This window comes from Rattus norvegicus, chromosome 2 (genome assembly GCF_021556685.1).
Source record: "Rattus norvegicus strain SHRSP/BbbUtx chromosome 2, alternate assembly SHRSP_T2T, whole genome shotgun sequence".
Taxonomy (NCBI): domain Eukaryota; kingdom Metazoa; phylum Chordata; class Mammalia; order Rodentia; family Muridae; genus Rattus; species Rattus norvegicus.
Genome location: NC_141535.1, coordinates 184,812,768 through 184,867,129, shown reverse-complemented (window position 1 = coordinate 184,867,129; position 54,362 = coordinate 184,812,768). Strand labels below are relative to the sequence as shown.

At 45.9% G+C, this 54,362-nt stretch overlaps 2 protein-coding genes across 28 annotated transcripts in view; one reads left to right on the top strand and one right to left on the bottom strand.

Moving 5' to 3' along the window:
• The first annotated feature begins 632 nt into the window (after positions 1-632).
• Positions 633-40,766, top strand: Gabpb2 (GA binding protein transcription factor subunit beta 2). Of its 4 annotated transcripts, none has more exon segments than NM_001433085.1 (8): positions 633-739; positions 14,491-14,630; positions 16,869-17,036; positions 18,182-18,376; positions 21,872-22,025; positions 31,698-31,883; positions 33,217-33,347; positions 33,483-40,766. In NM_001433085.1, coding segments are annotated over 7 exon segments (1,242 nt in total). In that variant the 5' UTR covers positions 633-739; positions 14,491-14,522; the 3' UTR covers positions 33,783-40,766.
• Positions 40,767-48,862: 8,096 nt separating this feature from the next.
• Positions 48,863-54,362, bottom strand: part of Sema6c (semaphorin 6C) — a 13,597-nt gene continuing 8,097 nt past the window's right edge. For 12 of the 24 annotated variants that reach the window (XM_087621158.1, XM_087621166.1, XM_087621233.1 and 9 more), the window contains 12 exons: positions 54,198-54,317; positions 54,003-54,091; positions 53,520-53,737; positions 53,132-53,263; positions 52,719-52,871; positions 52,366-52,539; positions 51,983-52,129; positions 51,640-51,717; positions 51,502-51,557; positions 51,310-51,354; positions 51,012-51,107; positions 48,863-50,643 (listed from right to left, as the gene is read on the bottom strand). In XM_087621158.1, coding sequence (XP_087477284.1) covers positions 49,613-50,643; positions 51,012-51,107; positions 51,310-51,354; positions 51,502-51,557; positions 51,640-51,717; positions 51,983-52,129; positions 52,366-52,539; positions 52,719-52,871; positions 53,132-53,263; positions 53,520-53,737; positions 54,003-54,091; positions 54,198-54,317 — 2,339 coding nt within the window. In that variant the 3' untranslated portion in view covers positions 48,863-49,612. The remainder of the gene's footprint in view (positions 50,644-51,011; positions 51,108-51,309; positions 51,355-51,501; positions 51,558-51,639; positions 51,718-51,982; positions 52,130-52,365; positions 52,540-52,718; positions 52,872-53,131; positions 53,264-53,519; positions 53,738-54,002; positions 54,092-54,197; positions 54,318-54,362) is intronic. The other 12 variants (XM_087621213.1, XM_087621223.1, XM_087621245.1 and 9 more) reach the window with 2 other exon arrangements.

Sequence of the window (54,362 nt, the reverse complement as noted above, 5' to 3'; positions counted from 1 at the left end):
TTGGCATTGAATTAGGGGAATCTCTGCCTCCTGCTGCAATTAAAGGTATGTTTGTTACTGATTTAATTTTTAAATTTTTACTTTATGTGCATTGCTGTTTTGTCTGAATGTAATGCTTGTGGGAGGGTGTCAGATTTTGGAGTTACACAGTTGTAAAGCTGTTCTGTGGGTGCTGGGAATTGAATCTGGGTCTCCTGGAGTAGTCAGTGCTCTTAAACCCTGAACTATCTTTCCAGTGCCGTTTCTCCCTGGTTTCTCTCAGTTCTTTCACTGGTTAAAATGGTGACGAGAAACCAAGATATACTGGTAAATTTAGTGGCTAAAAAGACTTGCAATTTTGTTCTATCCTCTTCTAGTCTCTCCAAAAGTTTTGGGTTTTTCTCTCTCTCCTGATAAATATTTAGGACACCAGGAAAGTGTCGGGTCAGACAGGAGTGTATAACCAGGAATGTCTCAAACAACTTCATCGAGGCGGAAGCAAGATTCTCCCCCAACCCTAAAGTTAGCCCTGCGGAGAACAAGTGAGATGGTAGAGTGAGCGGCACCAGTAACCTAGTTTCCCCACAGCACGTGTTGGCGCCAAAACTACCATCTCGGCCCGTCCCCTGCCGGAACTATGTCTCACGTAAGCCACGTAATCAATGATCCTGCGCCTCGCTAAGTAGTCCCGTTCAGGATGCCCTCGGTATACGCTTTTCCAGCTCAAGAGGTTTTCAGTAAGAAGAAATCAGACTCAGAGGTGCGTTTGCGGTTCTGAGAGCAGGGCTAATTGGCTTTGCTAAGTCATTTCCTTCAGATTCCTCCGCCAGGATGCATAGTCACAGCGCCTTCACTTCCGGGTCCGCCATTTTATTGCCTCCATTTCTCCGCGAGGGGGGGTAAGGGCCCCCCAAATATGCATATGTGAAAAGGCCAAAAAGTGAAGCCACTGGCAAGGAATCTTAACTAGAGAAAGAAACGGGACCAAACTGGCGGGCCCAGTGAGAGCGAAGCCGGCAGCGCTCCGGACTAGGTGAGGGGGAAGGACACGCGGGGTTCCGGAGCGTCCGAACTGCGATGGAAGGTGCCGTGACAAGTGGCCGGTCCGGCCCGGCCCTGTGGGCGCCGGCCTGGAGACTGCCGGAGCGGGGGCGGCGGCGGGGGGGGGAGAAGGACCAAGAGGAAGGGGATGCTGTCGGGAGGAAGGGGAGGGGACTGGGAGGTGAAGAGGGTGGGTGGAAGACCTGGGGCTGGGGAGCTGGACTCCGGGAAGCCAAGGCCACCTGGGGTGACCACTAGAGGGCAGTGTGCAGCAGGAGTCCAGGCTGCCGCTAGACTCAGACTGGGACTCCCTCCTCTTGCAAGTTGGTTGGTTGCCCCTTGGTTTGGCAGGGTGCTGATGTGAAAAACTGAGGGATATATGACTGAGGAGGAAGTGGAAACTCTATACGTTTCTAAGTCCAGTAATAACGTGAAGCTTTAGTAAGTTCATAAACTGAACAAGAGCAGTCACGGCCTTATCTCCAGTTCTTAACCCAGATGCTTGTACAGCTGGCCTCCCAGTGGGACTGCGTGGGGGAAAGAAAAAGGAAAGGAAAGGAAAAAAAGCATAGACTGCAAACTCTTTAATTGCCCGTCCTTTCCCATTGGTGTGCACCTGTTGTCACAGAGTTCCTCCAGGCATAATTCTGTTCGTCGCCCTCTTCTTATAAAGGCTTTTCTCTAGTTTCCATCCCAATATTTGAGTCTTACTTTGTAGTTCAGGTTGGCTGCCTTGCAGCTATCCACTAACCTTAGTCACTGGAGTGTTGGGATTACTGAGGTGAGCCATGTTTTTATACATGCTTTGAAAAGAGCAAACCACCACACCCAAATTATTTTTTTAAAGATGTATTTATTTATTTATTATATAAGTACACTGCAGCTGTGTTCAGACACACCAGAAGAGGGCATCAGATCTCATTATAGATGATTGTGAGCCACCATGTGGTTGCTGGGATTTGAAATCAGGACCTCTAAGAGGAGCAGTCAGTGCTCATAACCACTAAGCCATCTCTCTAGCCCCCACACCCAAATTATAAACAAAAGTTATTATTCTTTGGTAGTGGGCTGCTTTGTCAAGTGCTCAGGCTCTCCATGGTTATTAAAATATTTCTTGAAACTTCTTAAAACTAAGTAAGCACTCAGTACTTGAAAAGAGGAGATAGTAAGATCCAGATATTCAAGGCCAGCCTGTGCTACTTGACCCAGAAAAGTCTCCTGGTCTCATTTTGTATTTTATTCACCCTCAGATTCCTAGGAGGCAGGGTTGGGAGCGTAGCTCAGAGGCAAGGGTGAGTCTAGCACGCCCATTGCCCTGGACTCAACGCAGCACAGAGCGACCAGGAAGAGGATTTTAAAAACTCTTAGGGGGGTTGGGGATTTAGCTCAGTGGTAGAGCGCTTGCCTAGGAAGCGCAAAGCCCTGGGTTCGGTCCCCAGCTCCGAAAAAAAGAACCAAAAAAAAAAAAAAAAAAACTCTTAGGATACAAATTAGAGCAGCTTTCATGTGGAGTTTATGTGATGCATATCCAGTAAGGGAGAACACTTCCCTCTGTAGTATTCAGAGCGCTGGGGTTGTCTTGGTTGGGCAAGTGTACCGTAGCCAATGAGGCCAGCAAGCCTGAGAGCCTTGAGTTTGATACTTAAAGTCCACAGAGTAGAAGGAAAGAACCAACTCCTGCAGGTTGTCCTGTGGCCTCCACATACTCAATTTGAGTGAATACGCACAGAAACACACACAAACTATTTTTTTTTTCAAGATTTACTTACTGGGGTTGGGGATTTAGCTCAGTGGTAGAGCGCTTGCCTAGGAAGCGCAAGGCCCTGGGTTCGATCCCCAGCTCCGAAAGAAAGAACCAAAAAAAAAAAAAAAAAGATTTACTTACTATATGAAAGTACTGTATTTGTCTTCAGACACCAGAAGAGGGTATCAGATCTCATTACAGATGGTTGTGAGCCACCATGTGGTTGCTGGGATTTGAACTCGGGACCTCTGGAAGAGCAGTCAGTGCTCTCAACCACTGAGCCATCTCTCCAACCCCTAATTAATTAATTTAAATCGCCTGTGTTATTCTCTGGTCTTAGGGTTCTACCAGCCTTTATGTATGGGGAGGGAGAAGAATGACCCACCAGTCTCCCCATAATGCTCTTATTTTACTTAAAAATTTTTCTTTTGTCTGTGTGTGCATGCGCACATACACACCATGACTTTCATGCATGTGGAGATCAGAGGACAACTTAGAGGATGTGGGAACTGGGGATCCAACTCAGGACATCAGGTCGGCAGCAGATATCTTCACCTGCTAAAGCCATATATATATACATACACACATACATATACACACACACATATATATATACATATATATGCATATATCACTGATTCCCAAAAATTGTCATCTTACAAATGCATTTTAATTTATGTAGATGTTATAGGTTAAATCAGGAGTGACAGGGCAGCAGGAAAGGAGAGCCACAAAAAAAAAAAACCAAAACCAAAAAAAACAAATTTCTAGGAGATAATTTTTATCAGAATATAAATAGGAACCAAGGTTAGAAGACACGTTCCTGTCAAGTAACCAAATATGAGGACTGTTTTCCCACAGCTCTTGGCATTGGTTACTTTTAGAAGGTCCAGCACAAGTAACTTCACTCCCTTGTGGTTTGAAACATGGTCTTGTGACACTTAGGCCAACCTCCAGGTCACCATCATCCTGATTCAGTTTCCCAGAGTGCTGAGATTATAGGCAGATGTCTGTCATGCCCAGATGACTTCATTTTCATTGTGATACTTCCCCCTCATGCTTGTTTCTAAAGAGTTTTTTCTGAAGACAGCTTTGAAATATCTGTTGCTTTCATCTCAACTATCTCTCGTCACATGACAATCTGTCCACATTGGTCTGACCTGATCTCATGTTGGAAGAATGACATGTCTAGAGTTAGTAACCAATAAAACCTTCAGAACCACATTTAAGCATGAGGTATAAAAGGAGTGGCTTTTAGGTCAGGCCTGCCTGGAGCCTGTTTTTGTGTTTGAGTTCTATTTCTTCTGTGGGTTGGAGAAGTCCCAGCATCTCAGAAATGCTGCTCTCTGTCTTCTGTTGTATTTCTACAGAATGTTAACAGCCAACAATTAAAAAGCTTCATAGAAACACAATCAACAAGAACAAAAAGTTAATGAAAAGCAGCTTGAAAGTTAAGCATTGTTTATAGGGTGCTCCATGAGAGATCAGTGTCCAACACCTTTTAATTATTAGGAGGCGCTGCTTGGAGTGCACAGTGGTAGGGCACATCTAATTATCTTTTTTAAGGGACTAACTCATCAGTACAATTAGCACGTGAACCCAGGCCTGGGAACAGGAAGCACCACTAACAGTTCTAGGTTAGGGCCCTGCCAGCTTGGGTCCCCAGTAGGTATCCCCTGAACCGTGCACTTTAGAAATACAGCAGTCACGTGAGTACCTTTACGATGTAGAAGAGACAGCAACACTTAGCATCATTTCACAGAAGAACTGTACAGAAATCTCTGTATGTCAGCTCAGCTTTTGCCCATTAAGCAAAATTTAGGATCTTTAATTTCCTAGCCCTACCGCATCAACAAAATCAAACATTAGACCTTCACAAATGTAGTAGGAGTTACAGACTCATTTTTTCAATTATGGGGCCAATAGTGGAGACCCAGGTTTCAAAGAGCAGGATTACTCAAATGGCATGTTTCCGTATGAGTGCTCTTTCTGCGTGTACACCTGCATGATGTCAGAAGAAAGCATCAGACCCCATTATAAATGGGTGTGAGCCATTTTGAGTCATGTGGTTTTTTGGGAATTGAACTCAGAACCTCTGGAAGAGTACCCAGTACTCATAACTACTGAGTCACCTCTCCATCCCCAAACAGTATTGGTTTTATTTATTTGTGTGCTTCTGGGTGTGAGTGCATTCATAACTGTGGTGTGTGTGTGTGTAAGCCAAAGAACAGTTTTCCTAAGTCCAGTCTCGTCTACCACAGGGAGTCAAGAGATCGAACTCAGTTCCACCAGGCTGGGTCGCTTTTACCCACCGAACCTTCTTTTCTGCCAGTAAATAGTACTGGCTAAAAATACCAGAAATGAGCTAGGTTTGGTGGCCTTCCTTAGTCCCAGCACTTAGAGAGTAGAGGCAGGAGATCTCTAAATTCAAGGCTATCAAGGGCTGCCTATGAAACTTTGACCTTATAAGCGAAACCAAAAGAATCCCAGAAATGGCAAAAGAGTTTCATTGGCTATCCTACAAGTTGACAGTCCAGATATAATGTAGATTACATAATAGAGAACACTTAATGGTTGCCTTGCATGTTCTAAATTTGCATGTATTTAATTCTTCAAATGTCTACATTTGAAGAAAATGTTGCATTTGACATATTTTAGTCATAAATACATGGAGTATTAAATGTACTAAAATTACCTTAGAATAGTTGCTTGCAAAGTGATCATTAAAAAGACATAAATAGAAACTTAAAGGAACTCTGAGTTTTTGTTAAGATTGTTGTTGTTTTTGAGACAAGGCTTCTCAGTGTAGCAGTGCCTGCCTTGGATTAGTCCAGGCTGGCCTTGAACTCAGAGGTTCCCTGCCTCTGCCCACAGGCAAGATATTTTTCCTTTTTAAAGAATAAAGCTGAGGGGAAGGGGTTGGGGGAGAGGCCGGAGCCATGGCTTAGTGGTTAAGAGCACTGACTGCTCTTCCAGAGCTCCTAAACCTTTTTTTAGTAGAGAATTTTTTAAAAAGATTTATTTAATGTATGTGAGTACACTGTCACTGTCTTCAGACACACCAGAAGAGGGCTTCAGATCCCATTACAGATGGTCATGAGCCATCATATGGTTGCTGGGAATTGAACTCAGACGAGTTCACTGACTAGAAGAGCAGTCAGTGCTTCTAACCACTAAGCTATTTCACCAACCCCAAAATAATATAAATCTGTAAAGAAAAGAAAAAGGAAAAAAAAAGGCCGGCATCAAAAGGTGCATGTCTGTGCCGAGGCAGGCTGATCTCTGAGTACAAAGCCAGCTTGGTCTACACATTCAGTTCCATAACAGCTAGGGCTGTACAAAGAAACCTTGTCTCTGACATTTTGGTATCTTTCATCTGACCATCCATATCAAATGTTTTCATTCAAACATTACCCAGCATCATGGTTTGCAGTCAGAAATTGTGGTCCTTATGTCTCATGAGACTTGCAGCCCTTATACTGTGTTACATCAGCAACATCGAGAGGAAACTTCCTAGGAAGTTGGGGTAGTCGTCAGAGTCGTAAATGAATAAATAAAATGAAAAGTCAAAAAAAAAAAAAAAAAAGAAAAAGAAAAGAAACCTTGTCTCAAAACAAAAAAACAAATACAAGTTATTTTAAGACCAGATTTCACTGTGTAGCTGTGTGGCCTAGACACAGACCCACCTTTCTCTGCCTGTGCATATACACACTGTGTGCAGTGCTCATGGACACCACAAAGAGGGCTTCACAGTTCCAGCTCCTAGGGGTTGTAAGACACCTAATGTGTGTGCTGGGAATTGAACCTGGGTCATCTACAAGTGCAGCAACTGCTCTTCATCTCCAAACCATCCCCCTAGTCCTACTGCGCACTTCAGGTTTAATCATGTGCATGTGTCTGTGTTGGTGTGTGCTTTGTGAGCAGTACCTGCAGAGCTGAGAAGAGGTGTCTGGTCCATGCCATTGGAGTTCCAGGCTCCAAACTGGAGTTCCGAGAGAGCAGTGCATATGTTCAACTGTGAGCCATCGCATTAGCACCTTGAGAAAAATTAATTAGTAGGTGGATTTGGGGGTGGGAGTGTACTTGCCCACAGTATTCAGGTGGAGGTGCCTGCTCGGAATAGAGCTCTAGTTGTCAGACCTGGTGGCAAGGTCATTTACATGCTGAACCATCTTGCTGGTCCCCAAGCGTTAGCAGCTCACTAAGGTATAAGATCTTGTTAATTTTATAATGTCCATATATACTTAGTTGGATATTGAAATATCTACTTTCTGGATTGAAGAGACCGGTCAGTGGTTAAGAGCATGTACTGATTTTGGTTTCTAGCAACCAAATAGGGTGACCCAAATCTATCTATAACTGCAGTTTCAGGAGACTGACTCCCCCTTCTAGCCTCCAAGAGCACACACCCACCCATACCACGAACACACAATTTTAAGAATAAATGTTAAAAAGATAATCCGCCCCTATAACATTACAACGAAATGCATTTCTTATTAGCAATTAGGCTAATAGCGATAGAAATAGGCTAATTAGCCCATTTCAACCGTAAGAGAATATATGTTCCATAGGGATCCAAGCCCAGAAACCATGCAAAAGCAGCTCTATGTACAAGCCAATTCTAAAATACATGGTTTACATTTACATTTTAAATTTACAAGCAAAAGCAGTTTAGAAATTTTCTGAGAGCCTGGCATAGTGGAGCACAACTTTAATCCCAGCACTCAAGAGGCAGAAGCAGGTGGATCTCTGTAAATTCAAGGCCAGTCTGGTCTACAGAGAGTTCCAAGACAGCCAAAGATAGATAATAGAGAGACTCTGTTTATAAAGACCACCAACAAATTCATTTTTCTATGCAATTAACTTATTTTAAAATTTAACCATCCTTTTTTTAAAATCAAGATAATAGAGTCTGTCTTGTGCAACACAAGCATACAGCGGATGTCATGCGCAGACCTCTTCTATTACGTAAAGAGTAAGCTGATGCGGATGGTTATTGTTACTGACTGTAGGGACTTTACCTCCTGTATTTTCCTTCATAAAGGGAAATTTATGAGCTAAGGAGAAGCTCCAAGAAAAAATGCTTGCAGGCAAACCTGAAGATCTGAGTTCAGTCCTGGGACCCATACGGTGGCAGGAGAGAACTGACTTCAGCAAGTTGTTCTGACCTCCACTATGTGTGCCCACACAGAGACACACATAGATACACACGCACAAACACATAGACATATACACATATATACAGAAAAAATAGATGTAAAAAGATGAAATAGTTCTGAAAAAGGAAACATAGCAATAATCCCACAAAAGGATTATTTTATTTGTTTATTTATTTTGTGGGGGCAGTTTCAAGACAGGGACTCTGTGTAGCCTTGACCATTATGGAACTTGGTCTATAGACCAGGCTGGTCTCCAACTCATATAAGAGATCCACCTGCCTCAGCTTCCTGGGTGCTGGAATTAAAGACGAGTGCCACTATCACCCGTTAAAAAGAATTTTTATGGGGTTGGGGATTTAGCTCAGTGGTAGAGCGCTTGCCTAGCAAGCTCAAGGCCCTGGGTTCGGTCCCCAGCTCCAAGAAAAAGAAAAGAAAAAAAAAATTTTATGTGCGTTACTTAGAGGCATTTCCATCAACATATAAGATTTTGTGTTTTGGTTTTTTTTGTTTGTTTGTTTTTTTGTTTGTTTGTTTTCTTTCAAGATAGGGTTTTTCTGTGTAACAGCCCTGGCTGTTCTGGAACTCACTCTGTAGACCAGGCTGACCTCGAATTCAGAGATCTGTCTGCCTCAGCCTCCCCAAGTGCTAGGATTAAAGGCAAGTGCCACCACCAATGGGTAATACAAAGGGCTTTTATGAGGCTAAGGATGCAGGATGGCAGAGTGCTTTGCCTAGCATGCACAAAGCTGTGGATTCAGTCCTCAGTACCACATAAATGGAGTGTGGTGTACACAACTATAATCCCAGCACTTGGGAGCTAAAGGCAGGGGAATCCGGATCTAGTGTGGATTACAGGAGACCCTGTCTCAAATAAATACATAAATAAAGAAATACATAAATAAAGAAATACATAAATAAAGAAATAGCTTTAGTTATTTATTTTATGTATGTGAGTTCACTGTCGCTGTCTTCAGACACACCAGAAGAGGGCATCAGATCTCATTACAGATGGTTGTGAGTCATCGTGGTTGCTGGGAATAGAACTCAGGATCTCTGGAAGAACAGGCGGTGCTCTTAACCTCTGAGCCATCCCTCCAGCCCAGGGGTTTTTGTTGTTGTTTGTTTGTTTTTGATGTGCTTTCAGGTATCTTTCACGTACTCTTTTTTTTTTTTTTTTTTTTTTTTTGGTTCTTTTTTTCGGAGCTGGGGACCGAACCCAGGGCCTTGCGCTTCCTAGGCAAGCGCTCTACCACTGAGCCAAATCCCCAACCCCCTTTCACGTACTCTTGACATAAAGAAGTAAAACTTAATTTCTTTTTTTTTTTTTTTTTTTTTTTTTTGGTTCTTTTTCTTGGAGCTGGGGACTGAAAAAACTTAATTTCTTAAAATGGGCAGGTGAAGTTTTGTGATTTCAAGGCCAGCCTAGTCTACATAGTATGTTCCAGGCTCGCCAGGGCTACACAGTGAGAACCTGTGGAGGTGGAGGAGTCCTCTCATCCCTACTTCTATGGCTGGCTTTAAGTTTACTTTTCAAAGGAATGAAAATAAAATAAAAGCTGGGGAAGCAGTTTCAAAATCTGCCCTTAGACATTCACATTCATATCACGTATACACACCTCTTAAAGCAAGCATGTCAGAAATAATAATTTTAGCCCACAGTAACTTCGAAGAAAAATGGAAAAATGAAGTAGCCAGGGCCATGCTACTCAGTTATAGCTCAGGAACTCTGCACATAGATTAAGTTGTGCCCCATGATGCTCTAGAAACTGATGAGTTTACAAAAGATTTAGTCATCTAGAATTTCCCCAAAGGGCCATTAAGATAGTACAAACAATATTTTCCATGGTTACACAAATCACAATAGAGTTCTCAGCGTGCTTGCTGCTCTGTCTCAAACGGGAGAGCCATGAAAGACGGACATGCTTTAACCATCGTGCGTAGATTTCCAGATCCCTCAGCCAAACTCCAGATTCCTTCAAATGAGCTTTCAAAATGCCAAGGCTTGGGGCTGGACAGGTGGTTTGGTGGTTAAGAGCACTATCTGTTGGGCAAGAGGATCAGGGTTTGAGATACAGCACCCACATGGTGCTCACAACTGTGACTCTAGTGCCAAGGGATCCAGTGCCACTTTGCCTCTTTTGGTACCAGGCACACACACGTGGTGCACAGATATATATGCAGACACACACACACACACACACACACACACACACACACACACACACACACATTTGACTAGGCTCCTATCTTAAAAGCAGTATGGAATTGAAACAACTTAGAACTACACAAAAAACCTACAGCAGAAAATTTCCAAGGACCAGGCTTTCGCAAGAGCCCAATACTAAGTCCAGACACTCATTCCCGCGCTTCATCAGATAGAGGTAAAGACAACCAGCACTGCAGATGAGAGCATGGAAGATAAAAGCCCCAGTTGGGCACCTTGACACATGCCAAGCGCTCCGGAGGCAGAGGCAGGCAGATCTCTGAGTTCTAAACCTGCCTTGTCTTCATATTTTCAGGAGAGCCAGAGGTTTGTAGAGAGTTCTGTCTCAAAGACGTCTCTGGACTAAAGTGACCCCAGCAGCTACTTGGTATCATTCAGTCTGTCCTCTTCATAGGGAATGAGTGGCTGACTTTTCTCCTAGCCATTTCTTGCCAAAATTGATGAGGCTTGGTGCCCCATCATCAGATATGTCAATTAAATGTGCCATTAATAATGAAAATCAGAAAAGGACTGATTCATGTGGCTACACTGGAAACAGAGCCAGTGACCGCCTGGGTCTGCTTTGGGGTTCTGATGTAACATGAGTTTTAGGTCCATATAAAGTGTGTATGTGTAACTGACTAACCACTCCTGGGTAAGCTGTGGCCCTAACCGCCATCATTGGCTCCAGTCTCCTACAAGGTGGCCAGACAAATCAGAACTGTGATCTCTTCCTGAGGTGACAACTCTTTCTGCCTGACACCTGAGAATTACTTGAAGTTCGTTGTCCCAGTAATCTGATAGAGGAGAGAGACACAACGTTTTGAGAATTTCTGTGATAGTTACACAGGGATTACAGGCATGAGACAGCAGGCCTGGCCACACCTAGTTTTTTAATAGCCTTTTTAGATGATGGCAGGTATTCTTTGATGCTGTACCAAAGCTTGGCAAGTGGTAATTTTTCTGTGGTCCATTCAGCCTCATGCATGCTAGACAAGCACTCTGCCATTGTATTACATCGCTCACAAGATATGTGGTAATTTCTTAAAAGTTAGTTGCAAGATTGATAATTTAGTTACCCGGTAAGACCCTGGGTTTTGTCCTCTGTGTTGGGGGGAGGGGAGAATAGTTGGAAGGGCTCGGAGAGGTGGCTCAGCAGTTAATAGTATTGGGTGCTCTTCTTGAGGACCCACACGGCAGCTCATAACCACCTATAAATTCAGTGCCAGGGGATCTGATGCCCTTTTCTGACCTTCAGAAGCTATTACATTCAGGTAAAAATACTCATAAATACAAGTGGTTTTAAAATTAATAAAATTAGTTGAAAAGAGAAATCCGAAGCTATATTAAAATAATGTTTTTACTATGTATAATTTTCTGTCATGGTTTTATTCTTGGCTGTGCTGGGACTAGAACCTAGAGCCTTGCACATAGCTGTTATTTTTACTATTCTTTAGTTTGAGGCAAGTCTCACTAAATTATCCAAGCTATTCTTTTTTTTTTTTTTTTTTTTTCGGAGCTGAGGACCGAACCCAGGCGAGCACTCTACCACTGAGCTAAATCCCCAACGCCTACCCAAACTATTCTTGAATTCATATTATAGCCCAGACGGGTGTTGAACTTTTGCACCTCCACGCTTGGCTCGAACCCAGGGCTTTGTGCATGCTAAGCAGTCCTTGGTTTTTTTTTTTTTCTTTTAATTAATTTATTTATTATATATGAGCACACTGTAGCTGTCTTCAGACACACCAGAAGAGGGCATCAGATCTCATTCCAGATGGTTGTGAGCCACCATGTGGTTGCTGGGATTTGAACTCAGGACTCTGGAAGAGCAGTCAGTGCTCTTAACCGCTGAGCCATCTCTCCAGCCCTCAATTTGAGATGGGGGTCTTAGGATATTGCCTAGTTGGTCTCCAACTTGGAATCTTTGTATCTCATCCTCCTAGAAACCAGAAATACAGAGATTATAGGCCTTTGTCACAAGACCCTACTTTGAATTTTGTATTAATTTATTGGAGGAGTGGTTTATGAGAACTCTGAGGACTCCTTTCTGGAGTTACTTCTCTCCTACCATGCGGCTCCTAGGATGAAACTCAGATTGTTAGACTGGCAAGGTAGCTCATGGGTAACTTCTGCCAAGCCTGATGACCTGAGTTCAGTTCCTCGACAGTAGAGAGCCAGTTTTTGCAAGTTGTTCGCTGACCAACACACACACACACACACACACACACACACACACACACACACACACACGGGCAGGAAGAGAGAACGAGAAAAGAGAAAAGAAATTGAGACTAGCCCAGGCCTGTCTCGAACTTACTGTGTAGCTGACAGTGGCTTTGTGCTTCTCATCTGCTGCCTCCACTCCTAAGTGCTGGCATTACAGGTACATTCCTTCTTGCAGGGCAAGGATTTTCTTAAGTAGAACTTATCCCACCCCACCCCACGGCCCCCCCAAAGCACATAGCAATGATTATAGTAAGCTTACCTCATCACAATTTGATTTGGGCAAAGGCAACAGGAGTTATGCCTCCATAGTATTTTCACTAAGATTGCAACTGCTAAAAAATAAAGTCAAATGATGCCTTAGCATTATAGTAAAAAATAGTTTGGATTAAATGGACTCCTGTAAGGTTATAAGTGTATAAACCACACTTTTGATGCTGTCCTAAGCAAGTCATTGGCCATGCTGGCTGTGATGTCGCTTGCCTTAGTTCTCAGTATCTGAGAAGTGAAGGCAGGAGGGTCAAGAGTTGAAGGTCATCCTCAGCTACACAGTGAGTTAATGGCCAGCTTGAGTTGCAGGAGTTTGTGCCTAAAAGGAAAAGGAAAAATGTTGCTGTCTGTAAACTTTGATAGGCATTACATCATCTCACCATAGCTAGAAAACAAAAAGATTAACACTTGCAGTTCAGTTTAGAAAAGATACTGCTTAGTAGGGGAAATGCGAACTCCCAAGAGTGGGAGAGGTTCCCAGAGAGGAGCACTTGCATGTGCCCTGCCCAGTGTTCTTTTTAATTGTACTGTTGTTGTTTGTGTATGATGTATGTGTCAGAGGTCAGAGGACAACTTAGGGTCAGAATCAGTTCTCTTGTACCTGGAGTTCTGGGGATAGCACACAAGCCATCCAGCTTTCATAGAGAGCACCTTTCCCTGCTGAGCCACCTCACAGGCCCTGTCTGGTGGCCTTTATGTCTTGTGGAGGAATTCGATTGAGACTGAGGAAGCCTTCATTGGAATTGGTCAGTTTTGAACCAGTGGGGAGTTTACCTACCCTATACAGGTTCTCAGCCAGAGAAACAGTCATGGTCTGCTCAGAGAATCCATTCATGTGTTACAGGACTAGCTCATGGAGGAATGATTAACTCATAATTTCCTTCAAGCAACATTTTTACAAATAAGTACCCTGTGCCTTGCCTAGAAATCAGGTGCCTGTTTTGAACTGTATTCTTTAACGTTATCTTCTACCACTGGGTCTGATGATGAGAATCTATAATCCTAGTTACTTGGGAAGATGATCCAGGAAGATCACAAATTCTAGGTCTACCTAAGCTGTGGAGTGAGTTTTGGACCAGCCTGGCAAATTTAGCTAGATACTGCCTCAGAATAAAAAAAGGGGGTTGCAGGCAGGAGGGAGCCAGATATGGTGACACTAACTTGTAATCCGAGCACTTGGGTGGTGGAGTCAAGAAGATGAGAAGTTCACAGTCAGTGTAGGCTGCATGAGCTCCAGTCCCACAAACAAAAGCTTCTTTTTTAAAAAAGATTTATTTATATGATTTGTGTATATGAGTAGTACACTGTAGCTGTCTTCAGACACACCAGAAGAGGGCATCGGATCCCATTACAGATGGTTGTGAGCCACCATTTAGTTGCTGGGAATGGAACTCAGGGCCTCTAGAAAAGCAGTCAGTACTCTTTTTTTTTTTTTTTTTTTTTTAAGATTTACTCATTTATTATATATAAGTACACTGTAGCTGTCTTCAGACACACCAGAGGAGGGCATCATATCTCTTTACAGATGGTTGTGAGCCACCATGTGGTTGCTGGGAATTGAACTCAGGACCTTTGGAAGAGCAGTCGGGGCTCTTAACCACTGAGCCATCTCTCCAGCCCCCAGTCAGTACTCTTAACTGCTGAGCCATCTCTCCAGCCCAAAAGCATCTTGGAAACATATTTCACTGGGTATGAGCATCTGGAAGGTAAAGGAAGCAAGATTTTTGAGTTTCATGCTTTCACAGGCTACATAGTGAGTTCTAGGCCAACCTAGACAGCATGGCAAAACCACCATGTCTTAGATAAAACCAACACAAAGCCAGAAAACATAATAACAGACACCGGCTTTTCTTGTGTTTGAATTGCAGCTACCTGGAAACTTCTGTCTCTATGCATAAAGATGTCTCTGGTGGACTTGGGGAAGAGGCTGCTAGAAGCTGCAAGGAAAGGCCAAGACGATGAAGTGAGGACACTGATGGCAAATGGGGCTCCGTTTACCACAGACTGGGTAAGCTTAGCCAGTGGCCCAGTGGTTTCCCCAGTGTGCCGTGACCAGTCGCTCTCTTCAGTTCCTTTGTCATTCCTTCTGAAAGAAAAGATTTGTTTCACCTTAGTGTATAGGTTCCCTGTTGGTTTTCAATTTGAAGAGTCTGTGAATCTATAGGTAGTAATTGTAGCTTTTAAAAACTTGGGAGTTTTCCCTTTTACTTTTGATATTTTTGTTTGCAGATATGATAGTTCATGCCTTTAGCCCTTGAACTTGGGAGGCAGGGGCAGGAAGACCTCTTTGAGTTGGAGGCCAACTTGGTCTATATAGCAAGCTAAAGCTATATAATGAGACCCTTTGCCAAAAAAAAACCAAAGAAATAAATTTCTAAAAGTGACCTTCATATACATATACCTGTGTATACATGCATACACACACATATGCAAATAAATAGTATAGATACCAGGCGGAATGGTATGCATCTTTTATCCAAGCACTGAGTTTGAGAGGCCAGCCTGGTCTGAGAGCAAGTTTCAGGACATCCAGTGCTACATAGAAAAGAAAAACCCTGTCTTGAAAAACCAAAAAAAAAAAATAATAATAAAATAAATAAATAAATAAATAAATTTTTTTTGAGATAACGAACCTGTTAGCCAGCTTGCAGACCAAAGTGCTTCAGAAGATTTAGGTCTGTGTAATAATGTGGGACACCTTAGCATTCAGATTTCCTGAGCATTGACTGGTGTTATAATTTTTTTTTTCTTTTCTTTTTTTCGGAGCTGGGGACCGAACCCAGGGCCTTGTGCTTGCTAGGCAAGCGCTCTACCACTGAGCCAAATCCTCAACCCCCTGGTGTTATAATTTTGACGATGGAGTGATTACTGTTGTGATATGAATACCTCATAACTTCAGGGTCCTACTGGTTCCTTTATTGTTTGTTTTGAGACAGGATCTCTCAATAAGCCCTGGGTGTCCTGGGCCTCTGTCTCACATAGTTCTGCCCGCTTCTGCTTCCCAAGTGCTAGGACTTAAAATTAAGCAAGGGCCACCTCGCCCACCTCAATATTCTTTTTTTTTTTTGGTTCTTTTTTTTGGAGCTGGGGACCGAACCCAGGGCCTTGCGCTTCCTAGGCAAGCGCTCTACCACTGATCTAAATCCCTCAATATTCTTTTTGATACTTAAAAGAAAGGAAGATTGAACTGAGAACAGGGTTCCCAAAGGAGAATTTAGAGAAAGGACTGAAGGAGCTGGAGGGGTTTGCAACCCCATAAGAACAACAATATCAACCAACTAGAGCTTCCAGGGACTAAATCACTGTCCCAAGAAAACATAGGAATGGACCTATGGTTCCAGCTGCAGATGTAGCAGAGGATGACCTTGTTGTGTACCAATGGGAGGAGAAGCCTTTGGTCCTGTGAAGGCTTGATACCCCAATGTAGGGAAATGCCAGAGCAGGGAGGGGTGGGTGGGTGGGGAGGGGGAACAACCTCATAGAAGCAAGGGGGATTGGATATTGGGTTTCTGGAGAGGAAACTGGGAAAGGGGATAACATTTAAAATGCAAATTAAAAACTTCCAATAAAAGAAAAAAATGATAAATAAATAAATAAAGAAAGAAAGAAAAAAATGATAAATAAATAAATAAAGAAAGAAATAAATGAAAAAACCATCTTGTGAGCCAGGCTTTAAAAATCCTGTCTTCTAGTGAGTTTTATTCAGTAGCTCTATCTCACTTAGAATCATTATGCTTCCCAGCTATTTAATCTATGGCCCCTTTACCTTCCCATAAACATTCATTTTATTTATTTTATTATGTTTAATGATGTGTATCTGAGTATGACTGCATGGGGTATGTGCATGTGAGCCCAGATGCTCTTAGAAGTTTGGATGTTGGGTCACAGCAGCTATGGATCACCAGCATGGATGCTCAAAATCAGTGCTCTTACCCACTGGGGCTCTCTGCAACCCCAGTGTATTAATTCTTAGAGTCTATCTTTTTTCAGTCTATCTGCTCAGGAAGATTCTTTCTCCAAGAATGACTACTGTGGGGTTGGGGATTTAGCTCAGCGGTAGAGTGCTTGCCTAGGGAGCGCAAGGCCCTGGGTTCGGTCCCCAGCTCCGAAAAAAAAAAAAAAAGAAAAAGAAAAAAAGAAAAGAAAGAATGACTACTGTATGATTCCTTTGTTGTTCCTATGTCTCTGCCCAGAAATGATACAGTTCTTCACATGGTAGGACTCAGTGAGTGTTATCTTTCCACAGCTTGGAACCTCACCACTTCACCTTGCAGCCCAGTATGGTCACTATTCCACAGCAGAAGTGCTCCTTCGAGCTGGCGTTAGCAGGGATGCCCGGACCAAAGTGGACAGGACCCCTTTGCATATGGCTGCAGCTGATGGACATGCTCACATTGTGGAACTACTTGTTAGGGTAAAACAAGAATAATGGTGGGAGCCTGGCGGTAGTGGCACACACCTTTAATAAATCCCAGCACCGGGAGGCAGAAGCAGGTGGACCTGTGTGAGTTCTAGGTCAGCCTGGTCTATGGCTCAAGTTTCAGGACAGCCAAGGCGACACAGAAAAATCCTGTCTTGAAAGACAAAGCAAACAAAAGAATAGTGGTTGGACTATGCTGTAAGACAGATGTTTCTTTGCTGCCCCCCATTTTTTTTCTTAAATAATGGTAGGAAAGTGGTCTGGAAAGACTTAGTGTAGGTGGTCACTGAGTTGCAAGTTTACTTATTTATTTATTTAAAGAATTTATTTATTTATTATATATAAGTACACTGTGGCTATCTTCACATATGTCAGAAGAGGGCATTGAATCCCATTACAGATGGTTGTGAGCCACCATGTGGTTGGTGGGATTTGAACTCAGGACCTCTGGAAGAGCAGTCAGTGCTCTTAACCACTGAGCCATCTCTCCAGCCCTATTTACGTATTATTTATGTTACTCATGGAAGCCATGTTTCAGGAATCATCATGGAGATGATTTTGTTTTCCAATTTTTTTTTTATTTTTTTTTATTTTTTTTTGGAGCTGGGGACTGAACCCAGGGCCTTGCGCTTGCTAGGCAAGTGCTCTACCGCTGAGCTAAATCCCCAACCCCTGTTTTCCAATTTTTTTAAAAGGCTAAACAGACTTTATTGATTTTTTTTTTTTTTTTTTTGGTTCTTTTTTTCGGAGCTGGGGACTGAACCCAGGGCCTTGCGCTTCCTAGGCAAGCGCTCTACCACTGAGCTAAATCCCCAACCCCACTTTATTGATTTTTCTTTGTCCCTTTTCTGTAGGTGTTCTCTATACTTAAGCCTATTTTTTTCAGGTCCTACTCAGCTTTCTGCTAATAAATGCAACAAAATCTGTTCCTTCCCCTTCCTCAACCATCTGTGAGCATTTCCCAGTGCTGTCCTTAGCAGACCCACTCATTGAAAGCATAAAGCCTCAGCATTCAGAAGGACTTGAGAAATGCCTCTCCCCTGATAGTCCTTGAGTGAGAACTGACCTTAAATGTCTCTGCAAATCTCTGTTTGGTAATGGGATCTTACACGTATTGAACAGTTGCTTTCTTACAACAGAGTGGCGCGGATGTGAACGCCAAAGACATGCTACAGATGACAGCTCTGCACTGGGCCACGGAGCACCGCCACCGAGATGTTGTCGAGTTACTCATCAAATATGGGGCTGATGTCCATGCTTTCAGCAAATTTGACAAGTCTGCCTTTGACATAGCACTGGAGAAAAACAATACTGAGATTTTGGTCATGCTTCAGGTATGTTCCTTTATGTTCCCCAAAGTACACTAATTTATAGATTATTTTGAGGGAGTTGAAGTAAAACAGAATTTTCCCCCATTTTATTAAATTCTAGCATGTCTTGATCATGTGACTGTGTAGTGGTACCTCTCTCATTAATTTTTTTTTCAGTTAGGACAGAATCTCAAGTAGCCTAGGGTGATGTCAAATTCTGAGTGTAGCGAGAGAAGACTCGTGATCTTCCTGCCTCACATATGCTGGACTCACACATATGCACTGCCCTTGCTTTGAGACGGTCTCACTAGGAAGCCAAGCTAAAGCTAGCCTCTCCAGTCGGCCTGCACTTAGGCTTGGTTGGTTTAAGTAGGATTCTATAAAGTCCTTAATCATTCAGTGATTAGAAAACAACATTGTGGGAGTTCTCAGTGCTGGCACTGCAGAGCAGAAGCCCACAGACCTTCTCTGGTTCTGAGAGCTGCCAAGCTTTCAGGCAGCTCTGCAGTCCAGCTCAGGAGTCCTTCTTCCTCCTGCTCAGGGCCCCTCCCCCACGACTCTTTGCTCCCTTTGCTGTTAGTGCCCTCAAGGATCTCCAGGCAGGTGCTCTTCTCTGAGGTGTGGGCTTATGCTTACCTCCTGTTTGCACCAAAGGCTGCTCAGCCTGCTCCTTTCTGGAGCAGATGTTCCGATGTAGAGGGATGTTACAAATCAGAGGAACATGCCTTAGCGTTCATGCACATGTGTGCCATGGAACACTAGCACACTACACACTCAACAAACATATTTTAAACTAGCTGTGGAAACATGTGGGAAGCAGAGACAGATGGCTCCCCGGAGCTTGCTATCAACCACCCTTGTCTACTTGATAAACTCTAGACCAGTGAGAGACCCTATTTCAGAAAAACAATGGAGATAGCATCAGACTCAGATTGTCTTCTGGCTGCACATGCACACAAATGCACACACACACACACACACACACACACTCTCTCTCTCTCTCTCTAGGCAATGTGGCACATGCATAGAATCTCACCATTTGGAGATGGCGGTATAAGAATTCAGAGTTCAAACTCAGTGGGTGGTGGTAGCACGTGCCTTGATCCCAACCCGAGGAAGGTAGATGAGGGAGAGCTCTGAGGTCGTGGCCAGCCTGGTCTACAGAGTAAATTCCAGGACAGCCAGGGCTACACAGAGAAACCCGGTTTCAAGAAATAAAGACAAACAAAAACAAATTAAATTTAGGGACCAGTGAGGTGGCTTAGCGGGTAAAGACATTTGCTGCCAAGCCTGACGGCCTGGGGTCATTCCCTGGAACCCACGTGCTAGAGAGTGAGGGCTGACACTAACGGCTTTCCTCTACCTTCTCACCTCTGTGTGCACATGCACACCAGCTAAAGCCATGCAGAGCCAAGTGTGGGCGCGCACACCTTTAATCCCAGCACTCAGGAGGCAGAGGTAGGTGGACCTCTGAATTTTATACCACCTCAGTCTCTATACTGAGTCCCCAAACATCTAGAGCCACACAGAGAAATCCAGTCTAAAATATTAATAATCCAGTCCAATAGTAACAATAATAAATAATCAGGTCAGTGTACTGGCTCAGGTAAAGGACCTGTCAAGTGCAATGACCTAGGCTGACTTTTCTGGACCACATGGTAGAAGGAAAAGAGACTGACTCTTGCCGTTTATTCTCTGCCCCTGACATGCATAACCCTCCACACACACACAAAGAAAAGTGATGTTATCATATTCATTATCAAGAAAAAAATTCCAGGCTGGAGAGATGGCTCAGCGGCTAAGAGCAGTGACTGCTCTTCCAGAGGTCCTGAGTTCAATTCCCAGCAACCACATGGTGGCTCACAACCATCTGTAATGAGATCTGATGCTCTCTTCTGGTGTGTCTGAAGACAGCTACACTGTACTTATGTATAATAAATAAATAAATAAATCTTTAAACAAATAAATTTAAAAAATTCCATGCTAGAAAAAGTACACAGAAAAAACAAATATGTGAAAGAACAGGAAATGTTAAAAAAATTATTTTTAAAAAGGTAGTTGTCCCCTTTTGGGGACGGCAGATGCTTGGCAGGGAGGCTGGGTCTGTCTGCATGTGAGCTGCTTATGTGGCTAGTGCCGTGCAGCTAGCAAGCAGCTAGTGAGACGGTGGTTTCTGCAGGCAGTGGGAACATAGTAGAAGCTTTCTTTGTTTTGTTTTGCATATTTTTAATCTGGTCTCTCTGTGTAGCCCTAGTTTTCCTAGAAGTAGCTTTGTAGATCTGGCTGTCCTTAAATTTACTGAGGTTCACATGCCTCTACCTTCTGAGTGCTGGGATTAAAGCTGTGTACCACTACCCCAGACTGAAGTGGGGTTTTTTTGGTGTTTTGTTTTGAGCGGGAGTTGAAAGATGATCCTGCTGTGTGGTTCTGCTTCATGTGGCACTTGCTCTGAAATGCCTCAAATTCAAGGTGATTCTCCTATCTCAGTTTCTAGAGTGCTGGGAACACAGGTTTGAAGCAGCACATCTGGATTTAGAGACTTAAGTTCAGGATTGGTGTGATTGCTTAAAATAGTAACTAGAGATGCACTGGCAGGAGACGCAGCACTAAGCAGCACGTGACTGCTTCCGTTGGGCCAGCCTAGCCTACCCGTGAGAGCTTCCGCAAGGAAGCTGCTGGAGGTTAGAAATAGCAGGCTGAAGGAAGAATTTAACAGGACCAGGAAGATGAATAATCTGTTTCAATTGAAGCTCTTAGTCAAGGGGATAATTACATATGAAAATGGCTGCTTGTGCATTTTTGGGGTTTGTTTGCTTTTCATGACAGCTGGTTTTACAAAGACTGGTTATTCTCCTCAAGTTTGAGTTATTGTTCAAAGTCCTTTTATAACTGGACTTTTTGGTAGCTATCATGTTTGTAGAAAACTTCTGAAATTAAAAATAAGAGATAAGCATCTTTTCACCAAATTGAGCAGACATCCTTGGAAGCAGGAGTGTAGCATATGGAACTAGACTTCAAAATCTGCTACTCATGTATCTGCTTGTTATATGTTCTCTTAGGGATTTCTTCAGTGGCAGAATGGAACATGTTGTAGGACAAAGCTCTAGAGAGTATCTTGCTCTGCAGGGATCTCCTGCTAGCATCTTGTCTTGAAGATAATTGATCACAGGATATTAGAGCTACAAATTACTTTTAGACTATGCAGACCAGATCCTTCCATTCTTTTTTTTTTTTCAAGTTAAAATGCAGAGCAGTTAAGTGAAGCATGTCGAAGGCATTGTGAATAACACACTTTTGCTTTCTCACTTAGAAACAAGCTTGGAGAAGCAAGCTAGCATGAGCTGCTTCAGTTTGAGAGAAGCTGTAGTCTTAGTGAGAACCTTAGCTCCCTGGACACAGTATGCCAGACTAGTTCTGCTTGATGGAGCTGCGGGAGAGCAGGGGAGGGGCTGTGGCGTTCAGTGACTGTATGGCTAAAGTGAAGTGACTGACTTGGAAATAACCTGGTTTGTTTGGCAGGAAGCAATGCAGAATCAGGTGAACACTAACCCCGAGAGAGCCAACCCGGTGGCTAACCCTGTGGCTGTGACTGCTCCGTTCATCTTCACCTCTGGAGAGGTCGTTAACCTCGCTAGCTTTGTTTCTTCAGCCAACAACACCAAAGCAACCTCAGGTAGTGTTCTGATAATGAGGCATCCATTTTAGCTTAAAGATGAGCAGAGTCCGAGTTTCCTAGGCATAAATGGGTATTCTGTCTGATAACCACTCTTATAAAAAAAATTCCCCTAAAATGCTGGGATTAAAGCTCTGAGATAGAACACTTGCTTCATGTATAAGGCCATAGACTACATCTCTAAAACCATAAAAATTAAAAGTAAAGCATTCCTCAAACTCTTGTTTTTCAATGTAGACATTGAACCTAGGGCCTTTCCCACACCTGAGCTATGTCCACAGCCCTTCTTTTTCTGTTTGCTCTTTCTTTGGTTTATCTAAGAGAGGGTTTCACTGTATTGCAGGAAGGCTAATTCTACAGTTAATGCTGGCCTTGAACTCATAGCACTCTTCCTGCCTCAGTCTCTTAATTGTTGGGATTACAGCTATGAACCACCACAGACAAATTTATAAAAACTTTAAAAGCCAAGACATTTTTCTTTCTTAAAAAGGGAGGATGGTAGGGAATTATAATCAAGGGAGTAAAAATGAGCACTGTTAAAGACAGAATATTCTACAGATTTATCTGTCAAAAAGTTGTGACCCCAAAAGAAATTTTTTTAAATAAAGAAAATGTTATGCCTTGCCAGGCTTGGTGCCACATACCTGTAATTCCAGCAGTCCAGAAGGTGGGTGAGGGAGGCTCAGGAGCCTAAGGCTGACATTTACAATTTCAGCCTGTCTAAAAAATCTTGTGACTCGCTGTGCACCTTTAATCTCGGCACCCGGGAAGCAGAACGAGGTGCATCTCTCAGTTCCAGGCCAGCCTGGTCTACTAAATAAAACAGTGGCCAAACAAGCAACAACCAAAGGCTATGCTTTGGGCTCAGCTATAATCTGCTTAGTAAAGCCCTTGTCCAGCATGCACAAGCCCGGCTTCACCTGCATTACCACAGAACAGCAGCACATAGCTGTGACCTAGCACAAAGAAGGTAGGAGCTGGAAAATCCAAAGTTCGAGGTCATCCTCAGAGGTTCAAGGTTAATTTAAGGGGAAAAAAAGCTGTATCTGACCCTAAAATGAAGATACGACAGTATCTAAGTGTGGTTTGTTGAGGGAAATAATTAAATATTCTTAGTTTAAAACAGTAACAAAATAAAAATAAAAATTAGTGGCTGTTGAAATATTAATATAAAAGAGGTACATGTGATTATTTAATTAGAGTAAACTTAGTTTGTAAGCCAGGTGGTGGTGTCTCATCCCTTTGATCCCAGCACTTAGGAGGGAGAGGCAGACAATACAGAGTGAGAAACCCTGTCTCAAAACAAAAAACCCAAACTCCATTTGTTCTCGAGCATATATGTTATATGAGAGAGAGAGAGAGAGAGAGAGAGAGAGAGAGAGAGAGAGAGAGAGTGTGTGTGTGTGTGTGTGTGTGTGTGTGTGTGTAGTTTTTGTTCGATTCTGTCTCATGATGTGGTTTAAACTGGCCAACTTTAGCCCTCATCACTGAGATTTCTAGGTTTGGGATAAATGTTGCATGTGTGTACTTACTTTATTTAAAGCAGAGAAAGTACTTAATGTCAGTCAGTTGACACCTGCGTGTTTTCAGGCCCTATTTCAAACAAAACAAAAACAAAAACAAACTAAATAAATAGTAAAGTGTGTGGTAACATATTTCTGTACTCCCAGCATTCAGAAAACTACGGCAGTAAGACTACCAGAAGTTCCAGGCCAGCCTGAACTCTATAATGAGAGCCTGTCTCCAGTAAAGAGATAGAAAATGTGTAAAAGCAAATGAATAAAAATAAATAACTGAGCTGGGAATGTAGCTCACTCTTAGAGCACTTGCCTACCTAAGGAGAAAAGAGATTAACTATACTCCCAGGCAAGTTGTGTATCAAAGGAAGGTTCTTAAATACATTACTTTTGAGAGGCAGAATGGCAAATAAAGGCATATACATAAACATAAACAGACTTCTAAGGTCAGGACTACAAGGGGGCTAAAGAGATGGCTCGGTGCCTGAGAGCATTTCCTGCTCCTGCAGAGGGTCAGGGTGTAGATAGAGTAGTACTCAGACAAAGTCTTGTAGCCTAGGATGGCCTTGAATTTGTAGTCCCCCTGCCTACCCACCTAGGGTGGCTGTGCCTCCTTCCCAGTCCTAGGACTACACCCTGAGACCTGCATATTTTATCTCTAAAAAGGAGCAGATGAGCTTGTTTTTATTGTTTTCTTATATAAATACATGTTCTGTGATAGAGGAACGTGCATCCTCAAATAAATTCCTAATTCTTGGCTTATTTTTTTTTTTTTTTTGTTTCTGACTTAGAAAGATTAAAGACTAGGTTGGGTGTGACGGCGTGGAGACTCACACTGTAATCAGAGCTCTGTGAGTGTGAGGCCAGCCTGGTTTACATAGCAGATTCCAAGATAGCCAGAACTTACTTAGTGAGGCCCTATTTCAAACAAAACAAAAACAAAAACAAACTAAATAAATAGTAAAGTGTGTGGTAACATATTTCTGTACTCCCAGCATTCAGAAAACTACGGCAGTAAGACTACCAGAAGTTCCAGGCCAGCCTGAACTCTATAATGAGAGCCTGTCTCCAGTAAAGAGATAGAAAATGTGTAAAAGCAAATGAATAAAAATAAATAACTGAGCTGGGAATGTAGCTCACTCTTAGAGCACTTGCCTACCTAAGGAGAAAAGAGATTAACTATACTCCCAGGCAAGTTGTGTATCAAAGGAAGGTTCTTAAATACATTACTTTTGAGAGGCAGAATGGCAAATAAAGGCATATACATAAACATAAACAGACTTCTAAGGTCAGGACTACAAGGGGGCTAAAGAGATGGCTCGGTGCCTGAGAGCATTTCCTGCTCCTGCAGAGGGTCTGGATTTTGGCCCCAGCGCCCTTCATTGTTTTCTGAACTCCCTGCAACTCTAGTTCCAGGCAATCTAATGCTCTCTTTTAACCTCTGCAGGCACACAGGATGCACATAAACCCATGTAGGCAGGCATGTACACACACATACACACATAAATAAAAATGAATACAATCTTGTAAAAAGAAAAAACCCCCACAGGACTGGAGAGATAGCTCAGCCCTTAGAGTGTAGCTTACAACCAAAACATCAAGAAAAATAAAATAAAACAACAACAGCAGCAAAGACCTGGCAGACTGGAGAACACTAAGTCGTCTAAGTCTTGTTCACTGATCCCTAACATGGGGATAGAACAGCTTGTTTTATGAGGTAGTTGACTTGTGCTTTTGTTTTGTTTTGTTGTTGTTTTTTGAGATGTTCCTTTATGTTCCCCAAAGTACACTAATTTATAGACTATTTTGTATGCAGCCCGGGCTGGCGTCAAAGTCTTGAGCACTTGATCTCCCTGCTTCTCCCTCCCAAGTGGTGGGATTGTAGTTGTAGCCATCATAACAGGCCTGAGAATCTTATTTCAGTGTCACAGTTGATTTCAGGACTTCAAAAATAACTTAATACCAATGAGGGCTGGAGCATAGGACTGAATCAGCAAAGCCATGAGCTGGAGGCCAGGAGAGGAGGTGACACTGTGATACCCAACCAGAAACCAACAGTGAGCTTCATATGTAATCTCATAAGTTATCTTTGTTGTTGAAACAGGGCTTCACTCTGCATAACCCTGACTGTTCTGGAACTAAGGGGCCCTTCACTGCCGCTGCCTTCCAAATTCTGTGAGCAAAGGTGTGCACCACCAACTTTTTTTTCAGTTCATTTTTTTGACCTTCCTTTTCCCTAGACAGGATCTCTACATAGCCCTGGCTGTCCTGGAACCTACTATGTAGACCAGAATGGCCTCACACTAAAAAGATCGGCACACGCCTTTAATCCCAGCACTTGGGAGGCAGAGTCAGGCAGATCTCTTGAGTTGGAGGCCAGCCTGGAATACAGAGAGAGCTCCAGGATGGCCGGGTCTACACAGAGAAAGCCTGTTTGGGAAAACAAAAACAAATAAAAGGAGGCCAGCCTAATCAGGGTACTCCAGCTCCTAGTTCAGGAGAACCAATTGGCCACTTCTGGGTAACAGCAACCAAGGCTGACCGCTGCCTTCCCCGTGAGCACACTCTACCTACAAAAGAATTACCAACAGGCTGCAGCCTGTACTCTGGCTACTCTCCAGCCCACTGCTGTCTTGCAATGTATTCAACAAACTGTTCTTCCCCCATAAACATAGTTATACATGTAAGTAAATATGCATATATGTATATGTTCCTTTTTCTTTTTAAGGGAGTCTCATTTCGCCTGGGCTCACCTGCAACTTGTATAACCAAAGATGACCTTGAACTTCTGACCCTCCAGCCTCTATGTCCTGAATGCTGGGTTTACAGGCGTATGTCCCTCCCTGCTGGGAATAGAAACCAGGGCTTCAAGTGTTCTAGGGAGGCAGCACAATACCATCCAATCTGCATTCCCCAGCCTGGCAGCTGCACCTTTTGCATTGATGAGTTCCTTACCAGCTGATAAGAAGTTCTTTATGGGGTCTAGGTCCCTGGTCACAAGACGGGGCAAACGAGGCTGGATTTAAGGGAAAAGATAATAAGTTGGTGCTTGCCATAATCTCTGAGATTATAATGAAAGACCAGGGGGAAATGAAATTCATTACATAAAAAGTATACTTCTGCAGAAATGTTGAGTTACTTCATAAAGTTAGACCTGTTTATCGTCAGCGCTAATTCACTAACTTAGATGTTTGCTGTGAGAATAGCATACAGATACACGAGTAAAACACTACAGGCAGTTTTTAAAAGCACATCACATTATGGTTAAAGTAGTGGTTTTCAAAGAATTAATGCAAAGCATTGTTGGCCATTTGGAATTGGGAACCTGAGGCTATGGAAGTGCATAGTTACAGTTCAACACTGTAACTGCTGATGGCAGCAGAAGAACCAGAGTGCAAGGTCAGGCTGGCCACATGCCACGTTTGTGTCCAGCCTCTGCTACAGAAGACCCTGTGTCAAAAAGCAGTAATAAATAATAAAACGTAAAGTTTTGGGGAGATCTGTTCACTTGAGACAGATTTTCACTGTGCCGTTTAAGCTGGCCTTAGGCTTGTAGTGAGCGGCTTGCCTGGCTCGGCTCTGGAGTGCTGGAACCGTAGATACTGCCAAGCCTTTAGCCAGCTTCACACTTGAGGCTGTCAAGCCTGTGCGCTTCAGTCTGTCCTTTTCTGCCATTATCTGCCGATGGACAGTGCGGTGGCACACAGCCCAGGAGCAGCATAGTCCCCTCAGCACGCTCAGCTTGTGAGGAGGCATGCTCTGTAGCCTGCTGCCAACGAGGGCTGCGCGGATGCCTGGGAGTGGGTGACATCACGTTCTGTTAGGGCCTGGGTCTGGCCCAGGCAATGGAAGAGAACAAATAAATAAGGGAACTGTAGTAGGCTGTGCCAAGCACAATGAATTAATCTACTGTTGTCAAAATTTTTGTAAACCTTAAAGGAGGTTTTAAAAAAAAATTTAACATTTATTTTCTGGAGGGAGTGGAACATGCAGAAGCACATGTGAAGTCAGAAGACAGATCGCAAAAGGTAGCTTTGTCCTTCCACCATGTAGGCTCTGGGGAGCAAACTCGGTCATCAGGCTGGGCAGCAGCACCTTTCCCTGCTGAGCCGCCTCAGCCTTACAAGAATTTTAACACCACAATGATGAAATCCATTAGGATTAGGGACAGAGTAAGGACAGGGTGAAGGTCCAGGGTTTGAGTCCCTTTGTTCCCCTTTCCACTGCACCTCATTCCGTTTCTGTGGATGCGGTCACAGCCCACCACCTCAGGACCCGCCACACATGCAGCCCTCACTCAGGCATCAGCCGCTGTCCAGCTCGCTCAGACTTGAAGCTTGGTGGTCAGTCTGCTGAATGAATTACAGGTTCTTTTGTTTTTAATTCTCCAACAGTTTTAAATTATATGAAATATCAAAGAACTGTGCCAGGCATGGTGGCACACACTTTAATCCCAGGAATTGAGAGGCAGAGGCAATCAGATCTCTGTGAGTTTAAGGACAGAGAGTATTCCAGGACAGCCTGGGCTACTGGGAGAAACCCCATCTTAAAAAAAAAAAAAAAAAAAGAAGGAAGGAAGGAGAAAGAAAAAGAAAAAAAGAAGAAAAAGTAAAATAAAATATCAAAATCCACAATCTGGATCCTGCCATCTTCTCATGGTTATACCACACGTGCTTAGCTTGGCAGGGAACATAGTTCTGGCATCTCCGGTCAGGCGGGCGGATGCGTTGCGGCCCTTTCTGATGACTAAGACAGTAACTTCACAGGCCAGCCATGTGGCTGCAGGGCAGGCTCCCACCAGGCCTCACAGCCCAGGGACTCCAGGGCAGGTGGCAGAGCCAATCTGAACCAATTTCCACAGCCACTATGGCCTCTCACACTCACAAAGGAAAAACTTAACAACAACGTAAGGGTCAAGTTACAGAGCCAGGGAAGGAAAACCTTAGGAATTCCTGTAGCTGGGGCAGATAATTGGAGGACGTACTCTCCTGTAAACCCAGGAGGGTCTGGTTCCCTGCTCTTTCATTAGTGATAGCAAGCTGTTGTGACATCTTGGCTTGTTTTCTTTTTACTTTTTTATTGTGTTTCAAACCTCTACCTCCCTCCCAACCCTCTTCCATCCCAATCCCTTCCAAGAGGGGAAAGGACACAGAGATCTCTTGACTGTTTCCTGCTGATTATAGGGGATCCTTGGGGGCAAGTCCAGTCTTCATCATCAGGATATCTCCACCCCTTTCTCCTCAAACCACAGCAACAGCAACTGGAAGCAGCCACTGCCTTCGGCCCCTCGAGCTCGCTCATTTCTCCAGTCCCCAGAGTTAAACCATCGACAGTTATTACACCACTGCTAGTGCAGGAGGCGAGTCATCGTCACCTGTGAAGCAGCCTCTCACCCAACGACTGGGACAAAACAAACAAACACATGTGCACATAACATGACTGGGCTCTTAAAGAGACCAAGACTCTCCCTACAGTGACATCACTCTTGCATTGGCATTTGGGGATGAGAACTTCTCTTCACCCCAGTCAATTTTCTTAAGTTTCATAGGCATGAGTGTTTGCCTGCCAGGTCCTGTGTGTGTGCCAAGGAGGCCAGAGACCATGTCAGATCCTCTGGAACTGGAGTGACAGTGATTATGAGCAGCCACCATGTGGATAGTGAGAACTGAACCCAGGTCCTTTCTAAGGGCAGCCAGTGCTCTTAATCGCCAAGCCATCTCTCCAGCCCTGCTAGCCATTTTCCTTATCAGTACTAACTCTAAATGTTGTAGTGACATTTTTAAGAATTCTGGAGTTTTGGTTTCTTTAAAAACACAAAGGAGGGCAGATACTATAAGAATGTGCTTTCAATTCTAGGTGTGGGGCGGTGGACTGCTTAGGACTGACCAAGGCAGCTGACCATGATTTATTGCCTTGCGCTCTAACAGAAGTGTGGTTTGTCAGCTACAGATAGTTCCTGCAATTGCATGACATTTGGAATTCTGGGAACTTTTCAGGAAGATATAAATGCCAGGCCCAGAGAGGTGAGGTGGGGTTGGTCGTTAGGGAGGCTGGTTGCAGTTTGTCTGTAGCTGTGGTCAAAGATAAAACAATTAAATTTTTTTTGATTTCTGATTTTCCTCATTCCTCTCTCCCATCTATGTGCAGTTCTCTCCTATCTAGTGTTGGGATGAAACGTGTGTGTGTGTGTGTGTGTGTGTGTGTGTGTGTGTGTGTGTGTGTGTGTGTGTGTGTGTGTGTTGATGTACACCTTTGAACCCAATTCTCAGGAGAAAGATGCAGGGAAATCTCTAAGCCTCATCGACATAGTGAGTTCTAGGAGTGCATAGACCCTGCCGCTAAAGTCTTTTACTTGGATGTGTACAAGTTAGTTGTGTGGCAGAATATTAAGAGAAACATGCTGTGGTAAGCTTGTTCTTACTATTTGGTTTGCTCCCTGGTTGGGGTTAGATCACTTAGGTTCTCCAGGTTGCCAGTGTCCTCATCTGGCATGGAGTGGTTTTGATCTCCACCATAACATTCAACATTCGCTGTGGTTTCTTTGAACTGGGATCATTTGGTTGTTTGTTGTTTCAGAATGAGGGGTTCATAAGCTCTCAACCCCTGATTCCCTTGCCTGCCTTTACCTCCCAAGGACAACAATTAAGGGAGCGTCCAGCATACCCGGTTCACTCCTGGTTTCTGTGAGGTGCAAATAGTTTATTTTCATTGAGTTTCCTTGCTGTGTCTCCTATGGATGGAGCCAGTTACCCAAAGTTCTCTGTGACTTTCAGGCTGTGTGGCTCCTGTTACAAAGGAGTTCAGGAGTGGCAGGCATTGCTTGCCCTAGCAGTGTGTGGCCTGTGTGGGTTATTGACCAACCAGTGTCAGCTGTGACACAGTGAACACTCTGGAGTGTGGCTCTTGCCTATGATTGTGTGTCAGGTGGGGGAGCCGCCTTCCATGCAGCCTGTCTGTCAGACTCTAATCCAGTGATTCTTTGCTGTAATGTTTTACTAGTTCACTATTAAATGTCCCATATTCTTAAATCATCAATACTAATTTAGGTTTTTTCCAAGTTTTATAGATTTATTTAGACTTTCAAGTTATTGCCTAAAAAAGGACTCTAAGGTCTTGGGGAAATGCAGCCCATCATGCTCTAGGGGAATCCCAGTGCTCATTCCCCAATTGAGGCTGATGACACTGGCCCCCGAACCAAAGTTAACAGACGCAGGCTAGGGAGCAGTGAGCGCACATGAGTGTGTACCTAGCTTTCACAAGTCCTGGACTTCTTGACAGAGTCCATGTAAATCAGGTGTGGTGGCTCACACTGAAATTCTGCATTTGGGAGATAGAAGCAGGAGGATCATCCTTAGCTATGTAGTGACTTTGAAGCTAGCCTGGACTACATAAGACCCCGTCTCCACTGTTCCTAAAAAGTATACGTATGGCTTAGTTTTCTTTGAGACAAGGTCTCATGTAGCTTAGACTGACCTCAAACTCCATATGTAGCTTGGAATTTGAGATCCCCCTACCTTTGCCTCCCAAATAAAAGGATCGTAGTGATACCTGGCAAGTTAAAGTGCATTTGAACCAACATTTCAAAATGTATTTATGCATAGGACCGACCGATCTCTCTTCTCTTCTCTCTCTCTCCCTCTCCCTCTTGCTCACTCACTCGCTCGCTCTCTTTTATTTGAGAGTTTGTTTCTTGGAACAGAATCTCACTACATAGCACAGGCTAGAACTCTTGGTGCTTCTCCTACCTCACCCTCTGGGTGTTGTAATTACAGGGTATGCTGCCACATTGAACCCCAGAACCTATCTTTATTGAGCACTGTTAACACCTTAGGACATTTTTAGAGAATATTGTTCTAGTGAATTCCCTGTGCTCTCTCCCCCTGACTTAGTTATAAAAGCTTTTCAAACAGTTACTGTTGCTCAGGCCTATAATCCTAGCATTTAGGAGACTGAGGCAGGTTGAGCAGCCTGGGCAGAGAGTAAGGCTCTATCTTAAAACTCAACCAATGTTTTTTTCTTTTTCAAAAATACTTTGAATCATATTTCAAAGAGAATGAGGTATTCTTCAAAGAGAAATATGTATTCTTACTTTTTTTTTTTTTTTTTTTTTTTTTTACTAAACGCGACGTTTTAAATTCACTTTTGTTATCTCTAGCTAATTTAGAAGAAATCGAAGAAGGAAATTCTCTTGACTCCTCAATCCAGCAAGTGGTGGGGAGTGGAGGCCAGAGGGTCATCACCATAGTGACTGATGGAGTCCCTCTTGGTAACATCCAAACCGCAATCCCTACTGGAGGCATTGGCCAGCCGTTTATTGTAACTATGCAAGATGGGCAGCCAGGTGAGTTACACCGAGTAGACAACTGCTTGTTTACAGATACTGTAGGCCTGCCATATTCCCCTAAAAATGAGGCATTAAGACAGATTGCAGGAGGCGGGGGACGCCCAGAGAGGACAGAACAAAGAAGCTCTTAGAAGAAACAATTGCCAGGCTCCCCGTCTGCGTTAGTTTCCCTAGGAGATGGAGTTTGTGAGGGAAAGTGAGTGCTTGCATCCACACGTGTGCATGCCTGTGGGATCAGCACAGGGAATGTGGGCCACCTTGGGCTGCACAAAAGGACATCTTAAAAAACAAATCAGAAGACACAGTAGAACGGGGTAATCAGGTACTCAGCACCAGGGAGGCAAAGGGAGGAGTATGGCTAAAAGTTCTAGGCTAACCTAATCTACATAGTGAGTTCAGGGCCAACCAGGGCTGCAGAGAGAGAGATCTCACAAGACAGGCTTAGGATGCACTCAGTTGTAGAGTGTTTGTGTGCCCCATAAGAGAGCATCCTCCACAAGTCAGGGAGAGAAGATTCAGAAGGAGTGAAGCTCCCATACCTTGGTCTCTGACCCCAGCCTAAATTCCGTAAGGAAACAGGCTTCTGTGACCTGCTGTAGGCACTTTCATGGTCTGTAGTGACGGTTCTAGCAGGTGACTACTGGCTGGTACCTACTGAGTGTGCCCTGCACTTGTACAGAGAAGATGATGTAGGTCTAGAGGTCACGCATGTGCAAACCCTTTGCAAATTAACTCAGTGTACTCTAACTTTAACCCCAGCAACTGCTCCCTTTGGGATCTTCGAATCCTTTTGTAGTCAGATATATGCAATTGAGAGTTTTCTATAGAATCCCCTGTGTAAGCCAAGTACTGGGGCTCATGCTGTGACCTTCAGTTTCCTCCTGCTTGGGCTGCCTTTCTGATTTCTCTGGCCACCTTTTGACTTAAGCTCGTGCTCCATTGTTTTGGGTTTTGCTTTGTGAGACAGGGTCTTGCTTGGTAGCCCTGCTGCAGACCAGGCTGAGCGCTAGCCGAGATGTGGCTGCATCTGCTCCTGAGCACTGGGACTAAGGCCGTGTGCGCCCAGAGCTGGCGACTCCAGACATTAAAGAGATAGCACAATGTATCGGGGCATGTGGGTGACTAGAGATTCTGAACACTAAAGAGAGATCGTAGAAATCACGTCAGGGGGGTGGGGTGTGGCTTGGCGGTAGAAGACTTGCTTCGCCTGCCTTACAAGAAGCCAAGCCCAACATACAATATTAGACTCACTTTTCTCTACTTACAGTCAGACAAGCCTCCTCAGTATGTTGTGTGCTCACTTTCTCCCATGGTGTGCTTTGGCTTGTAGTTCTAACTGTGCCTGCTGGTCAGGTTGCAGAGGAAACGATAATTGAAGAGGAAGAAGAGGACGAGGAGAAGTTGCCTTTGGTGAAGAGACCGAGGATGGCAGAGATGACAAACAGTGTTGAGGAAATGAAGGTAATGAGTGAGTTCTGATCAGTGAGCAAGGGGGAAGGAAGGATGTGGGCGCCCTGGTGATTAGGGTCGAAGCCCTCTTGACTCTTCTGTCTTTTCTTGGGGATTCTTACTGTGCAGACACCATTTGCTTTACAGGAAGGCAGTGAAAGAGAGCTACTGCAGCAACAGCTCCAGGAGGCCAACAGAAGAGCCCAGGAGTACAGACACCAGCTCCTCAAGAAGGAGCAGGAGGCAGAGCAGTACCGGCTCAGGCTGGAGGCTATGGCTCGGCAGCAGCCCAACGGAGTGGATTTCACCGTGGTTGAGGAGGTGGCTGAAGTGGATGCTGTAGTGGTGACAGAAGGGGAAGAGGTAGAAAGAGCAACACACGCCATGAAGTCAGGAAGGACCACGGAGCCTCACACTAGTGTTTCCATAGAAACTGTTTCCTCCTAACAGCCACAACTTGTGCTCGTCTTACTCTTTTTAAGAAGAAAGTACAGAGGCAAGTGTCGCATACAAATTCGAATGTCCTTAAGAAGGTAACAGTAGCCAGGCTCAAGGCCTGAGCCTTGGAAGGCTGCATGTGCAGTTGGAAAACTCAGCCATTTTAGGGGTATCGGAGGGACCAAAGGACCAGGACCAAATCTCTCCGCTCATATCGTTGCTTTAAACAGAGTAATGGGCATTGTGGGTTGATTTTTTTTTTTAATAGTTAGCTTTATATCAAAAGATTTTAACTCAATACTTGTAATACATATACACCAAGAGCCTTTAAAAATTTCAAGTGACCTGAAGATTTGCCTTAGATTTATGAAGCTGACAAGGTTGTAGGAAACCTCCTCTTGAGGAAGAGTAAAGGCTATCATACATTTCTAAAGGAGCAGGCACACAAGTTCTTCCTAATTAATTTACTAAAATGAAATCTATAAGCCAGGCATGGCAGTACACACCTTCGATGTCAGCACTCAGGAAGCTGCGACAGAAAACTTTTTGACATCAGCCTGAGCTGAAGGGAGTCCTTCAGTAAAAGGGCCAGATGTTGTGGTGAGTGCCTTTAGTTCCAGCACTGGGGAAATAGACACGGGCGGATCTCTGTGAGTTCAAGGCCATGTGGTCTACATACCAAGTTCCAGGCCAGCCAAGGCTACATACATAGTGAGACCTGTGTCCTAAAAAGCAGAACAGGCCGGAGTGGAGAAGTGGTGGGTTTGGAGCTTTGCTTGCTCTTCCAGAGAACCTTAGCTCCATCCCTAGCCCCCGGATCAAGCTGCTCACAAGTACATGGAACTCCAGCTCCCAGGGATCATGTTCTTTTTTGACATGTGTGGATAACCACACATATACATTTATATATACATATAAATAAAAATTTTAAAAATTAATAACAAAAAATAAGTTAAATGCAGTCGTTCACACGTTGGGAACCAGAAATAGGAAGATTGCCATGAATTTGAAGTCAGCCTGAGCTCCGTAGTGAGTTACAGGCCAGCCTGGGCTACTATGTGGGACCTTAATGCAAGGGAAAAACAAGTGTAGTGGTGTGCACCTCTCATTCCTCCGCTTGGGAGGCAGAGGCAGGAGGATCTATGAGTTTGAGGCCAGCCTAGTCTACGAGAGAGTTCTGGTATAGCCAGGGCTACATACAGAGACACTTCTTAACAAAGAAGGTTTGATTTATGATTGCCCGATAAATTGTGTATCTGTAGCTTAGATACCAGTATAAAAAGAAAAAACAAAATTAAGCTAGGCATAATGGTGGATCTTGTAATCCCTGCACTTGGGAGGGTGAGACAGAAAATCGCTATAACTTGTTAGAGGTAGCTTTGGCTTCAGTAAGATCTTTCTCAAAAAGTAACAACAGAAACCCAGAAATGACCAGCTGTGGTGGCGATGGGCTCTCGTCCCTGCACTTGGGGAGCAGAGGCATGCAGGTCCTTGGGATTCTAACTAGCTTGGTCCACGTGGTCAGTTCCAAGCCAGCAGGGTTACCCAGACCCTAACAAGGAACAGAGAAAAAACAAAAACAAGCCCTGAGGAAGTAACTCAGAGGTAGAACATGCTGCTTAGCCTGCAAGAAGCCCTGGGTGCGTCCTTTGGCACCGTACGATTACAAGGAGACAAGGCCAGGAGAGCAAAGGAAACCATTGACACCAAACCTAAAAACAGGAGAGAAGCTGTGTTGACATGGCAGTGTGTGCGAAGCCATGCCTTCCAGGCTGTGTTTCCAGAGCACAGGAGGTGGCCAGACAGAGACTTCTGGGCTCCAAGTCTCTGCTCTAGAGATGGAAACTGGATATTGGCTGGACTTTATAAAACCACAAGCAGGAGGATCAGTTTTTTAAAAAATTTAAATTAATTTTTGTTTGTCATTGTAACAATATCTTGCTTCCAAACATCTATTTATATAAAATCAAGCTCAAAACTCTTTAAAGTGTATACAATTTGGCCAAATTTTCTATATCACATGGGACACTGGTGCTTTCTGTAGCACTTAGCATCCTGTCAAAAAGGAGTGTGGCAGACATAGGGACTGACCGGGCTGGGGAGGTTTGTCCCTGTTTGATTTTGTGTGAGTGCATTGCTGCTTCTCTCAGTGTGGCCAGTAGAGTCTGTGCCCTAGAGTGCTCAGGTGACAAAGGGAGTGGGTGTCACTGCCACAGCCAGGAGCCAGCCACACACCCAGGCCCTTTGCTGACCTCCCTTCTCCCTTTGCTCTGTATATTCCCTCTGCTCAGACACTTTTGCAAAGATTTTCAGTGCTGGGTATTTGAGAAAGGGTTGGGACGGGTCTCTCTAGCATGAAGTGGATGTATGTGTTTGTATAGCTGGACACTACTTACGCTTGTTAGCAGTCAGGAACTACAGGAGGAAGATTGAGTTCAAGGCCAGCTTGAACTACGGTGTGTGAGCCTTTCTCAAAACCACAAAAACAAGACAGCTGAACATTGAGCCTCATGCCTATAATCCCAACTCAAAGGGTCACTGGTGTCTCAAGCTGAGACTTCTAGGCAATACAGTGAGCTCTACTCTAGGGTAGCATAGACCACAGAGACTAGAGTCCAGGAGGAGAGCCCTTGTATATCATTCTATGAGGTCCTAGTCCTAGTTCAATCCCCAGGAATGCAAAAAAACAATGTTTGAACATTTTTTTTTTTTGGTTCTTTTTTTTTTTCGGAGCTGGGGACCGAACCCAGGGCCTTGTGCTTCCTAGGCAAGCGCTCTACCACTGAGCTAAATCCCCAGCCCCGTTTGAACATTTTTTTTTAAACAGGGTGTGATAGTACATGTCTATAGTCCCAGAACTGGGAGAGGAGGCAAGAGGTCAGAAGTTGAGGGTCATCCTTGTGATTTATCAAGTTTGAGGCCTGTGTATACCCTGTCTCCCCAAAGTGGGAGAGGAATATGAGCGCAGAGAGGGCTTTGGGATAGGTAATGTAGACTTGCTTCCTTTATTGCAAATTAGAAGAAACCAGAGGGACATGTGCCAAGTACACATTTGATTGACTGTTGAGAATATGGTTTCCTAATTAGTGATCATGAAGAAAACATGCATTTTTAACCTGGAAAAGGGTTGGCAGTTAACTTGGTTCTGTTTACCTTGACTAGTATAATAATTTGTTGTAGTGTTCCAGAGGTATAGAATCATTTCTGGCTCAAAATAGACTGAAACATAATTCTCCAAATCACATTTAGCAGAATTGACTATTAGGAGTTTATAGGTAAAAATAATCATTTTAAAATTAACCTTCACTGCTGGCACTGTGGCTAGGTCTGCTCCACAGATCTGAGCATCAGAGATTATTCTAGTGTGTTGAGAGCATTGTGTAAGCACAGGGAGGAGCTGTGTGTGGTTAAGACGGTGGCTTCATCTGCTGTGGATCCTTCTGTTTGCAGGGCTCTTCTGAGACACCCTGGGAATGGGGTACTAGCAATAAGCTGTCGTGGGTGGCATTTCAGAGCCTTGGTAACTAGAGAGAGTAAGTTTCTTCATAGATGGCTTTTGTTTACATTCCTAGAGCATATGTTGACTTTAATTCCCTTCCTTCTTTAAAGGAATAGATATTAACTCTGCAGAGGAGAGCTACGCCTGACCACCTCGTTCTCTTGAGTAGTGCCTGTGGGGATGGGAGTCTGTCCATTGAGTCCTCCCTTCTGAGCAGAGCTTCTTTCTATCTTTAGGGAGGGCTGGTTCCGTTGTTCCAAGTCACTTTTGAACATGAGGTCTCTGAGATAGAAAAGAAGAGATGGACAATGTCTTAAAGAGGTTGACAGGAAAAAAGGTTCTCTTTTATTTACTTTTTTTTTTTTTTTTTTTTTCCGGAGCTGGGGACCGAACCCAGGGCCTTGCGCTCGCTAGGCAAGCGTTCTACCGCTGAGCTAAATCCCCAACCCCTTTTATTTACTTTTTAATAGACATCTATCATCTCAAAAAGGAAGTAGGCTTTGCTTTTTGATTACACTGCTCTGAGTGGGAGAGGGTATGGAAGAGAGTGATTCCAGTTAGTTAGAAGTATTGAATAGTCAAACATAGGGCAACATGTGTGAAATCCCAGCACACTGGGAAGAAGGTCAAAGCAAGAGGATCCAGGGTTAGAGGCCATCCTGGGCTACATGAAGACAGTGTCTCAGAAACAAAAGATGGGGCTGCAGAAATGGCTTGGTGGATAAGAACACTTGCTATATGCAAATTTGAAGACCCAAATTCAGATCCGAGTACCCACGCTAACAAACCAGGCATGGTTTCTGGCACACCTGTAACCCCCAGTCCTCTAGAAAGATGAGGCAGGAGGGTCACTAGGCCTGGCTAGCTGCCAGCCTTGCCCAAAAGGTGAGTCTCAGGTTCAGAGAAAGACTGTCTCAAGTGGATAGGCAGAGAGTAATGGAGGAGGATACCCAACATCATTCCCTTCTACCCTCTGCCCATAGATACATGAGCCTGGACACACACACACACACACACACACACACACACACACACACACACGTGCACATACTCCACACTCACATATATATATACAGCACATACAAACACACAAGTAGAAATTAAATATCAAATACATTAATTACTATTTCATGACTTCACATAACCGGGGCGCCACTCTGTATCCCAAGCTGGCCTCAGACTCAGGGCAGTCCTCCTGTCTCAGCCTCTTGAGTGCTAGGACTGTAGGCATCCTCATCTGGTTTGGTTGACCTTAGATCTTCTGAGTTAAGACATCTCAGCGGATTAGTGGAGCTGGATTAGTGAGAATCGAGTAGCAGGTGAGGTGTTCAGAGCTGGGGCTCGAGCAGGGACAACACCAGGCTTAGGACTCCAGTAAAGCTGCTACAGGGACACCAGTGTTAATTCAGGGCTGTAGATTAATGCAGTTAATTGTAGACCCTACATTTGCATCTTGGTTGTAAGTCTTTCACCCCAGTAGAGAAAAAAATGTTACAACTTCTGTTTTTCCTGGCTTCAGGAAATTCATGACAGATATATAATGTGCCTTTCCTCCATGTTCCTGCCTCTGGGCAGTGCCAGAGCAGAGCCCTCATGGCTGACATAGGAGAAAACAGCTTTATGGAGTTTTTGCTCTGAACTCTGTGCCTTAAAAGATATTTTTCTGTCAGATGTATATTTACTTTATTTTGTTTTGTTTCCAGTCTTACTATGTAGCTCTGGCTGCCTAGAACTTGCTGTGTAGACCAGGCTGGCTCAAATGTATAGAGAACCCCCTGCTTCTGCCGTCCCCTCCTGAGTGCTGGGATTAAAGGCACCCTATCCCTTTGCTGGGTGCATCTCAGTGTATTTGTATGTAAGTACATAATGGATCTTCCAGTTTTCTCTTTGAGGTTAAGCTCTAAATTATCTGGGATAACCTGGAAGCTTACTAAGTTACATAGAAAGGGTTTCTTTGAATTCCCTTAATCCAAAGGGAGGTACATGGAATGCTGGGAGGGTTAGGGGAGGGGGAGCACTGAGTAAGGATCACTGTGGGAGTTGAGGCCCAGGGAGATGGTCCATGCTCAGGGGAAAGCAAGCAAATACAAAGACACCATGCAGTGCACAGTGACAGGGATCAAAGTGAGCTTCCCCTCCATGGCTGGTTGCCTTTTATGCCTGTTGAAGCTGCCTTGACACTTCAAAAACCCCTCAGAGCCAGGCATGGGTACACCTTTAATATCATGGCTCTCTGAGTTCCAGGCCAGCTAGGGCTATACAGTGAGACCTGTCTCAATGAGAAATGAAAAGCCCTCTAGCTTCCAGGCAGGAAAACCCAGATGAGGGGCTGCAAACGGACAGACACCCTGGGTTCTGCATTCCCAGCTCAGGATCTCATGTTGAGAGATAACTCACTCTGAGAATGGTGAAGCGGTCATTGCCTAACATCCGCCACTTCTAATGCTGTAACAGCCGAGGCAGGTGGTGAACTCTTGTCAGAAGTTGAAGAGTGAGCAGGAGTCACTTTTTTGTCCCAGTTTATTGGAGACTAGCTTGCTGTTCTCTACTCGAGCAGATGAATTTACGCCAAGACTCCCAGCACGCACTTTATGCTCTTACCTCTGTTTTGTGTTTTGTTTTCTTTCCTTGAATTGGGGTCTCACACTAGCCCAGGACTCCCAGCAATCCTTGTGCCTTAATCTCCCATGTACTAAGATTACAGACTGAGCCACCATGCCAGACCGGCTCTAGCTCCATTTACCATGGTGCCTCTACACTTTTCAGACTTTGTACTCCATTTTCTGTTACTTTACTTACCAGGAGACCAAAAGCAAGAAGGATGTGAATTAGAATTAAATAGCTTTGAGCCTCTGGTGCTGCCCTTTTAAACATTTTAACCTCTCTAGGGTTAGGGGGAGGAAGATAATTCCTAAACTCTATACAAGTAATTAGGTGTGTTAATAGCAGGAAATTGTGATCCTCTCTACCCCCCACCCTACTACTGTTTCTGCTGTCCCACGGCTCTTGTCTTTGGAAGGCTTTGCCAGGCACTGGAACCTAATTAGTCGGTCATCTCTAATCTGTGGGACTCACCTTTCCTTTCTCTCCTCCTTCCCAACCACATACTTTGTTCTGAGGTGATTTGTTTCTGAGAACTAACTAGGTTACCCCTCTGTTCCCACGTAGTTTCTGGCGTCTCGCTATGTCAACTGTTACAGTAGCAACTGTGCTCGCTGGCCTGGCCCAGTGTGTGCTCTGCCAAGGCCATGGAGAGGAGGGTGCCCCGGGGTTCTTCTCAGTGTTGCCTTGGTTTTCAAGTTGTCCGGCAGCTTTATGTATAGTAAACTTTCAGGAAAACAAAAGTTTCTTTTTTATTTAGGATAAACAGTTTGATTCTGATGCACAAGCTTCCGTGTATATGTGTGTGGATGAGCATCTCTGTATGTATACCTATATAGATCTATATTATATATACAATTTTGTACTATCGTTTAAAATAAAGACATTTCTTAATAAAATGTCAGTGTTGTTAAATTCTTTACACCTTGGTGAAAAATGTTTCTACTGTCTGTTACACTGAGCCAGTCCAACTGGCTGCATGGTACATGTCTCAAAGCCCCAGTGCCCTAGCTCTTGCTGCCTTGGTTTCTTCTTTCTTCTATTTGGAGACAGGGTTTCTCTGTGCAGCCCTGGCTGTTCTGGAGCTCACTCTGTAGACCACGTTTGCCTTAAACTCAGGGACTAAAGGCATGCACTGCCGTGCCCATTCACTCAGTTTCTTTCATGTGTGGGGAGCGCCACACTGAAGGGCTAGCGTAGTATGAAGAGGACTAAACAGTATTGCCACCATCTTGAGGCAATCAACTTGCCCTTTTGCTGCCCAGAGATCATTCCAGCTGGGTGTATTGACAGTGTGAACTCCCTGCACAGAGAGAGAGAGAGAGAGAGAGAGAGAGAGAGAGAGAGAGAGATCCATCCAGCGAGCTGGGGGGAGGCATGAGGGTCTCACCTGATGTCTCTGGCTCCTTACCACCTATTGTAGGTAAGCAGCCTTAACAAAGGTCTGTGGATAAAGGCTTTTCAGGTGCCACCCCTTTTAAGTAACCCCTCACTTAGGATCTGTAAGGCACACCAGTAAACTCCTTGGTTCCAGAGTGAATTCCTGCCTCAGTTTGCCATTGAGACCTTAGAAGGAATTTTTAACAATACCCCCATAGAGGCAGCTCAGAGTTATAATCTCAGTACTCCTGTGAGGAGTGGAGCCAGGACAATCCAGAAAGCCCGAGGGCCTCCTAGTCCGGCAAACATGAAACCACACTTGAGCTCTGGTACACATATGCTCGTACTCACATGCAAACACAAGCACAATCATACAACATAAATACTTGTAATGAAAAAGCTCAGGCTGGAGAGATCACTCAGTACTTACGACCACATGCTGCTCCACAGAGGCTCAAGTTTGGCTCCCAGAACCCATGTTAGGCAGTTCACAACTGCCTGTAACGCCAGCAGCAGGAGAGTCCTCTAGCTTGTAGGCACCTGCTCTCACATGCATATCAAATTAATGAATCTTTTCAAAAATGTTTAACTCCTAATGGGGCTGACCATGTAGCTCAGTTGGTAAGAGTATTTTTCTACTGTGCACAAGGCCCTGGGCTTGAGCCTCATGATGTCATTAAATGAGGCATGGTGGCACATGCCTATAAGCCCAGCATTCAAGGTGGAAGCAGGATAAACTCAAGGTCATCCTTGGTCATATGGGCTGTATATGACTTGGTCTCAAAAAGCAGGGAGGGGAGCTGAGGATATACACTTGCATAGCATATGTGAGACCTGGGCTCAGTCCCAGCAGGGTTGAGAGTGGGGGTAGGGGGATGACACTAAAGCCAAAACCATGAAGAACCTGCATTCAACAACTAGGTTCTTAGCTGGCTCGGCAGCTTCTGCCTACAACCCAGCACTCCGAAGGCAGAAGCGGAAGGGGCTGAGGTCGACTCCTACATCTGCAGGCAAGCTCTCCAAGTCAGTAATTAGAAGACCAAACACTCCCACAAACTAGGCTTAGTGTTGGTAAATTTCTCTTTGGCAAATGTGTATGGCCTACAAATACCGCACAATAACCTTGAGGTTACTGAGGCGTCACAGACATGATCACTTGGCCAAAGGGAAAAGTGGGAGCTTGAGGAGCCTTGAGAAACAAAGAACACAGTCTGCTGAATTAAAATCCTGGTGAGAGAAATCGCAAGGAGGATGGGGAGGTTAGATGGACTAGAGAGATAGTAGTTCTCTCCACTTGACCTTAGCCAGGAGACACAGAGCACTGGACAGCTGTAATGAAAGCCACTAGACGATTGCTGTGCCTACAAACATTTTGTGGAAGGCGTCTAATAGATTCCTGAGTAAGTTAAGATCATGGGTAGTTCCTGAGCAAAAGCGTTGGGGCTAGTCAGTGCCTATAACCAGACCTAAAGTTTAAGAAAGTTATGAGAAACCCCGTGTGGTAGCACATGCTTTATTAATAAACCCAGCACTCAGGAGCCAGGGGCAGGTGGACTGCTGTGAGTTTGAGGCCAGTCTGGCTTATGTAGCAAGTTCCAGTCCAGCCACAGCTACAGAGAAGAGCACTACCTGTTCTTCCAGAGGACCCAAATTTGATTTCTGGCACCCACTTTGGTCAGTTTACAACGACCTGCAACTCCAGTTCCAGGGCATCTTCAAGTCTTTCCTGGCGCCTGTGCAAGTGCCGTGCACATCAGTGCATACAGATAGAACCACACAGATTCAAATAAAATAAATCTGAATGAGATAAATAAAAAGATTAATTAATTAATTTATTTCTTGTATGAGCACACTGTAGCTGTCTTCAGACACACCAGAAGAGGGCATCAGATCTCATTACAGATGGTTGTGAGCCACCATGTGGTTGCTGGGATTTGAAATCAGGTCCTCTGGAAGAGCAGTCAGTGCTCTTAACCTCTGAGCCATCTCTCCAGCCCCTGAATGAGTTTTTTAAAATATTTAATCTTATATATTTGGTTGTGAGCCTAGCCTTTAACGGCTGAGCCATCTCTCCAGCCCTAAAATATTTAATCTTAAGGGTTGGGGATTTAGCTCAGTGGTAGAGCGCTTGCCTAGCAAGCGCAAGGCCCTGGGTTCGGTCCCCAGCTCCGAAAAAAAAAGAAAAGAAAAAAAATATTTAATCTTGGTTTTGTTTTATGCGAATGGGTAAGTTTTGCTTTGCATGTGTGTCTGGGTTACACATGTATGTACATTCAGTACCCATGGAGACCAGAAAGTGTCAGATGCCATGGGACTGGACTTACAGACCCATCTGGCCCTCTGGAAGAGCAGGCAGAGCTTGTGACTGCTGAGCAGTAAGTTTCACCAGCCTTTCTCCCCCCCCCCCCCCCCGAGCTGGGGACTGAACCCAGGGCCTTGTGCTTCCTAGGCAAGAGCTCTACCACTGAGCTAAATCCCCAACCCCTTCACCAGCCTTTCTAAGGAAAATTATAATGAAGAAAATTATGAAGAAAGGTGGTGTTGGAGAGAAGGCCCACCAGTACTGTGATGGTTGGTACTGTCAACTTGACAGGACATAGAATCACTTAAGACACAAGTTTCTGGGCATGCCTATGAGAGAGCTTCTGGATTGGGTTATTTGAGGTAGAAAGACCCACGCTGAATGTGGGTGGCATCATTCCATGGGCTAAGGTTCCAGACTGAATAAAAAGGCTTGGTGGCAAGTGCCTTTATTGGGTGAGCCAACTAGTTGGGCTGCGTTAGACATCTAAATGCATCTTCAGATTGCATTTAAGAAACTAGAGGTGGGGCTTGAGAGATGGCTCAGCGTATTTACTGCTCTTGCAGAGGATCCCAGGTTTGATTCCTTGCACCTACATGATGGCCCATAACTATAGGTGAACTCCAACTGCAGGAGGTCTGGGATGGGACACCTTTTTCTGCCCTCTGTAGGAACCAGGTATACACAGATGTATGCAAGCAAAGCACTCATACACCTAAAATAAAAACAAACCTTTAAAATCAGAAGCTAGCCAGGGAGATTGCTCATCAGTTAAGAGCACTGGCTGTGCTTCCAGGGGACCCAGGTTCAATCCCAGCACTCACATGGCAGCTCATAACCACCTGTAACTTTAGTTCCAGGGGATCTGATGCCCTTTTCTGGTTTCTGTAGTCACCAGGCATACATGTGATACACAGACCTACAAGCGCACAAAACACAATCACACATAAAAGCAAGTGACACTTTAAAAAAAATCAAGGGGTTGGGGATTTAGCTCAGTGGTAGAGCGCTTGCCTAGAAAGTGCAAGGCCCTGGGTTCGGTCCCCAGCTCCGAAAAAAAATAAAAAAGAAAAATAAAAAAAAGAAAAAGAAATTTTAAAAAAATCAGAAATGAACAAAACAGACAGTAAGTATATCAGTGTATAACTTCCCGGGCTCCCTCTCTTGAGGTCACCCTGGCTTCCATTAAATCCCTGACCAAGTCACTGCTCCTCTGAAGACAAATACTACCTCCAGCTCGCTCTCTCTCTCTCTCTCTCTCTCTCTCTCTCTCTCCCTCCCTCTCTCTCTCTCTCTCCCTCCCTCTCTCTCTCTCTCTCTCTCTCTCTCTCTCTCTCTCTCTCTCTCACACACACACACACACACACACACACACACATCTCAACGTCTCACAATAGTCCAGTCTGTCCTCTAATTCATGACAATCCTACTGCCTCAGGCTCCTGAGTAGCTGGATCACATATCTATTCCACTAAATCTGGGTTTATGCATATAACCTGTTTTCTTTCTTTCTTTCTTTCTTTCTTTCTTTCTTTCCTTTTCTTTTCTCTCTCTTTCTTCCTTTCCTTCCTCCCTTCCTTCTTTCTCTCCTCCCTCCTCCCTCCCTCTCTCTCTCCTTCCTTCTTTCTCTTCTTTTACTTTTTTTTTCCTTTTTTTCTATTTTTCGGAGCTGGGGATCGAACCCAGGGCCTTGCGATTGCTAGGCAAGCGCTCTACCACTGAGCTAAATCCCCAAACCCCCTTTCTTTCTCTTCTTTCTTTCCTTCTGTTTCCTTTACTGAGATACGGTCTCATGTTTCCCAGGCTAACCTCAAATTCAGTGTTCAGCATTATCTTGAACTTCTGATCCTCCTGGCTCTACTCACATCCCTCCTGCCACTGGGATTACAACTCTGTTAACCCGGTACTAGGGATCAACCTCAGAGCTTCAGGCTTGCTAGGCTAGCAGTGTGTGTGAGCTTTGCCCCACCTGTATAACCGTAAACGTAAGGAGTCAACAGCTCTAAAGGGTCATCTACCTGTCGAATAGCAGTGACTCATAGCTGTGTGCTCCAAAGCTTGGAGTGACAGCATTAAGAAGCAGCAAACTTGAGTAATAAATAGTCCAGGCCCTTGTGACTTTGCCCCTAAAGAACCCAAGATGCTGAACAGCTTTTGAAGCTCTCTTGATTGTGGAATCTTTTGAGTCTCAAGTCCCCAAAGCCTTAGACACCTGATGGCTTCAGCCTGCTGAGGCCCTGCTTTCCCCATAATCTCTTAGGATGCTTCTGAGAAATTAGCTCGGAGATCCCCAAGGATGAGGCTCCTGTCATATCCTGCTTTTCCTTATAACAAAGAGGGCTGATATTGTGGTGTTAAAAGACTACCCATTAGAAGCGGAAACACACACACTTAGCAGACGAAGGCAGGAGAGTCAGAAGTTCAATGCCAGCCTGGGATACAAGAGACCCTGAAAAAAGCAGAAACAAAACTCTGCCAAGCAGATTTTTTAATTGTACTTAAAGGACATTTGTCTGTCTTTCCATTTTTAGCAATAATGTCTGCAACTAACCCTTAATTTATCATCCACTATTAAATCTGCCAGTAGAACGTTTTCATAAGTAATAAGGGATTGCCTCTTTGGTGGTGGCCTATGTTATTTTGGGCAAATAACCATGTCCTACAGAACACTTAATTGTGGGGCTTTTTCGAGATGGTGAGAGGAAGCTATGTTGTTCAGGCTTGCCTTGGATTCATAATGTTCCTGACTCAGACTCCGAGGAAGTGAGATAACCATGGCCCACCACGTACCTACCTAACCTGCTTGGTTTAAGCCTATGTATTTACATGCCTGACAAATCTGTTATTGTATTTTTTTTCCATTCCTTAGAAAATAAATTGAGACCCAGACATAGTGGTGCACACTTTTGATCCCAGCACTTGGGAAGTAGAGGCAGGCAGATCTCGGAGTTGGAGACCAGCCTTGTCTACAGAGTGGATTCCAGGGCAGCCAAAGCTACCGAGAAACATCATGTGTATGGGGTGGGGTGGGGTGGGGAAGGGCGACTGCTTAGAGAGGTTTAGTAAAACTACAAAGGGTTTCAAGGAAGAGCCTAAGGACTTGTTCTTATTGCAACACAGTTGCTTTCACTTGCTCTGGGTTCCTCTTGATAAACACTGATAAGTGAATACAGCAGGACACTGAACTGTAAAGTGCTGCTACCTGCAAGAATCCTGGGATGAGAGCCGAGCTGTAACTCCATGATGGCGTCTGTCTACACTGGGGCCCCGGGTTTGTTGGGGAGAAACTGTGTGTACTGAACAGATTTGCTTCATCATAGAGCGTACACCATAAATTCATACTGGGAAGCTCCTATCTGTCATCCCAGAACCTGTGAGTCTAAGGCTGCTGGAGGATCAGGTCAAAGATAGCATCTACTACATACTGGAGGACAACCTTGTTTCCAAAAAAGTTTGCTATTTATGTTGTATTGGGTGCTGTTAAGTAACCTAGAGATGATTTAAAGTATAGCACAGGCTGGGCATGGGTCACATGCAAATACCATGTCCTTTTATATGAGGGACTTGAATTTCCACAGACTCTTTTTTTAGATGTGTTAACTGTCCTAGAATCAATCCCATATAGTCATTGGGGATAACTGTGCTTCTATTCTTTTTGCTGGGACTGGGTCTTCCTGTGCTACCCTGGCTGGCCTGGGACTTATGTATACCGGAGCTGTGCCTCTCAAGTGCTGTAGTCAGTTTAGTTCCTTACAAATCTGGTTTTATTTTGGGGCTGGTTTTGAGTCTCATAGTTTTAAGCCAATCTCAAACCTGCCATTTGTGTGACCTTTTCTCCGTCTTTTCCTTCTTTCCTTCCTGATACCATCTCACAGCATAGCCCAAGCTGCCCTCCAATCTGCAGACCTCTTGCCTCTTTCCAGGGTGCTGGAATTATAGGCAGGCACCACCACTCCCTGTCTTAAGGTGCTTGGATTAAAACTGAGTATTGTCAGTACATGCCGCAATGCCTTCTACCAACAGAGCTGTATCCAAGGCCCTCTTTCACCTCTTCAGGATTTGTATGAGAGAGATTGGGGGAGGGGTTGCTTGCAATGCCACACATGTGGAGGTGGGACGATAATTTTAGAGAGTTCTCTTTCCACCATGAGCTTCTGGTAACTAGACTAGGCAGGCAAGCACTTCACCCACTGAACCATCTTGTCCCTCTTCTTCATCTTTTGAGAGAGACTAGCTATAGGACAGCATTCAAGTTCCTCCTGCTCCATGCACCCTTCACTAGCTATCATGCTTTGAAGAGATTAATTAGCCAGGTGACTTAAAGAAAGGCATCCCCTCTTCCTCGTACCTCAGCACTGTTTAGGATACTAACAACAGCCCATCTCAGCTTAAGGTCCCCAAGGAGGAATAAACTGAACCTGGCAAAAAATGCCCCAAGTTAAGAGATGTTAAATTCTGAAAGACCCCTGGCCAATTAGAATTAGCTTACGTTTACCTGAACTGCATTAAGAGACATTCGGAGGGCTAAAAACCTTGAGGGGAAAATCTCTACGTTGAATTTATAATGCAAAGAGAAAATGTATCTAGTAAAAGCCGACACAAAAGTTGGTTTAGGTATACACACAGCCGAAACTAGTGAGACGGGAGGAACCACCATCTCAGGATTTCTTTCACAAGGCATTTGCACATTATAGTATTTGAGTCTTTCGACCCTATTATTTCAGATGGGAAAGGAAGCTTAAGGCAGTTACCATCCCAAAGGTAAAGATGAAGAGGTAAACCATACACTTGGAACTTTTGACCAAATAGTTCTCAGAACATTCAAGCAACCAGAGAACTGACAGCTTATTCAGCTGCAGGGCTTGGTCGGACCTCTAGGAGGCGCCAACGGGAAGTGGCCTGGAGGTGGAAAAGGGCGGATAGTGTTGACACGCGCCCGCCAAATTCCCTCAAATCCTCCAACGCAGCCAGCACCCACGAGAGGCTTTAAGTGGTCCTAGCGCCAGGGCGGTGGGTGGGACAAGCGTTCCGGGTCATCTTTCTTTTTGATACCCAGGATATTGTGCAGCTAACTGTAGCCAGAGTCTTGGAGCATCGCGAGGGACACACATGAGTCTCTCTAGCCCTGGGCTAGCAAGCAGCTGGAACTGCCCCTTAGGACAGAGAATCAACCGCTGGGGCAAACCCTCGCCTCTTAAAGGGCTCATCTTCTGCTGGCTTTTGTTTTGCTTTGCAGCCTACCGCACAAGCAGCCCAAATCCTTCTAAGCCAAGTTCTCTTTCTAGGACAAGATTTGTTGATGTGAAATTCAAATCACGCAGCAGCTTCGTTTTATTTCTCCAAAAGTTCCCTCTCCCACCCCATAGTGTAGGCCGTGGAAAGGTGCCTGACCTCTATCCAGATACGTGCTGAGCGCCTTCCCCAGCACCCCCAATCAGTACCCACTGCTCTCCTGGGCCCCGGCTCATCCCACACACACCAGGTCTTTGCTTGCCTCCTTCAGGAAACCTTTCCTGATTAACCCCGGTGGGACACCCGCCAAGCCAATTGCTCCGGAGAGACTTAGGGGCCGAGCTGAAGTGGAGGCAGACTTTCAGGAGCACAGGTACCCAGAGGGCCGGGCGGCCCCGCCCTCCTTCCCCTCCCGCACCGCGAGAAAGTCAGGCAGCGGCTGGGGGACACGGCTGTATTGGGAAGCGAGGGGTGGGGGCTCCTACACAGTAGGAGGAGGCACGTCCCGGCCCCAGGAGGCCGGAGGACTCTGTACACAGCGCGCGGCTCCAGCCCCGGCCGGCCCGCCCGGGGCCCAGTCCGCGGGAGTCCGGAGCGACGAGTTAAGGCAGCGTGGCTGGAAGGGAGCGGGGAGTGGGAGTCGGCCAGGTCCCCTGAAATGCTGGCGCTCCGAGCGGCGAGCTCCTCGCCAAAGGACAGGGGGAAAGACAGTCAATAAATAAACCGAGGCGAGAGGGGACCCCGGGAGACTCTTGGAGTCCGGGAAGGCCAGCGGCCTCCGCAGGCCTAGGCCTCCAGCGCCTCGACGGGCGCTAGCAGCTTCTGTCAGAAGTTAAAATGGCTGCCGTGCGGGGCGGGCTGCGGCGGTGTGGCGAGGGGCGGTTTGGGCGACAGTGGAGACTTCACGTCCACCCTCTTCAGGGAGCGGCCGCGGTGGCCGTCGGGCCGGCCCAGGTACAGGAGGTGCCTCCCGGGCCCCCCGGAGTACCTGGACGGGCCTCCCGAGGGGACTCGGGTGAGCAGGCCCGGGGGCGCCCGGTGCGTGGGGAAGGGCAATCTTCGGCTGCCGCTGACGCCCAGGCGTGGAGCCGGGGCCGAGAGAGCAGGCCGCCCGCTCGGGGCCGCGCGCTTGCCGTCGGGCGGTACGTCGAGCCTCAGCGGCGGCACGCAATCACGAGGCATCGGGCTGGAGTCCACGAACAAGGCGGCGCCGGGCTCCGAGGCAGGCGGCCGGGAGGTGAACGGGGCGGAGGCGAGAGGTTCGCTGCCCTTCCTGGGCGGCTGCGGGCCGTGCAGGTAGCGCAGCAGTTCCTCCAGCGTGGTCACCTCCACCTCCTGCCCGGGGCAGCCAGGGGGCGGTGGCCTCACCAGCACGCGCGGGGCGGGCCCGCCCGCCGCGCTGCAGCCCCGTGGGCGGCCTGGGCCCTCCGAAGCGTTGTTCCCGTTCTGGTTCCACTCCCAGGGACCCCCGGAGGCACGGAGGTGCTTCACCGGCAGCTCGGGCGTGGTCTCCGGGGTGGGCAGGCAGGCCAGCTCCGGTGGGGATCCGCCCTCGGGCGGAGGCAGGAAGGTAGTGTAGAGCTGGGGCGTTTGCGCTGCATCACCATCCTTGGGCGGAGGCGGGGGCTCAGGACCGCCACCGTGCAGCCTCGCCAGACTGCGAAGGGAGAGGGGGCGCGGCAGCCCCGGGGTCTCGATGTCCTTGCTCCGACGGCGGTTCGCGCGACGACAAGCACAGGACACCAAGAGGCCGGAGACTGAGGCGCCCAAAGCGAAGGCCGCCGCCACACAGGCCAGGAGGAGTGGGATGGGGATGGATCGGGAGGCTGAGGCTGGGGAAAGGTCCCTGCGCACGCCTGCCGACCGAGAAGGAGGGGGGAGGCTCAGCTTTAGGGTAGTTGGTGCACAGAACAGGCACAGGTGGGGCTAACAGCAAGTTTTCATGCTGCCTTTCAGCTTCACTCCACACAGTCTCAGGATCCCTAAACACACAGGTTAGAGCACTGGTCTGGGGTATCCCGATACCAGTTGTAGCCCCTGTAGCCATGCCAAGAACAACTGCCAAATTGCCCGTGCAGGACACTGGCTGGGATGTCCAGCTGTGGTGAAGGGAGGTTCCAAACAGGTGTTAGTGGGCATCAAACACCAATCAGTACCCGGCTTAGAACTCTGAGACTCAGCAGTTCCACGCTGCAATACTGTCCCTCCCAGGTGACCCCCTTACCCTGAGTGTGAGCTCCAAGAGTGGAAGACTGGGGCCCTGGGTGGGCATCACTGGGGGAACTGGGGGTCTCAGGGGAAGGGCCAGGACCCAGAAGCACTGGTAACAGAGACCAGGTCAGAGCCAGTGAGACATATGCTCTCCACCCATGATACCACCAAGAGTCCCCCACCCCCTTTGGAACCCAGGAGTCCGAATTCCAGTGTCGCATCTGACTGTTCATGGTGCTGGTCTGCTGATAGCCCAAACAGATCTGGTTGTGTGGGCTAAGGGAAAAGAACACTGAGGCCACAAGACTCACCATAGGCAGAATCTCCAGGGCCAGACTGACTCCCAGTCGCTCCATCTATGAGAGAGGGTGAGAATGAGGGAATTGAGAGAGGTAGCTGGTACAGATGCTGAGAAAGACAAATGGCCAAGCCTGGGATATTGTCGGCAGCCATCACGGTCATATGCAACTTTGGCTGTGGCTGCAGCCATCCCTTGTCTTTACCTTGGCAGTCACCATGCTCCATGGATTCCTGGTTCCCAGTCAGATCCACATCAGTCCTAGAAGGAAAAGGGGGTGGCTCACTGTGGCTCTGCACTCTGCTGTACACTCTCCTCAGAGACCCAGGGGCTTCTCACTTACCCTCCAGGTCCCCTGATATTCACACAGCCTCGGAACCGATGCCATCCACAGTATGGGTCCAGAGAAGCCAGGCAGCTCCTAGGGGAGACTGAGTAGTGTGAAGCTGCTACCCCTACTGTTGCCCTCTGCTTACCCTGGTGCTGGAGAGGCTTACCGCCCCCCACATTTCCATCCCATCCACCCCAATCTGCTTCAGGCCCTAGTGGCTGCCTACTTCAGACTACAAAAGGTGCCCCATCCTCTCCTCCATTTCCTTGTCATCCCCAAGACTTGGGAGTTTTTCTGAGCTCCTACTAGCCCAGGAAGTGTCACCAAGCCACATCTGACCTTAGGCTCCTCTCACCTCTGACATGCTCCATGCCGGGCACAGCGGCTGAGAGAGAGGTAGACGATGCATCCAGGAAAGGCCACAAAAAGCCTGTGACCCTCAGTGTCCAGCTCCAGCCCTATGATCCGTCGAGCAGCTCGGGGTGACCGCTTCCCACTGCACCTAGTTTGATGCCATAAGCAATCAGAATGGGGACAGCAAGGCTGCCTGTCCCCAAAACAGTTGATGGGAAGAAAGAAGTGATAGGGCACAACCCATGGAGCCACCCTACCCAACAGTGGAGCCTTCTCACCAAGTCCCTTTCTCCACTTCAAGCCTCTAATCCTGCCAGGCCAACACTGGAGTACCCAACCTATTCCCCCATCCCCATCACCCACCTGCCCCCACAAAGGACTTACCGGGCATGGCTGTAGGCATCAATCTCTTCCAATATGATAGGCTCGGGTCCCAGAGACTGTCCCCCTGGAGGTAGCACCTTCAGCACTGTCCCATCATTGGAGCCAAGAAACAGGACTGTAGTATTTCTGTGGGGGCCAGCCATACCATCCACAGCTACCTGGGTCAGTAGAGCCCTAGAGCGGTAGGCTTCAGGTGAGGACATGTCTAGTAAAGCTTGAGCACTTCCAGCAGCACCCAGATGCCTTGCTTCCCATTCTCTTACTGCTTCACAGGTCCTCTCCCCCAGTGTGATTCGCCTCGTGGGCCACACAGAGAACGAAGGGAGTGACCGAGGGCAGGAGGCAGTGAGTACCTGCTAGTCAGAGTGAGGAGAGGTTGATGGGTGGCAGGTGGCACAGCGGGATCCAGCAGTGGGTGTGCCTTGATGAAGAGCAGGACATCGTCAGGCAGGTCTTGAGAGGAGGAGAATAAGGCAGCTGCACCCACACCTGCACAGGACCCTGGCCTGGTGGGCACATGGGGAGGGGCAGCCTTAGGGCAGAGAACTGATGTTAAGCTATGTGTCCCCAACCCCATGCCCTCAAACATGGCTGGTTACCTTTTCTCCCCTGCAAGCAGACTCACTTGCACCATTTCTTCCCTCCCCTGTTGTAGCTCCTTAGTCCAGCCCAGGCCTGTCCTTGTACCACAATGACCTCCTTACAACCCAACATTAAGAGTAGCAATTGCTTCTGCCCCAAAAGCCACTCCATACTGGGTACCTACCTGGGTGAGGGGACTTTGTCCTCAGACACAGGAGTCCAGGCCCCATCCAGACTCCTCTGCTCCTTGAACTTGCCCTCAAAGCCACGTTCAATGTCATCTAGGTAGAAGGCGCAGACTGCAGACCCAGGAATGCTGAGGGGGCCAGAAAAGATGCAAGGTAGATGTTGACAGGGACTGCACAGCTCCTGCCAGGTAAGAAGTGATAGCCGCCCTTTGTGCACCACGTTAGAGGCAGAGACCAGTGGGAGGGGCAGCCTCGGGAGAAAGGGTGGCCGGCCAGGACAGCAAAGTGGCCTTGCTTGGAGCTCCTCCTCAGTAGGCATTAAGAGGGAGTTTGGATACTGGGGAAAGGGGTGGCACTAGGTCACATAATCCACCTGGTACCAACCTATTGGTCTGAGTAGTGAAGACCCCAAAGAGGGCAGAGCGCCCATGCAGGTTCACAGGCCCAGTTAAGGACTGTAAGACATCAAAGTAGAAGGTAGAGTCCCCAGGGACGGAGCAGTTGAGCCTCAGCTTAAGGAAGGATGTCCAGTGGCGATCCAAGGCCCGTGGTGAGCCACCCATGTCACGTTTACACACCCGGGCCACCCGGGAAAACTGCACCTGGAGGAGATGGTGAGAGCCCCAGGTCAGCTGGTTGAGATGCACAGTGTGACTTAGGAGCTCCAAGAGACAGATATCAGGGTCACAGCAAAGAACAGAAATGATATAGCAGGCCCTTCTAGGTCAAGGTAAGAGCTGGAGATGCAGCGTTGTGTGGGGAGGAGTCAAGATTCCAAGGAATTTGTTTTCAAAATTAGGGCCAAGAACTTTCCTTAGGACTCAGAAGAACTGTCCAGCAATCCATCCCTGGTACCCAGCTCCTTACCCTCCCCAGGCGGGCGTCCTCCACAGAGACTTCTCGGAAGAAGAAGTAGACATGGTCTCCATGCTCCAAAGCATAGACAAAGTGTGGCTCTGAGGTAGGAAGACAGGGAAGGGCATCTATACCTGCTCAGAGACTCATACCCACACATCCTAGTGTATCCTCTCCAGGCACAGTCTAGCTCCCAGGATGACTGACCTCGAAGCCACTTGGAGTCATACTTTGCAGAACGGAGTGGGGGCTGAGGTCCAAGGCTTCTGTAAACCACAGCATCACTGGCCTGGAAATCTGCTGCTGTGGCTGAGTACAAACTACCCTCTGGAGAGACGAGGGAGTGGGGTCACAGAAAGCTCAGGATCTGCA